This window comes from Ambystoma mexicanum, chromosome 1p, assembly GCF_040938575.1.
Source record: "Ambystoma mexicanum isolate Mex_15411 chromosome 1p, UKY_AmexF1_1, whole genome shotgun sequence".
NCBI lineage: Eukaryota > Metazoa > Chordata > Amphibia > Caudata > Ambystomatidae > Ambystoma > Ambystoma mexicanum.
Window position 1 is genome coordinate 945,024,752 of NC_090921.1, and position 72,089 is coordinate 945,096,840.

Below are 72,089 nucleotides of genomic sequence, written 5' to 3' on the forward strand. Positions count from 1 at the left end.
CAGACTGGACTGGACCGCCTAATCTCGTCTGCTTGACCCGTAGAAATATTCTCCTGCAAGTGGACAAAGGGATTTAGCCACCGTGGATTTTAGTAATGGCACCCCACTGTACTCCCCACTAATCACCACCGATATTCACTTTCTGTAAGCTCACCTTATGTTTGTAAATGATGAGCTCTCCATCCTGTGTGGAATGCAGGGGCGCGTAGATACCAGTTACTTCACTGGTTTGAGGGCGTTGGAAGAGTTCCGGATGAATATTGACTCCGAGGTTCCAGGCGAGAACCCGTAAGTATAAAGTTCAAGGAGTTCAATATGTCCGATGTTCACTCTTGTACATTCCTTTCTTGTGTTGCAGCTGGGTCCAAGGGAAGATTGTCTTGTGGCAGCTGATGGTTTTCAGGTAAGAGTCTGTATTACCCAACACTGTCCGGCAAAAGATGCGTGTGTTTAAATTGCTGGGTTCTCTCTCCTTACAGGTGTGGCGTAAGAAGTTGCGGATTGTTACAGAATAATGCCTCCGGTTGTTAATCAGGTAAGTCTATGGTGGAGAGGTTGTATTTGTTGGCTCTCTCGGCTCACCTTATGTTTCTTTTGTCCCCTAGATGGTGGAATTCGGCAGAGAAAATGATGCAGGCTGCGCCAGATCGAAAAATGCTGTGAGGACTGGTGAGTATGGCGTGGCGCTGCAGCTGGTGATGCGACGCGTGTAGAATAATGTCCTTTTCAAGTTCGAAGACGTGATGGATCCGGAATTCAGGTAAGGATTGAAATAATATCTGTATTCTAACCTTTCCTTCTTCTTTCTTCTATTGCTAGGAGCTCTGGATTCGAGACGGGCGTGGCTGAAGACTGGATGCTGACTGCAGGCACGGTGAGCGTTACGCTGCTGGTTGCAGAATAACGCGAAGCATGTGCTGCTGTTCGGGCGTGGTTTAAATAGCCTCCAAAGTAGTTCCAGGTAAGAAGTCCCTAGAACCAAACCCGAGTAAAAAATAGTCCATGTAGAAAAATAGTCCCATCCAGGCCTCACGTTGGCTTGGATTCATTTGCAGCATGGTCTGCATGAGGTAAGTAAAGCCTATGAACCTGGCGCCTATGGCACCAGGACTGATTTCTATTATGAGCCTGGCGCCTAAGGCGCCAGGACTGAACCCAGACAGCCTCAAGCCGGGGCTACTGGGGTTTTATTAAATACCTGGATGCCTGCTCCCGGGGCTGATGGGCTTGATCCGGATGCACGGGGGTAGGCATCATGACAGCTATGCCCTGCAATGCCACATAACGGACTTCCATGACACTCCTACCTACTCGCTTCTGGAGCTTAATCGTATACCTGAAAAAATAGAAACCATAGTTACCTCTACTTCATACCAGGTCATAAGGTTGTTCACATCACAAGCGTTGCTACCTCTTAGAACTAAATGGGAGGCCAACAAAGGCCCCCTCGATACAGAAGAATGGGCCGAGGTGCTTATTTTCGAAAGCGAGGTGGCAATCTCATCCAAACTTCGCCTGGTGCAATTGAAGGTTCTATATAGAATTTACTATCTACTGTGGCTGAGCACACAACCGATACTGTCTTAAGATGCAAATCTTCTAACTGTACCTTTTTGCATATTATCTGGCAGTGTCTTAAGATAAGATGATATTGACACAGGATTCTTGGTAAATTGGCAGTGGTGCTGGGCACTGAAATACCAGATTATCAGAAACTATTGTTATTGGTTGTGTGGTGTGACGCCTAGCCACCGCCATGATGATTGCCAAACGTACCATTGCTCTGTTGTGAGGGAGTGATGAACTACCGTTATATGCTAAATGGGTTTCCGACATTGATGTATGTATGCTAGTGGAAGGCTAGAGGAACGTGTTTATAATGCCTGTGGATGCTTTGATGAATCGGCAGAATTCATCCCTTCTCCCCAAGGGGGAGCCTTCCCCTTTGAGGTAGGGAGGTGAGCCCGCTCTGCAAGACCCTCCCTAGGGTTCTCAGCAAGTGGGGCCTCTCTGGAAGAGACTTCCCCTTAGGGGACAAGAACTCTTGTTCCTCTACAGAACTTCCTAAACTCTCTCCAGTGATGGCATACATGGGACTGCCTGAGATGCTTAACAGCAATAAAAACCAAGACTGGGCTGTAGACAACATTAATATGCACCATGAGTATCAAAGAAAAGAAGCTGTCTCTTTAAGGACAAACCTCGAATTCACTGTGATGAGGGCGTGAGGGTGTTTAAGGAGGAGGACATGCTGAGATTGAGGAGAGAGAGAATTATACAACAGCACAGGAGACCCACTGGTAGCGTAACTCATGCGGAAAGCAGAGCCAATGAGGGCCGCATCGTATTAGATGCTGGGAAGATAGTTTACCGAATCAGCAAGAAACCGAGGGTCTGAGAACCCAGAATCCGTTGGTGGCATGAGCACAGTAGATTGTGGTGGGCAGGAAGCCCAGCCAACTACGCCGACCCCAAAACCCAGAGCTGGGGGTAAACACGCCAGAAAAATTCCTATTTTTTTTCAGCGCAATTACTGCCAGTTCCACCACGCGGTAATTGCGCCGAAAATTCCCCATTAGGTCTAATAGACCCGACAGGGAATGGGGAGTAACATTTAACGCCCAACCTGTGATCCGGCAGTAATACCGCCGGACGAGTGGATGCTAATGCAAATAAAGCTTGTGATGAGGCCCTTTGTCAAAGCTGCAGAAGAGGACAAATCCCCTGTGTTACCTGACATTTTCTTTTTTTTCTTTTTTAAATATGTTTATTTTAAACCAAGGCAGGAAAACAAATACAGTTATACGTCAATTCAGCATTTGAGTCAAATTCTTCCCTCCCTCTTCACCCCAGTGTGAATGCCGGCCCGGATCAGAGTCTCAGGAGTTTGGGGTTTTCCCCCCTACTTTATTCTTTCTCCCCCTCCTCAGGCAAATCCCCACTGTTTAGGATCCTCCTGGCTTGTTGGGGTTTGTAGGTTAGGGCTGGAAATTTTAGATCATAATCAAGAAATGGGCCCCAAATGTTCTGCAAGCGGTGCAGGAGCCCTGCCTTAGCCGCTGTTACCTTCTCTGCGATAAGAATGTCCCATATTTTGACCCACCAGAGGGGTAGGAGTGGGCCTTCCTTGGATTTCCAGGATCGAGCGATCGTTATTCTTCCTGCTAGGAGGCATTGGGAAAACAGCTTAGCTTGGCTCCCGACCTTGAGTAGATTCCAGGAACCGGGGCACCTAGCAGAATAGGTTCAGGCTCTAGTGGAAGTGCCGTTTGAGTGATTCCTTCAATGGTAGCTAAACATTGCTTCCAAAATAGCTGGGCTTTTGGGCATGTCCACCACATGTGGAGGAAGCACCCCGGCTGTCCGCATTGTCTCCAGCATATCGGGTCAAGAGTCTGGTTCATGTGATGGAGCCTCAAGGGGGGGTAGTACCAGTGCAGCAGGATTTTTGTGTTACCTGACATTTTCAAACATCTTGTAGGAAAAGATATCAAAGCCATCATAAAGACTATCACTGAGGGGGAAAGGGACACCTACGAGCACGATTATGAAAGATATGTGTTCAATCAATGCACGCCACAAGCACAGGAGACTGTGGATGAGTTCATTACGTGGCTATGCCACAGCGCGGCTCACTGCAAGTTCTCTGAATTCTCGGAAGACGAAGCAATTAGGCTACGCATGATTGAAGGGTGCCTCTCCTCCAACTTTTGGAAAAAGAGGAGCCAGTGGCAGCAATGCAACCGCAGAAGCAAGGCGACAGGCCACCACCCGCCTATTGAACCCTTTACCGGCAGCCACCAAGACCCCAGAGACTCTGCTACAGGTGCGGGTTGGCTTTTCCAAATACAGTTGCGTGCCCTGCGCTCAATCAACCATGCTCGAATTGTGGCAGGGAGGGCGATTTCCAAGTAGTTTGACGGGAGGGCAAACCATTTCCGACCCTGAGGACAGCCCCTGCAAATGCATGGAGACAAGGCAGTAGGACATATCTGCCTGCCCAAGCAGGGGCAGACCACAACAATGGTAGAAGGGTACGCACTGGGCCCTTGGAGCTACGTGAGGGCAGTAGAGGAGTCCGTTGAGGACGCCTATGCTCAAGGGGAGGACCAACTCTTGCAGCATAAATGCTATGGAGACGAATATGATGACCTACCGTACCCGCCGTACGGTTATGCCATGAATACGCAGACCATTACTCTGGATACCAGCCTGAGGTTGACCAAGAGTACTCAGATGAAGTAGCCATCAACATGGGAAATAAGATCCACTTGTTCGTGATTGACACAGGAGCAGCTATCAACGTTAGGAGGGAGCGAGAATTCCTACAAATGGGGGGGTGGGCACATTGCTCAAGTCTTGAGAACACATTTTTCAATGGGGCGCCTCTCGCCTATTACAGTCAGTCGTTCAGTTCCAGCGCACTCTGCTTCACAATGGTTGATTCATTGAGGCCACAATCCATGTCATCCGCAGCCCCCACAAAAAGACGATGTCTCATCAGCTACAAGACCGCAAACCAGTTGGGCCTCATCGACATCCACCATCACGCCTCAGAAGTTGTCCAGTCCTCCAAAAGCCTACAAGACCCAAGAGAATCAATATGCATGCTCACCACAATGCCAATTTCCAAAGACGCCATCCAAGCCAGGATCCCGCGCCTGTTCCAGCGGCTGGGCAAGCTCAAGGGAAAAAAATCATTAAACTGCACATAGATGAGACGGTCACACTGGTCCCCCAACATCCACAGAGAGTAGGTTTCCATCTACATGAGGCTCTGTCCCAAGAACTCACACAACTGCTACAAAATGACATTATTGAACGGGCCACAGGGCCCATGCCATGAATCTCCCCACTGGTGGTGGTTCCGAAAAAGGGCGGAATGTTAAGGCTATGCATCGACATGCAGGTCCCGAACACAGCACTACACCAGAAGTGCCACCCGGGCCGTGGTATTGAGGGCATGATTGTTTAATGGAACAAGGCCATCACATTTTTTAAACTTTACCTCAACCAGGGTTACTATCAGTTGGAACTCCACCCCGACTCAGGGGTGATCACCACTTTCTCCACTCACAATGAACTCTATTGGTACAACAGGTTAAATTAAATTCCGGCACCTCCTCCACTGCAGAGATATTCCAGGAGGCCATACATCAAGTGATTCTTCCCATCAAGTCAGCACTAAACTACAGTGACGACATCCTGGTGTTTGGTACTTCGCAAAAGGAACATGAGCAGGCGCTACTGGAAACATGCAAGGCCCTACAGGAGATGGGGTTGACCCTCAACTTGACAAAATGCAACATAAATAAACCCAAACTGAGATTTTTCTGCCATATCATCTGTGATGCTGGAATGGCCCTGGACCCGGATAAAGTGAGCACCATTGCCAGGCTGGCAGCTCCCACCCAGGTGGCAGAGGTTTGTTCGTTCCTGGGGACGGCTGGTTACTGTACCAGGTATCTTCTGCACTATGCCTCACAGACTGAAACGCTCTGCCGCCTCCTACAGAAGGATGCCACATTTGAGTGGACGGATGAGTGTCAGAGGGCGTTCATAGGCATCAAAACTGCACTAGCAAAAGCAAAACGCCTAGCTTATTTTGACCCCGAACGGCAGACTGAGATTACTGTTGATGCGAGCACCATTGCACAGGCAAAAGACAAAGATTTGCATCCCAGACAGATTGTGGCATATTCGAGCAAGGCGCTGTCCCCTACTAAACTGACATACTCCCAGGCCGAGAAGGAGAGTCTAGCTGCGGTTTGGGCGTGAGAACACTTATATAACTTCATCATTGGCAACACCTTCACACTCGTCACCGACCATCAGGCCCTCCTCTCACTGCTTTGCAACCCTCGCACCAAGATACCCCTCAGGATTGAGAGGCGGGGCATTCACCTTCAAGAGTATGACTACACCATCGTCCATAGACTGGGGGGGACCAGAACCGGGTGACTACATCTCACGCCACCCGGGGGTGGGTGGCAGACGACACTGAAAGGTAACACAGAGTACATCAACTACGTCCTGGCCAATGCAATGCCACACACACTCACACTGGAAACGCTGCCACATGAGTCAGCAAAAGACCCTTCCATAGCGCTCGCCGTCCAACTGACAACCCGGAACAGATGGAAAGACTATCACAGGCAATTTGCCACGCACCCTGAAGCAAACCGGACAGAGGTGGAGCGTCTAGCGACAAAACACATAGAGCTACTCAGAGGATGCAGGCTTGTGATACCACCGACACTGAGAAAATGAGTTATCCAGACAGCTCATGAGGGTCACAGAGGAGCTGAAAACACCTAAGGCAGCATGTATGATTTCCATACATGGACACACTCATACTTGGTGCAACAGTGTCTGCTCTGCCAGTGCACAGCCAGAAGCGACCCGCCAATACCGTTTCAACCTACCCACATCCCTGAGAGACCATGCAACAGAGTTGCGGTCGACTTCTATGGACCTTTGGACACCGGAGAATACTTCTTAGCCTTCATCGATGAATTTTCACGGTTTCCCATTGTGAAAAGAACAGTGTCAACGGCATTCCCACAAATGGTGGCACTCATCGATGAAGTGTTCAGTGAATGGGGGATCCCAAGGACAATCAAGTTGGACAATGGGCCCCCATTCAACAGCCATGACTTTGCAACATTCACCCTCCATTTGCGATGCGTCCATCAGAAGATAACCCGCAGATGGCCCCAAGCAAATGGGATGGTTGAAAGATTCATGTCCTCGATCAAGAAAACCATTCAATGGGCGCACATTGAGGGCAGATCCCCAAACCAAGCACTCTGCAGCATGCTGAGAGATTATCGGAACATGCCCCATGAAGCCACAGGAAAATCACCTGCTGAGATCATGATGGCGTACCAAGTGAACACCATAATCAACATTCCCCCAGACTGGGGAGACTTGGACACTGAGATAATCATACGAGACACTGCTAGAAAGCAACAAGACAAAGAAGAGGCTGATCACAGGAGAGGTGAAGCAATTGACATTAGGAGATGAAGTCCTTGTGAAGCAACAAGTATTAAGGAAAACAGACTTCCGATACAGACCGCTTCCGCTCAACGTCATAGTGATAAAGGGATCTATGGTGACCGCATGCAGCAAAGGACAAGAAGTGACGAGAAATGCATCCCAGTTCAAACGACTAAGTAAAGGCGAAGATAACGCCAGTGAGAGCATGAAGCATGAGATGGAGGGAGCTGAGCCCATGGATGAGCCCTGGCGCCCACTGCCCCCCTTTGGCGAACGTGAGCAAGGTTCACCACGAGGACAGCCTGAGGAAGCGGACTCAGGCGGGCACGGCGGTTGGTAGAGGAATGCTGAGCCCGACCAAAGAACATTGGGGGGGTGATGTTGTGGGGGAATGTGTTGCTGCAACTTTAAGGCATGCCCACGTGGGCAATGAGATAGTGGGTTGTAGGAGGAGGAGGGAAAGAAACCCACGGGGTTTCCTCAGTTTCAATTTCTGTTGAATAAAGAAAGGGTACAGTTGACCTGCATCCCGTGTCGTCCTTAATGTAATGGGGCCCAATCACTTCCCGGTAACACAGGGATACTGTCAGTTCTCTTGTCCATTTCTGCACAGCTGTCTGCAATAAAACCAGATGCTGCCTGGATTGCTTTTTGGATTTCATTGTGGTTTTTACATAGGGAAACTGTCAGGAACATAATGGGGATACAACGTCCCAAGAGCCAAATGCTCAGGATTGAGGAGATCGATCCTGACAGATAACTGGTGGAGAACAGAATACCAAAGGAGAGAACCCTGATTTGAGAATAAAACTGAACTTTGTTTCTAGTCCTTAGGCTGATGTTGCACTGCTTTCAATCTCACCCTTTTTTAAGGCAACATATCCACTTTTGATTTCCTTGGTACCCCCAATCCAATGTTATCACAGTAAATCCTGTTGTCTGACACTGAAATCCAACGAGTCTTTTGTTGATCACTAACTACATGACAAGAAGAGCATAAGAACCATGTGTGTCAGTAAGTGCCGAACTCCATCTTGAGGATGGCATTCAGTGCCTATATTCCAGAACAACATACAATTCAAAATGTTGGGTCTGGCTGAACCTTCGCACAAGGGCAGCACGATTTGCCTCTAGCACCACACTGTTGAGAGAGTAAAAGAGTGCAGCTCATTTTCTTACAGGTGCCCACGAGAGAGAAAAGCTGGTGGTGTGAAAGGGCACATAGCGTGTGGGCAAAGATTACAAATGTCCACTACCGTTGTGTTGTTTTCTCCTCTTGATATGTGAGGACACACCAAAGCATCACTGTTTTGGAGCGTTTGTTACGTTAGGTACTAAAGGGAAAATATATGTGGAGAAGGCCTGAAACGACAGCCGAATGACGCCTTCTAGCAATAATATTACACGACTGCCAGCCCAACATTTTGATGATTTTCTGTCTTAATTTTGGAAGCAGAGGACTTTAAACAAGTAGAAGAAAAAGAAATGTAGCATTCAAAGTGGCTATTTTAAACTATCAGTGGCAATACGACAGTAGATTATACAGTTAAAATGAATATACACACATGCAAATTATGATTTTAGGTACATGAAATTAAAAACCGCCAAGATCTAAATATACCTCATTTGATTAGCTTGCAACCGTAAGGAAAAGTACATGTTAGAACCATTGATTTAAATCGTTATAGAGCTTGTGTTTCGGTGATTTAACGTACTGGTGTTGCCTGTAAAAGAAAACAATTATCTCTGAAAATTCATGCATGACAGGTAACTAAAAATGCTTTCCTATATTTAATGCATTCCGCTGTTTTAAGATATATTTATTAACTCTAAATGTTCGCTTTTTACAGTTTACTGTCAGCAAATGTTGTGCACTTCTGAACTGTTCTCTGAAGTATTACTGGCTTCATCAAATAAGGATTCCTCGCTAAATTTGAAAAGGATGTCTGTTTATGTTATCTTGGTCCTGGTGTCAAACAACAGTAGGTGGATTTTATATATATACTTTTTGAAAGCATCATTTAAAAAAATAATGTTTTATCTTGTTAAGCTCTTTTTGAAATTGAAGTGTGCGCCAACATTTTAGTGAAACCAGAAATAGTAATGATTTTGGTGAAAATGCAGTGCAGCTTTCTTAGTCCCCCCAGAATTTCTATATACATTTGTGACTGCAAAGCTTACAAACCACCCTTGAGAATTAGGGCACAGTGGTAAACAAATACCCGTGTTATGTCCTTAATACCAGAAGGTGCACAGCATAGATGGGCACTTATCGCTCCCAGTGGAAGTGACATTGGCACTGCCATTGTGGGCATGAATGAGCGGCGTTGCATGTTTTGGATCAGACCTTTTCTTGTACAGTGCTAGACATGATTCTTCAAGGCGAATGTTGACAAGGCGATGTTGCAAGCTTTGTCACAGATATTTGCCCCCTCTTCCAAATTTGGCCAGTCACATCCTGGTCTAATGGGAATGCAATATCGATTGACTAGTATAAAGAGGCCTTTGGTCAGATATTCCTGTATTCTTGAGCAAGGTTTTGTGTTATTCTGTTGACTGGAAGCACATAAAATAATGTTGGCATTATCTCTGGTGTACCCTGCCGTCAATATCTTTTTATTACCAAGGTCGTAGTTCATGAAATGATATCCAGGAAGTGGATAGTTGTTCACCAGCCATGTCTTAATAGCTCAATTAAGTTATGCACTTGTACGCCAAGGAGAGATACTCAGTATTAGTACCCGGCTCGTCAATGCCACGGGATATACTTAATGTGGATTGGCTTGATTCCAAGCCATACCACAGTGTAATCCTGTGTACGCATTTGCGTGCATCGTGCGCCGGGTCGAGTGAAGCTACCTCACCCACCTCTCCATTCATTACTACGGATCAACTGGGCACAAAATGGCACCCTGTTGATGCGTATTAATGAAGCAGTACACGCTTTCTAGTCTTTCTAGAACAAACGCGTACTGCAGCACTGCTTTTTTCAACCGGCAAAACAAAAAGCGATTGAAAAAAGTAACAACGCCATTCGTATCCCGGGGCTAAAAACCCTGGTATACTAATGGCAACAATCCCTCGCCGGCAGGCCATTAACTCCTAATGGTAATTCCCCGGGGCCTCTGTTAAGGCCCTCGCGTAGAACTATGGTCCCTGGGGGCATTACCTTACGCGGTAATGGCTCCCCGGCTCTGGGCTTATTGCCGCAATAATCCCAGATGATTTGGAAAGCTTGGTGTTCCCTAATCATCTCAGGGACGCATAACAGGAATGTGTTATGAAGCTATAGACCCTGTTTTGATTTATTGGTTTATGCTTTTTCTGCGAGTATATTTTTTATGACAGATTTTGTTTGATGTATTATTTCTTCATTCAGAAAGTGGAATCTATTTAAAAACCATATTACTGCTTAACATTTTCAGTTTTATTTATGTTTATTTTCAGAGACTGGACAAACTCTTGCCAGGGAAACTGGTTGCATAGATATGCTTCTCCGTCTCTTTAGGTACAGAAAAAAAATATTTCATGGTCCAAAAATATCTACTATTTATGTGCTGCAAATGAAGGATTATTTTGTATTATATTGTTTTTTCATTTACAGAGAAACACTTTTGATATCTGAGATAGATCTGTCACATGAAGAGACAAACAGTTTTCATCAGTTTTGGTCTTCTGTCTGTAGCACGCTTTGTGCTTGCACCAATAATCCTCAAAATGGTAAATATTTCACAATATATATGTAAATATATTTATAGATGTATGTATTACTTGATTGACCCATTTGGCATACATAGGAGCTTCCAGTTTGTAGTGTATGTCGTCATAATAAATCCATGTATAGCTAACATTATTCAGGTATATTGGAGGTCTCCATCTTTAATAATTGCCCAAAAGAACCATTGTCTTGCACATTGTGGGTTATATGAACATGCTATTGTCTACCTTTCCAATTATTGTTTTTGTTTTGTTGGTTTGATCATCTATATTAGAATTATAAGGAAGGATTATAACAGCATAATGAAGACCATATAGACTGATATATTAACAATGTCAAATCCCAGCCAAATACTACAAATTCTGTATCTAAAAGACAAATGGATAAATAATAGACAAACCAGGAAAACAAACAAGGGGATGAACACGAGAACAAGAGGAAGGAAGGGAAGGGAAGGGAAGGGAAGGGAAGGGAAGGAAAGGAGCATATAACAATACAACATTATAAACTCTGGAGTTGAATCAAGGCGCAAGTCAAAGAGAAAAAAAGAAAAACAATGTGCAATTCGATTTGAAGAAGAAAGGATGGTACAACAACATCAAAGTGCGCATCACAGGGAAGCATAAGAGCCATGGGAAGTCAAGCTAAAGTGATCCAAATAGTGAATAAAATAAGCCCATTTTGCATTATATTTGGGAATAGCATCAAGGTAAATGGCCATACACTGTTCCATTCTCTGCACATGACATATGTTGTTCCACCATCCATCAACTGAGACATTTTGCAAATGTTTCCAATTGGTAGTTACAAACTTAAGGACAAGAGCAATGAAGAGGTTGTAGAGCTTAGCTGATTCTCGTAAATTAACAGTATTAACGGCATGAACTACCCAGAAAAACATTCAGAAACGAGAGAGGCATTAACTCAGCATTAATTTTAACGGTGCCGGCCACAGTAGAAGCAAATCGTAGACCTAAATATTTAATTGAATCCAGACACCATTTAAATCCAGACATGTCTAAATCATGCTTAACGCAAAAAGAGTTAAGGGGAAGACTCTCAGACTTATATCTGTTATGCTTATAGACGGAGGCCAAGGAAAACTGACACAGCCTGTCTAGCAAGAAAGGAAGATGGAGCTTGGGGTTTTTAATAAGAATCAAGATGTCATCAGCCTACTCAGCAATTTTAGTACTGCAAATTCCATTTGGGATTCCAGGGATGTTTACATCAGATCTGATGAGTTCTAACAGAGGTTCTAGAGATAGGATGTAGAGAATGGTGGAAAGAGGGCAGCCATGTTTAGCGCCTCTTAGTAAAGGGAATAAGGACGAGGATAGGTCATTAATACAGATAGAGAATTTAGGCTAGGAATAAAGAAGTTTTGTAAGTGAAATAAAATGTTCCCCACACCCATGCCACCGCAAAGTTTGAAACATAAAATCCCAGTTCACCTGATCAAAGGCTTTTTCATCATCAAGTGCAATAGCAGCATGCCCTAGATTGTCCTTTTTGTCCTTGTAAACCAAAGGTAAAGCATTCAGTAGAAGCCTGGCATTCGCAGACATTTTCTTACCCTTGACGTAACCAACTTGATCAGACTTGATCAAGGCAGGAAGAGAAGATTCAATCATGTTGGCCAAAACTTTGACCAAAATGTTGCTTTCTGCATTAATGAGGGAGATCAGTCTATAATTTTATGGGAAGATCAGTTTCTTTGTCGGCCTTAGGAAAAAGAATAAGAACTGCCTCGGAGAAGGACTCAGACGAATGTTGCTGAGATGCAAAATAAGAGAAAAGCGTGTTTAATCTGGGAGAGAGGGAACTAGCAAAGTGATTGAAAAATTCAATAGAGAGCCCATTGGGACCAGAGGCTTTCCCTTTATTTAATCCCTTAATATCACAATTAATCTCTAGAAGTGTAACCTCTCCCTCTAAATGGGCGAGATCACTTTGAGGATATGATACTGTATTGATTTTATAAAAAAAAAGAGTCAATATAAGTAGGAGAAACAGAGGTCTCTCGGGTATATAACTCAGAATAAAATAGTTTTCAGTTGAAAATGTCATTCGGCTAAATCCTAAAAGTGCCAGATTTATCTTTGATATGCGATATAAACGTCTTTTTCTTCTTAGACTTAAGATATGAGGCAAGGGATCTGCTAGCCTTGTTGGATGTCTGATACATTTTGGTTTTATATTTTATCAATGCACCAGTGGCCAACTCAGTGAGTTCTTTATTTAACTGAAAGCACAATGAAAACCAAGCTAAGATTAACATCCAAGGGAGAACGATAAAATTGTTTTTAAGCATCAGAAAGCTGGAGATATAAATCATCAAGATATGCTTTATGTAATTTCCTTTTCTTGCAGGAGTAAGCAATGATATAGCCACGCAACGTCGCTTTTAGGCATCCCAGTTGGTAACAACTGAAGTATTGTGGTCAACAGTATTTTGCTGAAAATCTAGATGAAGGGAATGAAATGACTGGATAAACTGTTGATCATGTAGCAAGCTATTGTTAACTCTCCAACGAGAAGGTGGCTTTTTGATATCAGCAAGGTTAAACATGGTAGGGACAGGGGCATGATCAGAGATGATGATGTCAGAAATAGAAGAGTCAATGATGGTACCAGTGAGTGACCTTGATGAGAAAATATAATCGAGACATGATAGAGTGCCATGAGGGGATGAGTAAAAGGTGTAATCCAAGTGAGTAGGATGAGATAGCCTCCAGGTGTCAACAAGACCAGTCTCACCTAAACAATGGATAAAGGCCTTACGAGAGCTTTTGAAGATGCACTTGGATTTCCTGTCTTAAAAGGGATCCTGTACCTAATTAACGCCACCACACAAAATGAGGTGATTGAGGCCAGAACTAAGAATAATTTGTTTAATAGAATCTCAAAAATCAGGGTCAAGGGAGAGTGGGGCCATACACATTTATAATGGACAGAGAGTCAGAGCTAATCAGAAGTTTAATCTGAGCCCAACGCCCAATAGTATCAGCATCCTGTGCTAATATTTTGAAGGACATTTTTTTGCTGATAAGTATAGCAACACCATTTTTCTTGCCGACGGCAGCGCTAGCAATTACATCTTTAATCCAGAATGATTTCAACTTCATGGTTTCCGGAAGAGACAGGTCAGTCTCCTGTATACAAGCTACAGATGGCTTGAATTTATTAAGGTGGGAGATGATCTTGTGTCTCTTAATAGGGTTATTGCACCCTCTCATATTCCAAGTTATGCACTTAAAAACCATAATAGGAAGGTGGCGCTGTGGAGCAGCCCAAGATGGCTGCCTAGCCTTTCAGCTCTGTGCGGCCTCGGCATTCATCTGCTCCCATCTGCGGTTCCCGATATTGTGAAGGAGTATCGGCTGGCCAAGTTGCTTCTGCCACTGCACTGGACATTTTGTGCGACTTTGCTCTCGATCGGCCCACCTGGGACCTGGCTGGCGACCCTGTCGGATTTGGGCCTAGCATTCTAGCCGGCCTCGGCGGTTGCCTAACATCCGGCCTGGCCTGCCTGGCCTGCCTGGCCTGCCTGTCTCCTGGGTCCCCTCCCCGCTGACCGCCGCTCTGCGAAATCACGGCGAGTGCCCGGGGGTCCTGCTGCGGACACTGCCACATTGTGGATGCCACTTGCTGCATCAGTGACCATTGCGACCCCCCCGGTGCCAAGAGCACGGAGGATTCAATCGTCCTGCTGCCGCGGACCAGGTGAGCGGGGCCCGGAGCGGTGGGCGTCGAGACCTCTGCACACTGTCTGCGATACTACGGGCCTGTACTGTCATAAAAAAGCGGTCCTCATCATACTGCCTGCCCACCTTTCCGCCGACAGTGTCGCCACCTCTGCCCGCGCCCCCCTAAGAAAGATCCCGCTGTGCACATAAGGAGGCTGCGATTGCTCGCCATCACAGCCTTTGCCGCTCCACCGCTGACTCTCTGCTACCCACGGCGGTCCCCCGCCTACCGCCACCGAAGGACACTGCGTTTGAGCCTGCCGGCCCTGGCCCACCTCAGCTCTCCATCCTTCCTATAAGTGGGCCCTCATTGCAATCATGCCCACCACAACGACAATGACTAGCAGAAATAAGGCGGGGGTCCAGGGAGGCACTATGGACAAATACACTAAAGCGGTCCCTCGGGATGACCCAGCTAGCACATCATCGCTACAGGACGAGCCAGATTTAACCCAGCACCGAGCGATCGAGGCCCCTGACCTCACCCTACTAATGGAATCCATGGCTAAAAACCTTGCTTCCTTCCATGAAAAATTAGACGACATCAATGCTAACGTCGCCTCGCTTAAGGCTCAAGTAGACCAGGCGGGATCGAGGATCACTGAGGCGGAAAATAGGATCTCGGGGAACGAAGATAGCATCACCGCGCTCCAGGACACTGGCCTCCCTAACGCGTGACATGAAAGGAGTCAAGGCGAAGTGCGACGATCTGGAGTCGCGCTCCCGTAGGAACAACTTGCGCATTATTGGGGTCCCCGAAAATGCCCTCAAGGCGCGGATGGAGGATGCAGTGGAGAAGCTCCTCAAGGACCTGCTGGGCGACCCTGCTCTCTCTCCGTATTTCACGATCGAGCTGGCTCACCGGGCCCTGGCTCCACGGCCCAGACCCGGCGACATCCCCAGACCCATTATCGCCAAAATTCTCAACTACCGCGACAGAGATCTCATCCTCCGTCTGTCGCGGGAAAAGGGAGACCTGCGTTTTGAAGCCCATACGGTTAGAATCTTCCCGGACTTCTCACTGGCGGTGCAGCAGGAAAGGCGCCAGTTGCTAGGCATCAAAAAGCTGCTCAGGGAGCGCAACGTCCCCTATGCCATCCTGTTCCCGGCACGACTGAAGATTGCCCACGATGGTAAAATCTTCTTCTTCACTGTCCCTGACGAAGCAGTGAAGTTTATCGAACTGCATATACCTCTCCCCGGGCCGCGAGCCGACCACACGCCATAGACTACACAGCCTACGATGTTCTCAAAGTGTCCACAGATCTGTGACTTTTTGATGTGTTGATGGCAACCCCACCATGTCCATTCAATGACGGCGGCCTCTAGCCATGGGTATGCGAGCCACGGGCTAGCTCCTGCACTGCTTCTTTGCCTTCTCTCTCACCTACCCCCTGGAGCTATCACTGTGCCCTGCTCTCTCTTGCAATGTGATCTTGCCAGAGCGTCTTCTCTGGTTCTCGGAGGCTGTCTATGATACCTGTTTTAACCGCAACAATACACTTGGTACAGCGTCTGCTGCCCCACATCAAGCCACACATGCCGGCCGCACGGCACTTGCGCCCCCCGCTGCAGTTGCAATGTTTGCTTTCACTTTTATTTTGTTTTTCCTATTGACTGGCCCCTGTTGGGCTAGGATGTGGCCCTATGCACGTTGGATCTGGTCCTCCGACCTTTGGTTCCCGGTCGGAGCAAGCCCTAGGGGCTTTGGGTGTGTTTTGGGGTGGGGGAACTGCACTGCATGTTGGGTTTGGGCAGTGAGGGTGGGGGGTGGCGTAATTGGGGTTGTGTTAACAGTTAAAAACATGGCTGAGAGACGCATGACCTTAACTCAACACTGCTGTGCACACGGCAGATGCATGAGGGACAATCCTTACCAATACTACTACTGGGATGTTCCATAATATATTGCTATGGCTTTAAACATTGTCACATGGAATGTTCGCGGCCTAAGCAATTTCACTAAGGCCCGCAGAATAACTGCCTATGCCCAGCGACATGGCGCCAAAATCCTCTTTCTCCAAGAGACCTACGCCCTTGGGCGCCTAGCAGCATGTCCCGCCCCCACGTGGGGCAATAACAGATTCTACACAAAGTACTTCACCCAATCCAGTGGGGTCCTAACCCTAATTCATAAGTCAGACCAGTTTTCCCTGCGCTCCAGCCATATTGACTCTGAGGGTAGATATGTGATCTTCCATTGCTCACTCGCCAATATGGAATGACTCCTAGTGAACACATATCCCCCGAACTTTGATGCCCCTGAGTTCTTTGATGCCATCACCACCACGCTTCTGAAATACATTGGGATTCCCATCATCTGGGGCGGGGACATGAATTTGATCCTAGACAAAGACCTGGATAGGTCCGGGACGGCCCGCAGACCCCCGTCACGCGCAGCCCACAGGCTACACGCCCATATCGACACACTGGATCTTAGAGATGCATGGAGAGCTCTCAACCCACAAGTTAGAGAGTACACGTTTTACTCATCGGTACACGATAGCCTCTCCAGGATCGACCTGTTCCTCATATCGAGCTGCATGATGGGCAGGGTCATGGAGACCAAGATACTACAGCGCACACTATCGGACCATTCACCGGTAATAGTCCAGATAACACTGGGACACGACCAGCCCCCCTGCTCCTCTTGGAGATTTAAATCGGAGGCCCTGCTAGACATAGTTTTTAAAGCCGATATCTTAGCTGATATCAACACCTTCTTCGAGTGCAACAACAGGCATGATACCTCTGATGGAGTGCGCTGGGAGGCATTCAAGGTCTTCATCAGAGGGATGTGCATATCTAGAGAGGCTGGGGTCCTCAAGGCCATAAGAAATAGCTTGCAACAGTCAGAAGCGAAATTAAAAGAGCTTGAGAGGGCATATGCCTCCTCCCCTTCCCCGACGGCACTGGCACAGATTAGAGCGGAATTGGAAACATTCGAGTCCTACGCCTTGAGGGAGGTTCGGTACTTCGCCCGCCCTGTGGCGGCCAGGAAGTATGGAGAGGGGGATAGGCCGGGTCAAACACTATCCAGACTGGTCCGTACCGAGGGGGGCAGGAATCGCATCGATTGCGTCAAGGACACACGAGGCACCATGTGCTGGTCCGACCAAGAAATCCTCGGGACATTCACCACATTCTACACGACCCTATATGGCCCACAGCAAGAACACAGCCTGCACGACACTGACGCCCTATTAGATCAGATCCCCATGACCCTCCTCTCCGCGCGACCAGTGACCTCCTTGAGGCCCCTATCACCCTCGATGAAATAACCACGGTCATCTCGAACTGCCCCAGGGGCAAAGCGCCAGGCCCCGACGGCCTCACCTCAGAGTTTTATCAGGAGCATGTAGCCATTCTGGCACCCAGACTCCTGGAGGTGTGGAACGAATCCCTAGAGTCAAACATCCTACCCCCATCCCTGCGTGAGGCGCTTATAACTGTTCTACCCAAGTCAGGCAAACCATTGGACGAATGTGGGTCTTATAGGCCCCTTTCTCTGATCAATACTGACTCTAAAATATTCGCCAAGATCATCGCCAATAGGTTTCTCCCCATTATGCCCCATCTAGTCCACCCCGACCAGAGTGGCTTCATGCCCGGCAGATCTACCGCCCTAAATATCCGTCGCCTGTTCAATGTTCTGGCTAGAATTGACCCCAACGCACAGGCCGTGGCGGTCACCCTCGATACCCATAAGGCATTTAATATGGTGTCCTGGCAATACATGTGGGCGGTGCTCCACAAAATGGGAATCGGCCCACGCATGAGGTCGTATATCAAACTCCTCTACACAAGCCCCGCTGCCAGAGTCCTGGTCAACTCCAGGGCCTCGGCCCCCTTTGCTCTCCACAGAGGTACCCGCCAGGGCTGCCCGTTTTCTCCGATACTCTTTGCGCTCGCCATAGAGCCCATGGCTGATAACATAAGGGACAAACATACGCGCAAAGGTGTACGCCTCCGTGATACCCACAAGATCATTTCTTTATACGCCAACAACGTGCTCCTATATGTTAGAGACCCGGCTGCCCACCTAGATCCGATATTGAGAGACATAACCAAAATTGGCACGTTCTCGGGCTTCACCATAAATTATTCCAAATCCGAAATCTTCCCGCTCACCCCGTCCACTACACAACCGTCCTGCGAATTCCCCCTTCGATGGTCACCGGGAGGCATCAGGTACCTTGGAGTGCAGGTGTCCCTCACTAAGGAGTCACTGTTGGCTGACAACTATGCGGCTGTGGCGCAGCTTGCTGAGGCTCAAATGTTGAAATGGCACAGTCTCCCACTCTCTTTGTCGGGTAGACTATCTCTTGTCAAAATGATCATGGTCCCTAAATTCCTCTACATCTTTGCAAATGTACCGATTTGGCCAGGAAAGCGATATTTCAAGAAGCTACACGCTGCGTGTGCCCAGTTTCTGTGGCACACGGGCGCGGTTCGTAAGAAATGGCAACACATGACTCTCCCCTATGGTGACGGGGGCTTCACCGCCCCTGATTTTGCCAAATATTGGACAGCTGCGCAGGCCCAACACACCACACACTGGTACACGTTCTCCGACCCCCCGCATGTGAAGCTCGAGAAACTGGCGAGCGAGAGCGTTAACACCCTCTCCCTCATCCTCCATCACACATAACACGCCGACGCCCCGGCAGACCCTGTGGCGGCCACTGTTAGGGCCTGGAAACATATCTTGCAGATACAACCTGATCACCACCCGTACTACAAATGACTGCCCATCTGGCAGTTCCCGGGCCTCAGCTCTACACATGATAAGCTTTTGATGAAACACTGGCATGATCTAGGCTATCGGGCCCTGGCCGACTTTTACCCTGACGGGAAGTTTATCACTCCGCAGACGTGGCGCCCCGGACACCTAGGTACTGCATTGGAATTGCTACAATACTACAGGCGGAGAGCGGCGTTCCGCGCCTGGTGGCCCTCATACCCAGATGAGCCTCCAGACTCACCTGAGATCCAGTATGTATCCAACTCGGCTGGTGCTAGGGGGATAGTATCCGCGCTGTACAAACTGTTGATGGCCGACCCCACAGACGTGCCAACCAAGGCGCGAGATACGTGGAGTAAGGAGTTGGGCCTCCCCATCACGGACACAATGTGGGGGAAAATGTGCACACACACTCGGGCCACCTCTCTGAATGCCAGGCATAGGTGTATGCAATACAAGCTCCTTAACAGACTATATTACACACCTCAAAGACTGGATAGGTTTGCACACACCCAGGCCCGCACCTGCCCTAAGTGCGGTTCTCCTGCTGCAGATCATACTCATATGTTCTGGTCCTGTGACGCGCTGGGCCCATACTGGAAGGCCATAATTGAAGCTCTCTCAGACATCACAGCGTCCCGTATCCCTGCAGAACCCCTAGCTGTACTGTTCGGCCTGTGGGATGGCCCGGAATTGAGGAAACGGTCTAGGTTTCTCAATGTTGCCACCATAATAGCCAAAAAGTGCATATTACAATGTTGGAAGCGCCGATCCCCCCCTCGTTTGAGATGTGGATGAGGGCCCTCACCTGGACTCAATCGTGCGAGGAGGATTATATCAATACCCTCCCGCCGCTCTCCCGCCCCAGAAATGTGTGGAGAGAATTTTGTACATATTTAAATAACAAAGACGACCTAGAACTATTGTCCTCCCCTCCTCCTGATGATGTAATCTAATCCACTGCTGTGCCGCTTGGAGCTGGGCAATGGCCCCACTGATATCTATCCAACATTCCTACGTATTGCACAACTATGTATATACCTGTCACTCTTGTTATGCTGTACAGTGTGTTGATTGTCTGTTCTCTCACCATGCCAATAAAGAAAAGTTTTTAAAAAAACAAAACATAATAGCACATGAGTATAGGTGAAGAGAACTGCAACATATGAACCATAGCACATTACAAAATTAGAGTAATCGAGAGAAGTGCACCGATAATTCACATGCAGAATCCAAAACATGCAATAATAAGATAAATAGCTGCGGAATGAAGACCAGACATAGAAGGAAAGACCATGAGGGTAAAGTGGGAGGAAAGGGAAGCTAGACCATAGACAAGGCGAGTTTTCACGTAAGGGGGGAAAAACACTATTCCAGGTGGTAAAGCACATAACAGATTAATGAGGATGTAGGGTCAGGCTAAAACATTGAAAAAACTGGAAAAAGAGTAACGGGAGTGGGTGACACCACCAGGACCGTCTAACACACACAGACAGTCCTCTACAGGAGATGGGCCACAAAACCACACCCGACCCATCAAAAGTAATAGAACATGAGTTGGTAGCAATAATGCATAAAATGAGTTCAATGAAACCGCCAAGTGCAGAAGAGGACCAAGGTCTCGAAGTGGAGGGTGAATCCAAGGGAAACGAGGTGTCCATGCCTTCATTTGTTATAGTCCGAATAAAGGCCTTCAGATCGGCAGGTTCATCAAAAATAGCAGTACGCCCATCCTGAGTGATTCTAAAGGAGCACATAGGAAAAAGGTTGTATTTTACATTAAGCCGTTTCAGGGCTGAGCGAAAAGACAGTTCTTTACGACGTTGAGCAGTGATCTTAGCCACATCTTGCGCGATATACATTTTGCTACCTTGCCAGCCAAGGGTATTTCCTCTCCTTAAACTTCGAAATCAGAAGCTGGAGTTGAGTAAATTCTAGAAGATAGAATATCAGCGTGCAAGGGGGTTGATTAGATGATGAAGGATTTCTGACTGGACCAATACGATGGGCACACTGGATGTTGAGTGATGTATTTGGTTGGAGATGGAGCAGGACTGGCATCATCTGTTGTAGGAATGATATGGGATCAGACCCTTCAGATCCCTCCGGTAGACCAGTAACGGGCAGGTTATTTCGCCAACGTCTGTTCTCCAACTCCTCAGTGTGCCTTTGAAGATCCTTGACTGTTTTTTCAAGCATTGCCACTTTAGAGGAAACATCCTCCACATAACCAACCCTTCTCTCCATTTCATCCATTGTTCCTTCAAAGCTCTTCCACCTGTCATTCAGTTGCTGCAGTTTCTGGATAGTGGTTTCAATTAAGGGTTTCAAAGCTCTGATCTCTTGTAGGATAGCATCAGTAGCCGGGTCAGCAGGAGAGAGTGGTGGCGGCAAGTCACTTTTAGGTCTTTTGATATTGGCCAATGGAGGAATTAAGTCCTTGGGAGTGGGCTGTAATTTTTGAGTGCCTTTACCCAAAGCCATGATAGCAAGTAAGGTGGGCAAGATAGCCGCTGTAGAAGTGGAGTAAAATACAATCAGTGAGAGAATTCTAATGCAGGAGAAGCCACTCAGCAGCCAGCTGTAAAGGTCTGAGCTTTAAAGGCTTTGAAGACCCAAACCAATAGTAGTGATAAGTATTAGGTGTTTAAGCCGCACTGGCAATGCAGCATCCAGAAAGAAAAGAAAATGAAAAATTCAGGCGGTTGAGTAATGAAAATGGGATTTAAAAAATCAATAAAACATGTCTCTCAAGGTCAGTCTAAATATTTGCAGGGATGCTAAAATAATTAACAGGTGCCACAACAGCAGGTAAGGCGCCAAAGAACAGTACAGTTTCAGTAAGGTGGCTTTAGAACCTCAGGAAGGTATCCATTAAAAGGTGTGTAGAGAGGAGGTATAAAGAAACAGGCAATGCGCAACAATAAAGTTCCTCAGAGATAAGCCTGCAGATTCTTGACAGAAAGCAGTCGAGGCACAACATGCCTTCTAAAGTACAAAAGTCACATTAGGGCAAGGTAACAAGTGTGGCAGAAAAAATCTGTATAAATGATATGAAAACACTTAGCTATTAGCATGTAGTTCAGCCGCAATAATAAAATGAGGCAGGTGTCGGCGCACAATTCAAGAACGAAGCCGACGAGCTGGCAAGGCCTGAGCCGGCTCGCTATGTCGTACGCGACGCCCAATGATTCCACACGTGATGCTGCAAATAATCAGAGGAGAGGGCGCTCGCTTCCCCTCGTAGATGGAGTCCGCTGTGAGGAGCCACCGGAACACAGCAGAGCATGCAGGCGTGAATCACGTGAGCAGGCAGCAGATGGACGAAAATGAAGGGCGGTAAGTAGTTAAAGCATTAAATGTTGTAATATGATGGGCCGGTGCGGTCAAGCGACCATACTACCAAGCGCCAAACAACACCCCCCAAATATTGATTTTTTATGATTTCTTATTACTTTGAAGTAAGGCATTTTAAGGGTTCGCTTTTTATTCCAGTTCATGTAAATATTATCAACAATACAAAACAACATCAAGCAAAATCTGTTAACATCACCACCATCACATGGCGTTATACATGTCTTAATTAATGTACTATCATTACAAATGTCACAGTTTATGCAATTCTTACTCACTAATCTATTCTAAATATACTTTGGACAGAATCAACTAAAAATGCTTTTCTTAAGCACATTTTGTTTACAAAAGAAAGAACTTAATTAAGGTTCAAATATTGTCAAATGCAGCTGAAATAAATTCATTTATAGCTGCATAGTTATTCAGTATAAAAAAGCACCTAATCTTCTGATTGGGCAGTTCCGACAATCAACACACGACGGACAGAGAAATCATTAAAATATGGTAGTCTATTTCTCGCTTATTGCTGTGGAATGGTACAAAGAAAGTTAAGATTGCTTCTGCACACAGATTTTTTTCCTAAGATTCTTTTAACTCCATAAGGTGAGAAACAAACTACACATCAGTTAGAATTAAGCTCCATTCAGGGTACTATAGGTGTTAATGGATTGAAATATCAAGGCAAAACAGGGATAGCTTTGTGATGTCTATGAGCAAAATGTCTTGGGCAATCTAGTTTGTAAAACAAAAAGAAACAGGACTTTACCACAATTGATTCCAGTGAGCATAAGCCAATTTTTTAACTTCTTCATTGATTCACTTCTAATAAAAAAGGGATTTACATCCAGTGTTCAATGTCATTGTACATGTCTGATTGCTACAAAGAACAATGGGTCATGCATTATACAAGGCTATTCTCAAAACAAGGGTAAATGGTAGAACCAGAATTTCAATGTCCAAAACATAGGAACATTGTGATCTCTAGAGATGACATCTTCAATAACATCAAACGGCAGAAGGCCAGCACTCAAACCCAGAGATAAGTTTTCTTTTGTTCTCTTTACCTCACTGATAAGACGGGGAGTCTTATGAACATGCAATATGTGTAATTGTGAAATGAACATGTTTATTTGTTAGCATTGTGTTTACCCACATTCCCCTTGCCTGTCCAACTCCCCTCACCCTCTTTCCGGTTACCCTGAAACCAGTTCCTGTCCAACCAACGATTCCCTAACCCTCTTTCCCCGCCGGGGTCTCGGAGGTCTGTGTAAGTTGTAACTTGCAGGCACCTAGACCGCGGTGGGGGTGGGTGGTTCGTGCCACTCCTGCGCCTGGACAAACGAGGTCCGCTGATTCACAGAGCTGAATCCCTTTTTGGATGCTCCTATGTGACTTGGTTGCAATGTGAGCACGTCTTCTGGAGAAGAATACTTCAACTACCAAAAGGTACTCCAACAGCCTGTATTTGTTATGAAATTGGCCTCATTTCTATTAATGCTAAAGTCATATGGAACTCACTAACGCTCCATAGGAAAGTCATAGGAGCCGACAGTATTCCACAATTTAAGATCCTGAATACTCCAGCGACGAATAAAAGTGACACAATCTTGAACAATTGGAAATAAAGTTGTGAAATAGTTCTTCAACAACTAAACACGAACCAATATGTCTTACTGTCTAATGCTGTAAAAGTAAAAAAAATTATGGCAGCAAGACTGGCTTGACACAATTGAAAAGAGAGCACAACATAGATGCAAACAGAACAACGCCCCTGAGTCTAAAGCATTAAACAAGCTGCCAAAATACATGGAGAAATTCCCCTGTAAGTGTGCTAGATCAATCTTCCTAAAGTTCAGATTGAACTTATTTCGAACTAAAGAAGTGTTAAACATGAGAAAAATAAAAGGTGAGGCCAAAGACCTAAAGTGCAGATTTTGTAAAAACTCTTAGGAGACGTTGAAGCATCTTGTTCTTTTCTGTCCGAAATTTCAAAAAGACCGTCCTTAAGCTCTGGCGAGTGGTGGGCTAGAATGCTGAATGGAGAAGATAAACTAACTTTCGCAGTGGCATTTTACTTGGTCCAATTGAATAATTATCTGGAAATTCAAGCGTAACCGTCAAATTTTCCTAAACAAGAAAAAAAACTGAGATTCTCAGAAGACTTTTGTTATTAGAAAACCATACTTCTTTTCTTTTCTGTCCACAGACAATTTTATTTCTAGGTAGTGTGCTTTCTTGTCTCGTGTTCCTTGACAAGGGGGATTGACGACTTCTTTCATGATCGGTTTCTATCTTCCTTAGCTCTTTTTCTTTCTGCTAACTTGATTGTTGGTAAAGCTCAGTTTTGGTTTTTGAGATTCTTCTTTTTTTTTCTTGCTTTCTTTTGTTCTCATTGAGTAACTGTATGAGTTGTATAATTTTAAAAAGTTTGTAATAAACTATATTTAAAAGAAAAGTATTCCCAGTGGAAAGCGTGGCCAATATGCATATGAATCAAGGAAACACTATATAATATCACACTGTTTTTACTAGAGATAGATATTCCAGTTCTTGTCCATAACCACAAATGCTGCATGTCCTATTGTACATTAATTGCATATTTTATATATCAAATCTGAAATCAGCAAAGCAAAGCTTATCCCCCCTTAGGGTGGTTTTAAGTCATTTGGTTGGTCTAGCACATCTGTTAAGCTGTGCCATACTATGTAACTAGTGAGATCCCCTTCATATTCATATTCTTGTTCAATAAACTGAAATCACACTCAGCTACCACCCATTTCCAAAGCTCCCCACTTTGATATATTCTGAGGGTTAACATTCTTCGGCTCCATTTCCACACTTTATTGCCAAAACCAATGCCAGCAGATTTAGTTACTGTTAACTTTTGGGCTTAACTGGCAACAGGCCCAGCCAACGCAGTTTCATGGTTGGGTTTATTTTCCAACCCAAAATATGCCACAGCTTCACTCCAGAACACCCTGATTCACACATCCCCACCACATGTGTGTAAAAGCCATTTGCATCTCCAAAATTCATAGAATCTCAACCATTTCTAGAGACAAATGTAGTAGGTGTATTCGTCACAGACTGAGTGTTTGAAGGAGGTGCATCAGGCAATTGAATTCACCTGTGGACTCCCAAATTGATTAGTCCGGGCTGCGCAGGTGCAAAAAGGTCTGGCAGGCTGGAGCTGTATAGCCACCAGGCGTTGGTGCGCTCCTGCTGCTTGTGCTCCCTGCCCCGTATGCCTATGGCCCGCTCTGGCTGAAACGTGCATAATATGGACATTTCAGTAATATCTTCTGCCTTCTCCCCATCCTGGTCATCTAATTCAGTTTCATTCTTCCCCTCATCTATCTGGGGGCACAGGAGCACTGATCTCTCGAATGTGCTCCATGCCTTCAGATGTGTTATCTTTCCTCACAGTCTTTACCACCCTAAATCCTTATATTTTTCTGTCATTTCATCTGGCTGTCACTTCTTCAAACTAAGTCACAAACGCATCCCATTGCTTCAGACTTATCGTCCCTTTTTGCTCTTCTAAAGCCCGTTTGAGAGCGCCCAGCTTCTCCAAATTAAAAGTCCCATCAATGGGGAATTAGGTATAACTATTGAGTTTCGTCGGGAAGTGCGAAGCTTCTAAGAAGTCACAGGTCATACTGTTGAAATTTGTGAGCATATAGTGTGCGCTGTATTCACTTGACTCCACTCATTTGAGTTCCTAAGACGAAAGGGGGATTCACTAGAGACTCAGCAGAGTGGTCTCCGAAAGGGTTCGTAACTTGTAAGCATTTGTTTTTCCCTATTTATGCATTGAGCATTTTACCATCCCACCAACCACATCTGTTATTTTGTTCCCGTTTTATTTTCCCTATCTAAACTAGAAAAACCTACAGAGATGTCTCTTTCGAGTGCCACCTCCTACCAGAGTTCGTTCAAATTCTGACTATACATACGTAGGTAAGTATATTTGGGACCTGCACAGTTTAATCACAAAATCCATCCTATCTAAATTACCACTTCCAATATTTTGCCAGATCTATTTCAGGATAGAAGAAGTAGAGTATCTGCGAAACTACAGCCATAAAGAAGGCAAAAGCAATTATTAGGACAAGAAATCCCACCCAGAACCTCCATCTGATATTCACATACTCACTAAACAAATCCCTTTTAGGCTCACCCATCTCGTTAATACTCTTGGCTCCCCTGAGCAGCCCTGCATGCATGCCACCCACCAGCCTTATTCACCTCCTCGCGACAAATCCGATGAAGTCCGGTGCTGGACCATGTTGCGTGAGAGATCACGGCACCAATCTGTAAACATCAAAATAAGAATAGTCTTAATCCTTTGTGATGAGGGTTTATTACAGGTAGTTTTGCAAAACAAATGCACAGCTTCCTCGCATTAACACATTCCCAACCCACTGACCAGACCCACCCCTTCATCAAATTGGCTCCTTTTAATGCTCTCTGGACACATTACTTGAAGACACTGCAGGGCACTTTGCAGGCCTTCTGGCATATTATTCCAAATTAATTATAATAATTGATTGTTTCGTGCCAGGGATTGGTCCCTTGTTTATTTCCATGACCATGGTGCATCACCATACTAACAAGTTCTGGGTAAAAGATTGCGGCTGTGATGTAGTTCTGGTGACATCCTCCTCGGGCGAGGGGCTTAGGCCTCTGCCCCTATTACAATTTCTGCCATAGATGAATGATCCTTTGCTTTAGCTGGTTTAAACCAGTGAGATCCATTGGCATCAAGCTGATGGCGTTGCCTGGGTAATCCGGGACTGGCCAAATGTTCACATTCAGTACTTCCCAGCCATCTATGCAGCCCGATATGGCAGTAAGCAGCACTGTTATGGTTCAATATGATCGGGATACACTAACCAAAGTTCCCTGGGATTTCAAAAACTTAACAAACACTAGGGACAAATAGGTGATGCAACAGCAAGGTGTTTGATTTTTTTTTTCCTACTTCCTTGTTTTCTTTTGTCAAGGAAGCTCCTCCCAGACTCACCCCAATCCCAACTGTAATTCCTCTTATGCTCATTATATGGCCTAGTATTATTGTTTTCATGTAGTAATTTTCTCTATCCCCTTTGTTTGCCTGAGGGTCTGCAGTCTACCACACTCTCCCCTCCTCCACATCCTTTGCTTCTTCCACCGCCCCCCAGTCTCCAGACTTCCCTAAGCATGAGTCTTCTGCTGCTACAACCCACACTCTCCGCTTGAGGGGCGGGGTGTATAAAGCCCTGTGAGCCCTCCTCCAGGGTTGGGCTAATGGTGAGGGCTTTCTCCTGTTGGTGAGGGCTTGCGAGTGGCTAAGCTTAAGACAGTAAAATGGGAGTATTTAGTGATAGGGACAGACGGTCAAACCTACAAGAGAGTCTGCCACACACTTAGATTTCACCTGTACCCTGGGTAAGCAGTTACCCTCCTCTTCCTTGACTTTGGCAGTGTTTGTACCTGGGAACGTATTTAGTGTGCATATCATTCTGGTAACACAGATATACGTTTGAAACTCCCACACATTCGCTACGAGTACTTAGTGTTCTAGCTGATCCTGGCATCACAGTTCCTGGCATGGGTTTGCAGAGTAGTGCGTCTATGTGGCTCACAGAGAAATGTTTTTGTTCGGACTGTAGATATGCAGCCTGTGCCATCTGAAAGTCTTAATATGCCTCAAATGCCCAAGCGGGTCTCTGTGTGCGACATTAGATAATTGAATTAGGTCTGACTGTTGTTTACTTCAGAGTCCTTAAAATGGCAGTACTGTTGTAAATACTTCTTGCTAATCCAGATGAAAACTGACTGAAAAAAAAAATTCCTGAAGGACAAAAAAGAAAAAAAGAAAACTCACTGGCGACAGGTGTGGGGTGAAGGGTAGGTATAGGGATGACTGTTTTATCTCCCTGCAATACCACAGCTCGGTTCCCTAAATGGACACGGTCTCTATTCATGGCAAAGAGTCTGGCTCTGAGTGTCCTGTGTCTTGTGGCAGAGGCATTTTGGGGGGTGATCTGTAGTAGTAAAGGGTGAGTGGGACACTTGGTCCTAGGAAAGGAGCGTTGAATAAGAGGGTGGATCATCTCCTGGGAGGAAAGGCCTAGCCCAGAATAAGAACCCCAGGAAAGAAAACCAGAGCCCCAGTCCAAATGGAAAGTAGGCAGGGGTGGTTCACCCACAATGGGCTGTGGGGTGTCAACCTGCCACCCATTCTATGATGACAAAAAAATGTGAAAAATGCACACCTACTCTTGACAAGATAAGTGATATTCAAGAACAAATAAAAAGAAACATAGATGCAGGGGAAGTACAAAACAACCCTGACACAACGAAGAGGATAAACAAAATAGTGATGGTGTCCTAAAAAGTAGGACCCCCCCTTCACTTGCACACTTATACACTGAAAGAACAGCCAATAATTTACAATGTAGTATCAATATCTCGTTAGGAAGTCAATAATTCGAAACAACAAAAAATTCAAGATGCAGACTCAGTGATGCTCATCAATTAATTCTTTATAAAGTAAGATGCTCAACGGTATCGGGGTGACTACCCTTCTACAGGAGCACAGTGGTAACTGTAAATACAAATAAAATTCCATTGTAGCATGGCCTAATGTAGTGTCACATGGCATGAAAAATGTGAGTTCAAGTGATTTATCAGATCAACTCTTCATACTGTGAAATCTAGAGAAAGTACCCAACCAAACAAAAGAAAAAGAACTGTGAGCAGTTGTTCCACCGAGACTGTGATTTAGGAAGATTCCCATGAGACTTCATGCGAAAGAAGACTCAATAGATCTATCTCTTATGTGTATCAAAACTATTACCTATTAAAATGCTATCTATCTATCTATCTATCTATCTATCTATCTATCTATCGTGATTTTTATATAGCGCTGTATCGCCCATAGGCCTCAGAGCACTCACAGAACAGACACAACATAAAACAGAAACTCAGAACACAGAGGAAAGGGAGATTGTTAGGTTTCTCCATCGTCGAACAGATATGTCTTAAGGACTTTCTTAAAAATGACAAGAGACGATGGATTCCAAGATGGCGGCCGGCGCAGGAGGACGTACGTGAGTGTCTCTCCCGGCCGGGTCGCACTTAAGAAGCTCTTCAAATATGCAGAGCGGTCGCTCTAAAATTCGCATACTGACTTTGAGGATTGCCAGCTGTATGGTGTAAGTGCAGAGCACGAGCGGTGCAGTGGAGGGCCTCCGACGCTTCTCCTGGGCGCACTTGCAGAGGAGTGTGTGGGAGGCGCCGCGGAGCTGGGCGGCCAAGTCAGGACTGGCGCCGGGTGGAATGTGGCTTGCGGGGACTGCTTGGCGTCTGTGAGGCCACCGTCGGAGAGGCGCTGGAGCGACGCTGCTTGCAGAGCAGAACCCGGCGTGCCTACATCTGGGGCAGCGGCGTCTCCCTCCCTGGAGCCTAGGGTCGGAGAGCAGGTGCCCGGGCACCGGGGACGGTAGCCAGTGAAGTGTCGTGGTCGGAGGGACCTTGGAGGGCTGCGGCCTGTCCAGTTAGCTGGGGCTTGGTTGGTGGGGACGTGTCCTGCGCTCTGGCAATTGCCAAGCCCCATTTCAGTGGAGGGGGGTCGTTGGTATCTGGACCCCACCACTCCATGCTGAGGACAAAGACCCCGGCACGCTCCCCCCCAGCGGAAGCAAAGCAGAAGTCTCTGAAGCTATTATAAATCTTAAATTTCTTATAATGTGGATCTAATTTTCCTATTGTCTGGGGCGTGCCAAGTATTAGAAGTTCAGTTTCTGCTTTGTTAAGTGCAAGAGAATTATTAGCCATCCATTTCTGGATAGTATTGAACACTTCATTGATTCTTAGCACATCCTTTTCATAGGAACATGACAATTCAAATACCAATTGGGTATCGTCAGCATAGTTCGTAAATTGGACACCCATCTTTTGAAGTATGTCACACAGTAGTTTCGAAAAAATGTTAAAGAGCAAAGGTGACAAACATGAACCCTGAGGAACACCACAGGTCAACAGTGTCTTTAAGGAGCTAAAATTACCCTTTACAACTGCAGCCCTTCTTGAACCCAAAAACAATTTGAACCAGTTAGTTGCTGAGGGAGAGCATCTACCAATTGTTCTCAGTCTCTCAGCCAGGAGATCATGATCAATAAGATCAAATGCTGAGGAGAGATCAAGCAGCATAAGCAATGCAGTATTTCCTTGTTCAATGATGCTGGCAATGTTGGCATGGAGATCCAAGAGAGCGGTTTCGGTTCCAAGCTTAGCTCTAAATCCAGACCGCTCATTGGCCAATAAATCATTTGTATCTATACATTTTTGATACTGTAAGTAAGCAATCCTGTCGATGATCTTGAGCAAGAAGGGCACATTTATTATAGGCCTAAAGTTACCAGGAATTGAAGGATCAAGATTTTCCTTTTTTAAGAGTGGCGTAATCCATGCCTCTTTCAAGTCTAATGGGACATAGGCCTCTTCAAATGATTGGTTTACAAATTGCGCTACTCAAGGTGCTAGTGTATCCGTGTAGTCCTTAAATAGTTTAGCGGGGAAGATATCCCCTTGACAAGATAACCTCCACAACCTCTGAAACAGAAACCCTTTAGAAAGAGAAGGCGCCTGGAAGGCTATCAGGCAGGTCATTCTTAATCATGTGTGGCATGTAAACGGAATTCTTAGGATCTGAGAGTAATTTTTTTTGGGCTTCAATAGCCTGCTGATGTTTATACGTTTTTTTCCGAAAAACCTTCATGAATCGCCTGACACCACTTGTCACTCTCTTGGGTTAAGATAGTGGCCGAGGCTCTTTCAATTCTTTAAGAATAGCTAATATTTCTTTAGATTGTGATTTAGCTTGTTGGATTCTCTTATTAAGATTTTCTGCTTTGGCTTGAAAAATAGTCGATTTATAGGCTTTAGCAGCTAACTTGTAGGATGTTAGTGATGAAGCAGACTGATCTTTCCTCCAGAGACACTCAGCTTTGCGCTTGGCTCTTCTGGCCTCTAGAATATCACGGTGAACCATTTATTCAAAATATTGGATTTATTATTTTTTTTGGTTTGAGAAGAGCCAGGTCGTCAAAGGCCTGATTAGTAGCCTTTCTGAACGACTGAGTAAAGGAGCCCAATGATACATGCTGATGCAGAGGGGGCAGCAGAGGATGGACCTTTTCCTTGAAAGCCTCGGTAGTTAATGCCTTCCTACTGCGTCAAGTTCCCAAAGGTTTGGTTTTCAAAGAGTGCTGTATCTGCTTATTAGCAGTATGCCATATAAAGTTAACCAAATAGTGGTCGGACCAAGCACATTCTAAAATAGAAGTAACTGTTATTTGCTGGTTTTTAGCCAGTATCCAATCCAAAATATGTCCGGCATTGTGGGTGGGATTTTTTACTACCTGCTGGAAGTTAATAGCCTCAGGTGATGCTTTAAGCTCTTTTACCATGGAGTCCTGTGGGTTATTATCCCATAGATTCATGTCCCCAAGAACAACAAGAGCAGATGTATCCTTCGAGATGTTACCAGTACCGGCCAGAAATGCTCATCAAAGTTAGGAGTGGGTCTAGGTGGCTGATACAGTAATACAAAACTCATAGAGGATGTATGGTTAATTTTGAATTTAACGTGAAGGGATTCACCATGTTCTAAGTCTGGGATGCTAGAGATGTAGATATTTAAATCCTTTCTAAAGATTATAGCAACACCCCCTCCTCTTCCCATGGTTCGATCAACGTGGAGCATTGTGTGGCTATCTGGTGTGGCCAATAATATTACATGGGGTGTAGTTTGGGTCATCCAGGTTTCAGTAAGAAACAGGATGTCCAGGTTTTTCTCCAAAGTCATGTCCGTTATTTCTATTACATGTTTCACTATGTATCAAGTATTTAGTAGGCAACAGTTAATTTTGTCATGAGATAGAACTAAAGTATCACTCTTGTGTATCTCCTCGGCATCTAACAAAGTGCAATTTAACCCTACCCTCTCTCATTCAATGGCCCGAGTGGTAACAGTTTGAATGTTAGGATCCGAGATACTGTGTTCCTGCTGTGTGATACCATTATTACAGCAGGGGGGAGCAATAGCCAGTAGAGTGGAGTAATTAGTGTCAACTTGCTCTCTGGTGCTTGAGGATTGAGATTCGTCAGAGTTATCCTTCACAAGAGTTCTCGCTGCTGTGGGATGTTTTAACCCACTTCTGCTCTGCTATACTGCAGCACTGTGTCATGATGGTGCCAGGAACATCAAAAGATGGCTGCAAAACCCTTGTGCGCGCCAAAACCCCTGAAAATCGCGCTTTGCAAAGCACAAAAAGATGGCTGCACAATCTGCCATCCATGTTGTCAGTGGTGGAACAGAGATCTCACTCCTGAAACATGTCACTGGGCTCCACAACATGTGAAAATGAAGTACAGAAGGAAAAAGCAGTGCTTTGCTAAAGGAAACCCCAAAATCTTACTTTAAATCACTTTTTCTTTTTGCTGAAAATGCAGAATGCCGGTAGAAAACACCCTCAAACATCCAAAATTCTTACTGGTTGCTACAATTCACTTAGTTTAAGAAATCATTGTGAACTTGCAAGGTCCTGGAAAGCTGAAAGCATAAAGGGATTTCCACAGCAAAAGTGGCCTGTCTGTGTATCTGTCAAAATCTGGGTGCAGTACCCTGGGCCGCCTGAATGACAGCTGTCAGGGGCCTGCCTGATTAAACTTTAAACATGTATAAACTGAAATCAAATGTTTACAATCTAAGAGGCCTGTTATTGAGAGTAACCCATCTTGTAATTGTTTTGATTCCATGGTTTAAAATCTTGAACAAGTGTTTAGATGTGATTTGATCCCACAAGTTTGTTTTATGCTAAGGGAAAATTCAACAGAAGTAACAATTAAAGTAAGCTGGCTAAAGCTACCAAACTGGAATAACAGCTTCCCTCACAGAGGCAAGGCCTCTCCTTCCACCAGGAAATCACACCAAAGCGATAATTATAGGCTTTGGAAAGAACCTGGACTGCAGTGGGGAATGAAACAATGAACAGCTGCAAAGCAGGAAATGCTAGGTGTGAGGACAGTCGTAAAATGGCCTCTGCCAAGAGCAAACAGGAAGTGATGCTTTTGGACTGAAGGGAGACCAAAAGAGGCGGACCCGAACAGCCATCTGTGGTTGAACATTGACAAAGAACATTTTGGTTAAAAACATATAACTTGCCACGTAAAATTGTCAAAAATACAAAAGTAACAGATTTGTGAATCTAAATTGTGGCTGCACATTTCAAGAAGCGGCAAAATCGTGTGACATGTTCTGGAAAGAAATGGCAGGAAATGTGATTTTACTCCAAATGTATTTCTGCTAGAAGTATGAAACTGCATACACTTATGCCCATGTTATACGCGCACACTTGTAGAAATTTGCTGATAAATTGGACATTGTGTTCCTGATGAAAAGGGCAACATTCAGTGAAAAGCAGACACAAGATCCCACAGCGACAGGGTTTTGAGGAGTAGCTGCTACACAAAATATGTAATCTGTATATGCGATTGTTATGGAGGTTACACACGTGTAAATATGTATTGTGTCGAAAGTAGATTGTGTGTTCAAGAGGCTAGGGGTGGACTCTAAGCCTCATAAACCCACACTATAAAAGTGACACCCTATTTCCCTCCTCCTATCAAGGCAGAGAGGAGACTCTGACCAAATCCCTGTCAAAGGGGCGAGCTTAGGCTAAACAAGCACACACACCCACTTTATCATAGCATAAATAGAGGCAGCAGAGGGTAGATAAGGACAGGCAGATTCACTCACTATCCTGATACTGGCGGAGCACCCTGCTGCAGAACTTTACATCTTCCCTGCTCCAGACTCCAGAAACTTGGCAAAGCAGAAAGGCCCATTGCATAGCTGAACCATTTTCAGCTAGGCCTTAAATTCCAGAACCAGAATCCCACCACCTAAGGGGAAGCATCAAAATACAGCCGGGCTGTGCTGTACTGCTTGCCTGCTGAAAATAATTTTCATCATAACCCAGAAGGGCAGATCCAATCCAATCCTGTGCCGTGCTGTGACCAGAGTGCATTGCAGATTCAGTCCAGTCCTGTGCCGTGCTGTGACCAGAGCGCCTTGCTGATTGCAGATCCGGTCCGATGTGCCCAGATGTCTGTCCTAGAACCAGATCCCATTCACTGACCAGAATCTTGACGGACCAGAATCCTGATGGTTCTGTTTAAAAACATATCTAGTGAGTATCTATAGAAAGAACTGTGACACTAGCATATGCTCTGTCCATAGTAAATCCCTATCTTAAACCCATCTTATCTTCAGAACCTGATATTGTTAGGAGTATTTTTGACTTGTCTGAACCCTCTATCCAAACCTCCTATTTTCCTCCTGTACTAGTATTGCTAAAACTATCTTTGCGCTGATCTTTTCTCATCTGAAGAAGGCGGGACCACTGCAGGTAGTTATTCTATCAAGTGGCTGTGTTCCTGTGTGGTATTCGTGTATTCATAGTCATCCTCTAGTGTAACAAATCCTTTTGTCATTTTAAAAGTGAATTCCTGTTCTCCATTCTTGTGCCTATCTCGAAAAAAGACCTCCACTAAAACGTCCATAACTTCCTCAGTTTTTGTGCTAGAAACAAAACTTCTGCTTGTAGCTAACATCCACAGCTTTAATTTGCATTTAAAACCGCATTCCAAATCCATATAGTTTTCCCGTTATTGCGATTATCGGGCAGTGAAAAGTTTGCCGCAAATTTTCATTTAGGGAAATTCTGACATGTGTAAAACAGCTTTTGATTGCTTACGACTTGAATTTTAAGATTCCAAATGCTTTCTTGGTATTAAATCATTGCTTGTGTTTCTGTGCAACTATCCAAAGCGGCTCCCATAAGAATTTATAATAATTTCAGCAATCTAGACCATATTTAGTGTTTTAGCACAGTCCATTCTAAGATAACTTTAAAAGCCATGCTGACAACTTGACAGTCAATTTCCGTTTTTATCTTGTGTGTGCTGGGGGAAAGTGGGATTGATATATTGTTTGCATTCTGCCATTCCTGAATACCTGCTCTCTCCTCCTATCTCTTTACATTGTCTATTGTGGGGTTGAGGGGTGTGCAGGGGGAACCTTTAACCACACTGCTATTTGATCTGAACACACACATAAAAGTATTATTCCTGTGCTGAATTCCTGTGCTGAATTGTTTTGCTCACTACTACTCCTTGTGTATTAAAGAGATTATTCAGTGTTACATCACCCCATTGGTGATTATTGTGTACCCATTAAAACATAGTGTGATTAAATTGTGAATACATAAATAAATATTTTAACTTTGCAAACCAGCCTAATTCCTGGTTCAGTGTTACCGGGGGGGTTCCAGGAGAGGGGCGTGATATAAGTGGTACATCGTTCAGAATAAAATAACTTTTAGACAAAAGTAAATAAGGATTTCAGTTGTGCATTACATGCTAGGCGTTGACTTAGGTGTGTGCCGGATTGAAATCACTTACAGCTTGGGTGCTCGTCGCGGGATCCTGAATCAGACATACCACTTGTGACAGTCTAACACAGCACGCTTACTGACGGGGTACATACACCTTGTTGGGCTACCATACTGTGCTACACTGTAAAAACACCCTTCAATAGAAATACTCAAAGGAGTTTGGCCTGTTTGCAAAGGTAAAAATAATCCTGAGATAAGTCAGAAGGAAATTAATATTTCTGGAATGGTGACCCCAGTGGAAATTAATATGGCAAAAGAATACCTACTGCACAAATTGTTTGTCAGGGGTGAATGGGTTGAGCGGGATGAGAATGTTTGGCTGCAGGAAATCAAACAACAAGCCAGTGACACAGAATTAGATATATGGCAGGACCAGGGTCCATTACAGCAGGCACTTACTGAACTGTATATGGCCCCAGGGGTAAAAGAAGAGCAATGTAAAATTGCCAAAATAGCGGCATACCTGTACCTCCACATTGGAGTAATACAGGAAAAATATGCCGAAAACCTAGACCTGGCAAAAAGGCAAGTACAATCCCTAGAATCCTAGAGAAGACCCAAACTGATCTGAGCTGAGCAAAGGCTACAAAAGAGCCAAGATTCAGAGAGAGAAACCAGACAGTACCTGAAAAAAGTAAAGGAAGATCTGGATCTCCTGCAGCAAGAGAATGTAGAGCAGGATACCAAATTACTGACACTACAAAAAGAGTGTCAAGAGAGGTTGGATTCTCTACTACAGAACCAACAAAAGCTAGAGCAGCAGTTAAGCTACAATAGAGTCTGCGCAGGGCAGATAGTTGCACTAGAAAATCAGATTGATGAAATGAAGGAGAAAAATAATACATTAATAGTGAAGGATCTCCACACTCAAACAGATTTTGATGAGGAGCGTCAGAAATTATGTGCCATTGGAAAACAAAGGGACGACCTGGCTGCACAGAGGGGTACTCTAATTCAGGAAAGGGACGCCTTAGGCCAGGAAGTCAACCATTTAAAAACCAAGGTGGAAGAAAATCATATGGCCCTTCAGGGACTGGGTTAACTCAAAATGGACTATGGAAAGCTGTTAGAGCATACCAGGAGGGTGGAAGATGCTCTGGAAAAGAGTAATCAGGCCAGTAAGGACAGAACTCAGGAGGTGAGTCTCCTGCAGCAAAAATTGGCCCAATACTCCCAATGCAGGCAAGAAGCACAGAGAGACAATGGGGTACTCTGTGAGAAAAATGACAGGCTACATAGACAGATGGCCATGCAGGAACAACTAATAGAGACCAGTAAGCCCTTAATAGAAGAACAAAAGGGTCAGATTCTTCATGCCATCAGGGAGTAGGGGCTGAGAGAGATGAGGTCAGATGGGAGAGGGAAACCCCTGAGCAGAACCTCAGGTACCCTGTCACCAGAGACTTTAATCTCTTCAATTCCATGGACTCTGCCACCCCCATGTCCACTGGCTCACATGAACCAAGGGCCATGGGGATAGTAGAGTTCAATCCAATGGGAAATATGGGGCTAATAGGTCAGCGCCTTCCAGAAATGGATGGGCCGGTATCTATGTACAGGTTCCCAAGTGCTAGGGCCATCTTCTCTGATCAGAGAGACTCCAGTGAGGGGAAAATCAGAGAAATGGATCCTCAGAAATATAATTTACCAAGAGATCAGGAGGTAAAATTTGGTGGGGAATTCCATTAGACCAGTCATACTAAGAGCATACTAAGTATGAGCATACCCCCCACTGTCCTAGCCATACCCGGCTAGGACAGTGGGGGTGGGGGGGTACTCAACCAATCCGGGGAGCAAGAAAGAGTCAGAAGACTCTTCTGAGCGCCACAGGACCCAAGGAACTAGGCCCCCACATTCTGCCAGCTATTCCCAAGCTTGCAGAATCCGGGAGAGTCTAGAAGACCAGACAGCCACCTCTGGTAGCAGTGCCTCTGAGTCAAAGGATGAGTGGATCAGAGTGACAAGAACTAAAAAGGCTAACAAGGTCAAGAGGGCTTTACTCAAGGTTCCCCTGAAACAAATAAAAGCTATTAGGAGCGTCATCACCCCCTACCACAAAAATGCCAAATAATCGGTTTGGGAGCACCATGCATTATTTGAGCAGATGATGGAGACTTTCCATCTGAAGGACAGCCAAAGCAGTATTCATATGTAAAGTGGACGTTTTCTCCCGAGTACTCCAGCTTCTTTGCAGGGCTGGAGGATTAGAACAATTCCAGATGGTCCACCTATAGGACGGCCATCCTGAAACATTTTTCCATTCATAGGAACCCTCAAGAGGCTCGCAAGGCAGCCTACAACTTACAATGTGGGGAAGACCAGGCCCCACAAGAATTTGTTCAGGAGTTGCAACTCGCCTTTGCGCCGATCACTAGAAGGGTGCGCACTGACAGTAAGGAATTTGTGAACACCTTCTTTCATGCTCTCCCTAAGTATATTATGACCCAGCTAGTGAGGGAATTTCATGAGAAAAGATCACTAGACTGGGTCATTGAACAATCAATGCGCATCTATGAAGTACAGAAGCCGTTGGAATGTAAAAATGTTGGCAAAAGCCCCAAACCTACCAACACACCTGCTGCTGCTAAAGTGGCGGCGGTGAAGGGTGCCCCCATTTTAGATCTGGAGATGGGGGGCCTAAAAACCTTCCCCCGCAGAATCCGACCAACCCCAAACCCAGAAGGCCCTCGGGCCAATCCCAAACAGGGAGCCAGGCAGGTAGCCCCACCAATGGGACCCCTAACTCCCCTGACTACATCAGCCCACGCTACAAGGGAAATAGACCCATCCTGGGCTATGTGTAGACTCCTCCAGCCCAAGTGGGGGGATCCAACCAGACAGCTGGGAAACCAGGAAACTTCCCTCCTCATTTCTCCCAGGAGGGCAGTAGTCCCCCAAATGCCGGACCAAATTTCTTTCCCCGGTACCTGCCAAACTTCAACCCCCAAAATAACCCTTCTTTCTTTCCCTACTTTCCTGAGCCCAGACAGCCCAATCCGGGAGAGGGGAGGCCAAGGGTGGAGGGGTACCCACATTTTCCTAACCAGGGGTATTATGCGAGAAGGGATAGTTACCCTTCCCGGATCAACCCAGGGCAGATCTGAGGACCCCGTACCAGCCAGAGCGGGTGTCCCAACTAAAGTGCCAAGTCCAGAACATGGCACAGGATATGGGTCGCATGCCGAGGGCTCAACAGAACCCTCAGATGAGCATGGCGGCTCCGAACTCCTCGAATCCAGGGTCTGGTGCTCCAGAACAATGACGGGGGAAGAACGCTGACAACCCACCGGTTCCCAGGGAGGAGGAGGCACAAGGGGAAGGGGGCTGTAAAGCCTTAGAGGAAGCTTCCTTCCCCACTTGTGAAAAGGCCCTGGAAACCCAGGAACCGGAACCAAAATCTCCTGCCCCCGAAAGTCTGCAACCCAAGGAACAGAGGCGGGGTAGGAGAAATAAAGAGCCTAAAAAGGCCCATTTTGAGGAGGCGGTGCAAATCTTCCTGTTTAAGGAGAGGGATCCTCAGAGGATCCTGGGGACAGGATCTTCTCCTTCAGGGATGGGGGAACTCCTCCCAAAGAAAAATGGGTCCCAAAGGATCCAAATCCCGACTGGGTAGATGTGGGGACCGAGTTAAAACCGCCCATCATCAAACCCCAGAATGACCAACACGAAAATCCCCTTCTGAAAACCCATTCTGGTGACTGCCTCCAAAAAAGGGGGGGGGCAGCCCAGAATCAGAACCAGGGGAACCCAAAACTTCCCCCATATCTAGCTGTCATCTTTTTCTTACAGGTTCCCAAGATCCCAAACAGAATCTTGCCCAAATCACCTCTCTGTTAGTATCCAAAGCAAGGAAATTAACCCACCAGTTGGCCAAAAATGTGCATTATCTTTGCCCCTTTGAGGAAAAGGAGGGAAGATGTTATGCCCCGGTCCAAATACAGGGGCAATGTACAATTGTGGCACTGGTGGACACTGGATCCCAAGCCACCCTTCTGTCAAAATGGGCCTTTGATCAACTGAATTCGGGAAGGGGGGAGAAATACCAAATTCCTCTCACCCCTCTTCCTGGACAACTTCAGAACTTTGACGGGAAGGAAATTCCTGTCAAGGGGACTGCGGATTTAGACATTAAAATTGGGCGACACAAGGTGAAGCACCTGGTCTTAGTTGTGACTCCAGAGGGCACATCTTGTTTACTAGGGAATGACATCCTGCGTAGATTGTCTCCCCTCATAGATTGTGCAAACAAGGTCCCCTGGACCCAGACTAACCAACCAATAAAATTGAAACTGAGCATCAACCATGTTAGTTTAAATGGCAGATGGTTGAACAGAAACCTGACCAAATTGAGTTCCACTTCCAGAATAATCAAATCCCAGACGTGACAGTAATTACAGTAGGACAACAAACTGGTGATGGGGAGTCCTCTCTATTTCTGATAATCAACCTTCCTTCCAGTCTAAGGTGGCATTCCACACTGGAAGGAAACACTATGAAATTCTATACAAATTCACAATCATAAAATCCCATTCCTATAGTCCAAAAAGATGAGAAATCCGCTCAAAGCTTGGCTGATATTCAGAAAATTGGAGAGCAGTTGTTCATCCCTATTCAGTTAAATGATGGGAAGGACTCTGTTCTCGCCCGAGTATGTGTGAACAACGGTAAGAGCTTCATCAGCGAGGCCATGTTCCGCAAACTCCCAAAAGATCTGGCCATTCCCACATTTAAACTGTTAGACAAATGGGAAATGGACCTGGAAACAGCCAATTCCAAACATCTCCTGCCTAGCAGGTGTATGCTCAAAATTTTCATAGGCAACAAGAGCATAGTCCATAATTGTTGGGTCGTGCGAGATATCCCTGCCGCATTTTATTTAGTCAGTGACATTCTCAATCGCTTTGCCATTAGTTTGGACCTAATAAACTTCAAAGCTTGGTCCCGATTAGCGGGTAATCCCATGGACTTTGATGACCCAGACAAAGCATTTCGGTCAGCGCACCTGCTGCCATATGCAGTTAAGATTCAGATTGGAGATGAAGTCACCATCCCAGAACAGACCCGACAATTTTCACTGGAAGTAAAAATTAAAAGAGGACAGAAACTGAAAAGTCCTGACGCCTATGCCCATCTTAATGCTCATTTTCAACAGCAAGGGTTTACCCAACACCACTAGTCAACATACAACACAACACCATTCCAATAGAGGTGGATAACAGCAACCTAAAGAGTATCACTCTGGGCGCAGGCACCATCATTGGAATGGCAGTTGATGACCAACATTTTTCAATAGATTTAGGTAATTAACTGTTAGGACCAACCCCCAAGGACTGTTTTGACAGTGATAGCGACGATGACACAACACCAGACAGGATCTTCACCCGGCATGGGGGAATTTCCTGGTGTACTCTTCCTGCCCTTATGGTATGGAAGATATGACCTATGACTTCAGGCGGGAGGAGGTGATCTTTTCAAGGACTGCCTCCCCCACATGAAGCCATCCGTCCAAATCAGCACTCTGACCAGGGACTTCTCCACCCAGCTGGAGGAGGCCGCTGAGATAGCCAAATCAGAATTCTTTCCAGGCTTCAGGCAGATGGTTGAAGAGAGAGTCAACCTAGCTGATGCCTGTGAGACTCTGAAGCAAAAGCAAAAATTGAAACAACTTTTCTTAGATTTTCAAGATCTCTTTGCGGTGGACTCATATGACTGTGGTCGCACTGACATCCACACAACAACAATTCCCATGGACCCTGGCATGACTCCAGTGTTTGTGAAGCAATATCGCTTGCCTCTTGCATCAATGGAGTCCCTTACTGAAATAATTAAGGACCTTGAGTTCCGTGGGATAATTCGTCCAGTCCACAGCACCTTCAATAATCCGGTGCTGGGGATTTTGAAACCAAACAAACGGCCAGTGGAGACTCTGTGCTGACCCAAGGGAGCTCAACAAATGGGTCCATACTTCCCGATGGCCTCTACCCTACATTGACCAAGGGCTGGCCCAGATCCAGGGGTCACAGGTATTCACTGCAATTGACCTGACCAATGGGTACTGGACTGTACCTGTCAGTAGGGAGGACCAATACAAGCTGGCCTTTACCTTCGGGGGGGGTAGCAGTACACGTGGACCTGGACTGCCTTCGGATACATCAACTCCGTCAATGAATTTAATATCTTTCTACATAAAGCCATCCCCGACCTGGGTGAGAGGGATAACCTGGCCTATGTAGATGATGTTCTAGTCAAAAGCTCAACTGTGGAGGAACACATAGCGGAGATCCGTTATGTCCTGACACAGTTGAGGGCTGCCGGAGCAAAACTCTCCTTTCAAAAGGCACAGTGGTGCAGGACCTGTGTCAATTTCTTGGCGCATGAAATAACTCCTCAGGGTCTCTGTCCCCAGGAAAAGAAAGTAGAAGCCCTCCAGAAAATAAAAGTCCCCACAACTCTGCGGGAACTAAGGCGCCTCCTTGGACTAACTAATTACAGCAGAAAGTTCATTGAGGATTACGCAGAGGTCACAAGACCCCTGATCCATCTTTTGAAGGGGGGCTCGAATGTGGTGTCCAGAGCAAGCCGAGGCAGTAAGACAACTCAAAAGAAGCCTCTCATAAGCACCTTGCCTAGCTTACCCTATCAAAAACAAGGAGTTCTTCTTGGAGAAATGGTTCTCAAATACATGCTTGACTGCAGTATTATATCAAAAGCATGGCAAGGTCAATAAAGTAATCTCCTATGCGAGTAAGACTTTATCCTCGGTGGAGGAAAAATTCAACTATTGTGAGAAGGCACACCTTGCAACGATGTGGGCATTGAAGAATTACCGCCCGTTTATCCAGGGGGAACACATCATAGTGGAGACTCCACACCAACCTTTGCAATATCTTCAAAGTGACAGAATCCGGGCCGGAAATGTGAGTAATTCCTGAATTACTTCCTGGATTCTGTCAATGCAAGGCTTTCCTGTGGAGGTCAGATATGGCCAAAACAAGAAGAGTCCCCTCGCGCAAGGTCTGGCTGACTATCATGATTGTGCCAGAGAAAACTGTCTCGAGGATGAAAGTCTTAAAATCAAGGACAACATGGAGGCATACCTTAATTCCCCACACAGTCTATGAAGAAGACCAGTGTGAGGGAATGCCCACTGTCTATGTGGATGGGTGCTCCTACCATGTTGACAACAACGGGGAAAAGGAACTTGTGGCCGGCGTGGGGAATGCATGTGTGAATGATGCCCCAGAACCCTCCGCTGGGTACAAAATCGGTCCCCGAAGTAGTCAAGTGGCAGAGCTGATGGCTGTGCATCAAGCCATCCTCACTGCTGTCCAACACCAGCTCCAGCACCTGGGTAACTGGAAAACCAGAAGCATGCTATGTGCTAATAATAAACCCTTAAAACATGGAAAATTAATACAGAATATTGATGATCTGGTCACCTTGAATGGGATGACTATCTACTGGAAAAAGATCAAGGGTCATTCTAAAGTAGAGGGACCAGACAAAACTGGAAATGACCTAGCTGATCAGTTGGCCAAAGCCAGAGCCATCGAAGGGGATCTACTTGAGATTGAGTCCCTGTTGGGGGAAATCCAATTCACTGCTATCACTAGGTCCCAGACAAATGCTCACAATGAACTCTCAACTGCACAATGGAGTAAGGATACCCCAGATGCTGATTTGATTACGGCTCAAAAAGTGGATCCAATAATTGGTAAGTTTTATCAACACATTGAGGATCCTGAGAACTTTCCCCTGACGGATGCCGATTACATTGGGAAAGAGGACCTCAGAGTGTTGATGAAATCTCCAAAAATGTTCAGAATCCAAGATGGTTTGTTGGTGAGGAGATCCATAGCTGGCCATGACCAGTGGGTGGTCCCTACCTCATTCCGAAGCCTGATGCTAAGTCACGCCCATGATGCGGCCATAGCCAGTCATAGGGGGTTTCATACGACACTAGAAATCTTGCGAGAGTTTGCATACTGGCCACACATGGGGCAGGACCTCGACCAATACTTGAAGAGTTGTCTTGTGTGTGCACAATTTCAGCCAACATCACTCACACACTGTGCTCCCCTCCAAAAGAGGGGGATGACACTGCCTTGGTTAGATTTACAAGTCGATTTTATCGGGCCCGTGATTCACTCCTCTAGGGGGAACAAGTACATGTTGACCGTCACATGTTTGTTCACTAAATGGGTGGAATGTCTCCCGGCCCCAAATTGCAAGGTAGAAACAGCAGCTGCCCTGATGATCAACCACATCTTCTTGCGTTTTGGACTACCCCAAAGGATTCAGTCAGACCGAGGTAGTCACTTCACTAACGAGGTGATGACAAAGATGTGGGAGATACTTGGGGTCAAAAGGAAACTACACATTGCCTACCAGCGCCTCTAGTGGTGGAGTTGAGAGATACAACAAGACTATTGTGAGCATATTAAAAAAGTTTGTGGCAGATTCTGGGCCAAGTTGGGACATTCGATTACCTCTTGTCCTGATGGCCATCAGATCTACCCCTTCTTCTGCAACATAAATGTCCCCGTTTGAGCTGATGACTGGGCGAAGGATGGTGCTACCCCAGCATCTGCTCTACAGAACCCAAGAACAGACCTTGATAAATGCCTCCACATCTCATGAGTTTGTTGATAATCTGAGAAAATACCTTCAACATGCTTTTTCCTATGCTCAGCGGAATCTAGAAAGATCTGCAGACAGTATGAAGACTCACTAGGATCTTAAAACAACTAGAAAAGAATATCAAGTAGTAGGCCGGGTCTACTTTTACAATGTCCAAAGGAACCAAGCCAAAGAGCGCACATTCCTCCCAAGTTGGCTGGGTCCTTTCAAAATTGTAGACAGAATCTCACCAGTCGCCTACAAAATCTGCATCCCCCAGGGCAGTTTGGCAGAGGGGGAAGATAAGTGGGTCCACATAAACCAGCTGAAGAGTTGCCATCCCAGGCATACCCTGTGGCAAATAGAGGAGCCAACCGGAAACCCAGAGGGGGACACTCCGGATACCTAGAAGAATTCAACTGTTAAAACCATTAGTAAATACAGGTGGGGAATATTGTAAATTGTATTCAATGTATGCATCTGCCCCACTACATGAATAGTAGTGGGGAAATTTCCATAACCATGCTCTGTTCTGTCTCATTGCACTGGAACCAAGAATTTATAAGTACCCAGGAGGACCACTCGGGGACCGGGAGGAAAGACCCAAGGAGCCCAGAGTATAGCTTCATACTCCCATCCAGGACCGGCGAGAAGAGCGTGTTGATCCAACACTGATGGGAGAAGCAGACGAAATTCTCCAACTGGACCAAAGAAAGAAAGAACATCCCAATCTCCCGACTTCCCCTTGATGGGCAGTCAAACACAAGTCGTGAAGGGGCTTTGTGGGATGTTTTAACCCATTTCTGCTCTGCTATGCTGCAGCACTGTGTCATGATGGTGCCAGGAACATCAAAAGATGGCTGCAAAATCCTTGTGCATGCCAAAACCCCTGAAAATCGCGCTTTGCAAAGCACAAAAATATGGCTGCCCAATCTGCCATGCATGTTGTCAGTAGTGGAACAGAGATCTCACTCCTGAAACATGTCACTGACCTCCACAACATGTGAAAATGAAGTACAGAAGGAAAAAGCAGTGCTTTGCTAAAGGAAACCCCAAAATCTTGCTTTAAATCACTTTTTCTTTTTGCTGAAACTGCAGAATACCGGTACAAAACACCCTCAAACATCCAAAATTCTTACTGGTTGCTACAATTCGCTTAGTTTAAGAAATCATTGTGAACTTGCAAGGTCCTGGAAAGCTGAATGCATAAAGGGATTTACACAGCAAAAGTGGCCTGTCTGTGGATCTGTCAAAATCTGGGTGCAGTACCCTGGGCCGCCTGAATGACAGCTGTCAGGGGCCTGCCTGATTAAACTTTAAACATGTATAAACTGAAATCAAATGTTTGCAATCTAAGAGGCCTGTTATTGAGAGTAGCCCATCTTGTAATTGTTTTGATTCCATGGTTTAAAATCTTGAATCCGTGTTTAGCTGTGATTTGATCCCACAAGTTTGTTTTATGCTAAGGAAAAATGCAACAGAAGTAACAATTAAAGTAAGCTGGCTAAAGCTACCAAACTGGAATAACAGCTTTCCTCACAGAGGCAAGACCTCTCCTTCCACCAGGAAATTATACCAAAGCAATAATTATTGGCTTTGGAAAGAACCTGGACTGCAGTGGGGAAGGAAACAATGAACAGCTGCAAAGCAGGAAATGCTAGGTGTGAGGACAGTCGTAAAATGGCCTCTGCCAAGAACAAACAGGGAGGAGGTGCTTCTGGACTCAAGGGAGGCAAAAAGAGGCGAACCCGAACAGCCATCTGTGGGTGAACATTGACAAAGAACATTTTGGTTAAAAAACATATAACTTGCCATGTAAAATTGTAAAAAATACAAAAGTAACAGATTTGTGAATCTAAATTTTGGCTGCACATTTCAAGAGGTGGCAAAATCGTGTGACATGTTCTGGAAAGAAACGGCAGGAAATTTGATTTTACTCCAAATGTATTTCTGCTAGAAGTATGAAACTTTATACACTTATGCCCATTTTATACGCGCACACTTGTTGCTGATAAATTGGACATTGTGTTCCTGATGAAAAGGGCAAAACTTTGCTGAAAAGCAGACACAATATCCCACAGCGACAGGGTTTTGAGGAGTAGCTGCTACACAAAATATGTAATCTGTATATGCGATTGTTATAGAGGTTGCACACGTGTAAATATGTATTGTGTCAAAAGTAGATTTTGTGTTCAAGAGGCTAGTGGTGGACTCTAAGCCTCATAAACCCACACCATAAAGGTGACACTCTGTTTCTCACCTCCTATCAAGGTAGAAAGGAGACTCTGACCCAATCCCTGTCAAAGGGGCGAGCTTAGGCTAAACCAGCACACACACACCCTTTATCGCAGCATAAATAGAGACAGCAGAGGGCAGATAAGGACAGACAGATTCACTCACTATCCTGATACTTGCGGAGCACCCTGCTGCAGAACTTTACATCTTCCTTGCTCCAGACTCCAGAAACTTGGCAAAGCAGAAAGGCCCATTGCATAGCAGAACCATTTTCACCTAGGCCTTAAATTCCAGAATCAGAATCCCACCACCTAATGGGAAGCATCAAAATAGAGCCAGGCTGCGCTGTACTGCTTGCCTGCTGAAAATATTTTTCATCATAACCAAGAAGGGCAGATCCAATCCAACCCTGTGCCGTGCTGTGACCAGAGTGCATTACAGATCCAGTCCAGTCCTGTGGGGCTGTGACCAGAGCGCCTTGCTGATTGCAGATCCGCTCTGATGTGCCCAGCTGTCTGTCCTAGAACCAGATCCCATTCACTGACCAAAATCTTGACGGACCAGAATCCTGATGGTTCTGTTTAAAAACATATCTAGTGAGTATCTATAGAAAGAACTGTGACACTAGCATATGTACTGTCCATAGTCAATCCCTATCTTAAACCCATCCTATCTTGTCTTCAGAACTTAATATTGTTAGGAGTATTTTTGACTTGTCTGAACCCTCTATCCAAACCTCCTATTTTCCTCCTGTACTAGTATTGCTAAAACTATCTTTGCGCTGATCTTTTCTCATCTGAAGAAGGCGGGACCACTGCAGGCCGTCATTCTGATCAAGTGGCTGTGTTCCTGTGCTGAATTGTTTTGCTCACTACTACTCCTTGTGTATTAAAGAGATTATTCAGTGTTACATCACCCCATTGGTGATTATTGTGTACCCATTAAAACAGTGTGATTAAATTAATTGTAAATACATAAATAAATATTTTAACTTTGCAAACAGCCTGGTTCCTTGTTCAGTGTGACCGGGGGGGTTCCAGGAGAGGGGGGTGATATGAGTGGTACATCGTTCAGAATAAAAGAACTTTTAGTCAAAAATAAATAACGATTTCAGGTGTGCATTACATGCTAGGCGTTGACTTAAGTGTGTGCCGGATGGAAATCACTTACACTACAATCAAAAGGGAGTCAGCAAGCGGAGATACAGGCCTTAGCTGTGGGAAAGTGTAGCGGGAGGATGATGACATTAGTTCATCGTACGCTGTTTGTTTGGAGTTCTTACCTGAACTCTGTATATTATAAGATGCAATACATGCAAGTGTGTCTTCTCCTGATGCATTCCATCTTGGCCTGTGACTCTTCCTGGGCAGTTTTCAATGTAGCCATAATTTCAGCAAATCCCATATTGTCTACAAAGTGAAGGAGGGAAGGCCCGAACCTTAACAGAACCTTAATCGGACCGTATCTGACCAGGCTAGGCGTTGACTTAAGTGTGTGCCGGATGGAAATCACTTACACTACAATCAAAAGGGAGTCAGCAAGCGGAGATACAGGCCTTCGCTGTGGGAAAGTGTAGCGGGAGGATGATGACATTCGTTCATCGTACGCCGTTTGTTTGGAGTTCTTACCTGAACTCTGTATATTATAAGATGCAATACATGCAAGTGTGTCTTCTCCTGATGCATTCCATCTTGGCCTGTGACTCTTCCTGGGCAGTTTTCAATGTAGCCATAATTTCAGCAAATCCCATATTGTCTACAAAGTGAAGGAGGGAAGGCCCGAACCTTAACAGAACCTTAATCGGACCGTATCTGACCGTGCCTGACGCACCGGCGCTGACACGCCTGTCGTGGGAAGATAACGGTTGTGAAACTACAAGTCCGATGCGACTTGTAGTTCTATTTACAAAACAACACGTGTCAGCCTTCAAATAACGGTGTGGTCAGCGAGGCTGACTACACAGTTTGGCAGCATGGCCCGGGGGGATACTCAAGTACTTCTTATGTGTTCCCAGTAAGAATCAAGTACACAGACTAAGATTCAATAGAAAAAAATAACATCAGCATTAAAAGAAGAATGTACCAATAATGTAAATGACAGCTACACAGCACTTTCAGCTGTGTAATGGAGACCTATGAGTTGATAGATCATACAAATCCTCTGTGGATGTCCTAAAACAAACAAACACCGTGAATATGTGATGTGTGTCAACTCTAGGTCCAGCTTCCTCAAACTGTCGGATTCTCAAACAGTTAACAAGTGTCCTCCAACGTATTCCTTATCTTGATAGATTTACTTCCAGCTTGCTGGCATCGGAAACATTTTTCAGTAGAGTGCGCTGCGCGTCGACGTCCCTCGAGTTGGTGGCCCTCGACAGCCTCCGTATCGTCGCCGACGTCATCATGCGTATAAATAGACTTGCGCAGAGTCCGTTGCTCAGTTCTGTTTTTCCACGCTTCCTGGGCCTCGGAATCGTGTTGCTCAGTTCGTTATTCAAGTAGATTCTACTTATTCCTCAAGTATATCTTACTCTTTTCGATGGTTTCCTCATCTGAACCGTCGTCCCCACGGTCCGGCTTCAAAAAGTGTCAAGATTGTGAAAAGAAAATGTCGTTGATGGATCCTCACAGGATCTGTTTGTGGTGCCTGGGATCGGAGCACCATTGTTCAGAATGTGAGGACTGCATGTCCATGACGGCAAAGCCTTGAAGGAGCGTAAGGGGAAACTCGAAAGAGGTAAGACTGTTAAAACTTCTACTCCTTCGAAAGTTTCCTCGGCAGAGTCGAGACATTCGTCTCCTCGCCGTCACAGGAAACATTCTCGTTCAAGGTCTCGAAGCAGTTCCCATCACTCTTCGAGATCCAAACATTCGAAAAAGAGGCGTTGAAGATCTCCCTCTTCTTCGTCTTGTACTGTTTCGCCGGAAAGGGTCACCTCCCCCACAGAACACAGCTCTCCAGCTAAGTGGGAGGAATTCCGAAAAAAGATGCTTAGCGTCTTCGAGAAAGCGGCCTCGACCCCCTCAGAGACGGCTAAAGGTGATACCCTGGGTGAAAGACCTGAAAAATCGAAACGCTGTGAGTCATTGCACCCGGCGAGAGAAACTGCTCGAGAGCGTCACGAATCCTCGAGCAAAGGCAGTAAGACTGCGTCATCGACGCCATGGCCGAAGGCCACTTCGACTCATAAATCTGCATCATCGACGCCATTATCGAAGGGCCCATCGACGCATATATCGGTCGAATCGACGCTGTCCTCGACGCAGATGTCGATGCCGAGAAAGGATAAACCTACGGCTGTCACTACTTCGTAGTCAGTAGTCATACAGAGGGCCTCCACCATGACCTCGAGAATGTCGTTGATAACCTCAACGATTCCGAGTAGGATTCCGATCCTCTCGAGTTCTTTGAGGCCGCTTCATACCTTTTCGACGCCTTTTTCGGTTTCTTCGAAGCCTTTGACTTCCGCGTCGACAAAGTCGACGTTTTCTCAACCGGTTACTACAAGCTTGGCCCCTTCTGCTTTAGAAATGCGTTTTAAGCCTTTTCCAAGGTCAGATTATTTCAGAGCCTTGTCCTCTATTTATGAAGAAGGTGAGGATTCTGATCAGGAAAGACCTTTTGGGTTGCAGAGAACTGTAACACCTGTACCAGAGGAATTTATCTCTGAAGAAAATAGGTTGAAGGACCTTCAAGAGTCCTTGCATGATGCAAGTGGGTTAGATACTTCCCCAGAAGTAGAATTTGCCAAACCAGACCCGGGGGAACATGCTAAGACCCCTTAATGAACTTTAATGGCCAGAATAATAGAATTCATGGGTTGGTCTACACCTTCACCTGCTTTTCAACAAGATGATCTTACAGACATCTTAATTAAAGGCCCACAGGAAGATCCTGTGGTTCCATTTCATACTGTATTACAGAGGAAAATATCGGCCAACTGGGAAACTCCTGAGGTTATCCCGGCAGTTAACAAAAAAACTATCTGCCAAATATAGGGTATCTGCTTCTGACCCTGAATATTTGTCCAAACATCCAACTCCAGAGAGTCTGGTTGTTCAAGCAGCAACTTCACCGAACAGTAGATCTGCATACCCTACTGTTCCACAAGACAGGGATGATGAGAGATTTGACGCTATGTCAAAAAGGTCTTTTCTGCATGTAGCATGGCACTTAAATCCATTAATGCTACTTGTACGCTTGCAAGATTCAGCCATACACTTTGGGAGTGTGCTTCATCAGCGGCTGACTGCCTCCCGGAAGGAGAAGTAAGGGAAGCTTTTCTGAACATCATTAAAGATGGTAAAGACGCAATGCGCGAATCCCTTCAAATTGGTATTGATTCTGCTGACAGTATCAGCAGGGCCATGGCGGCAAGTACTACAATCCGCAGATTTGCGTGGTTGCGAAAGTCTGGTTTTGCTCCAGATGTACAGGCCAGACTTTTGAATATGCCCTTTGACGGCTGTTCTTTATTTGGTAAGAAGGCTGATGACAGCCTAGAGAAGTTACAAACATCCAAGGCAGCAGCAAAATCCCTTGCAGCTGCAATCCGTCAAACTCCCTATTGCCCCTGAGGAACCTCTTGGAGAGGTAGGTCCTTTCGTTTTTATTCTGCATTCGGAAAAGGCAGAGTACAGCCAGCTCAAAGAGGCCAAAAGAAATTCACCCGAGGTGGACGGGTTAAAAGTACAAAAGCCGCAGCAGCAGCAGGTGCCTCTTTACCCTCGGCATCTGCATCAGCCGCCTCTAAACCACTCTTGAGGACTCTCCTCACAAGACACCAGTAGGGGGCAGGTTAACTCAACATCTGACGGAATGGCAGGCTATTACGTCAGATGCTTGGGCATTGGAGACAGTTGCCCAAGGTTACTGCCTGCCTTTTCTACACACCCCTCAGAGTCATCCACCGGGGAACAACTCTTTGAAGTTTCCAGATCCGCTCCTTTTGCAGGAGATTCTAGACCTGCTGGAGAAAGGTGCCATAGAACCGGTACCTGTAGCGGAGAGGAACAAGGGTTGGTATTCCCCCTACTTCTTGATACCGAAGAAGGACGGAGGACTGAGACCCATCTTGGACTTACGAGAATTGAACACATTCCTCAGGAAGGACAAGTTAAAGATGGTAACTCTCTCTCAGATCCTTCAGGCCCTCCAGCTTCAGGACTGGCTGGTATCTCTAGACCTTCAGGATGCTTATTTCCATGTGCCAATCCATCTCAAACACAGGAAATACATGAGGTTCGCAATTGGCAACTCTCACTATCAATTTCGAGTTCTGCCATTTGGGCTGACCTCCGCCCGAGGGTCTTCACCAAGCTAATGTCGGTAGTGGCTGCAAGTCTAAGGAGGGAAGGGATCCACGTCTACCCCTACCTAGACGATTGGTTGATCAGAGCAGTATCTTCGAGACAAGCTTAGATCTAACTAGATTATGTCTGCCACTTCCTTCACAAACTGGGCTTCTCCCTCAATTTAAAGAAGTCACAGATGATACCATCACAGAGACTCCAGTTCATCGGAGCGGTCCTGGACACTTCCCTGGGGAAAGCCTCGCCACCAGAGGTGAGGGCTCAAGATATTCTGCAGATGGTCACCAAGTTTCAAAATGCCCAACGTCTCTCAGCCTTCGACTTTTTGAGGTTGCTAGGCCTCATGGCATCCTGCATCTTCCTTGTGCCAGAGGCTCGCCTGAGAATTAGATCTCTCTAGTGGGCACTAAGAACTCAGTGGTCGCAATTCTCAGGAAAAATGACAGATCTCCTTCAGGTTCCGGACAAAGTGGCTCGAGACCTTCAGTGGTGGGCTTGTCGGGAGAACATTTTGAAAGGAGAACTGTTTTGGCAACCATGGGCGGAGATAACAGTAGTCACGGATGCCTCACTCACGGGGTGGGGAGCCCATGCCAACGACTTAACCATCAGCGGTCGTTGGTCTCCATAGGAGTCCAGACTACATATCAACCTGTTGGAGCTGAGAGCTGTCAGACTAACGCTGAAGGCTTTTCTGCCATCTGTACAAGGAAGAAATGTCCTAATAATGACAGACAATACAGTGGCCATGCACTACCTCAACAAAAGAGGAGGCGTAGGATCACTGCCACTGTGCAGAGAGGCGATGCAGCTCTGGTTTTGGGCAATTCAAGAAGGAATCTCTCTATTGTCAGTTCACTTAGCCAGAGAGAAGAACTTGACAGCGGACGCTCTGAGCAGGCAGAGCACAGTCTCTCACGAGTGGGAGATAGCTCAGGAAGTCCTTCAAGAGATCTTCGCCCTTTTGGGGAACCCCTCAAGTGGATCTGTTCGCACCAGTATCAACAGGAAGTGCGATCAGTTTTGTTCAAGGGAATTTCCCCCGAGAGGAGTTATAGGGGATGCGTTCGTAGTGGACTGGGAGTTTCCACTTCTGTACGCGTTTCCTCCAATCCCTGTCATTCCTCAGATGATCAGGAGGTTGAGAAGATTCCAGAAGACTACGATCCTGATTGCCCCAGACTGGGCCAGGAGAACGTGGTACCCGGACCTTCTGGACATGTCCATCTGCCCTCCGATTCGTCTTCCACACTGGGAGGATCTTCTCTCACAGATGGGAGGTCAGGTTCTCCATCCAGACATCAGAACCCTCAACCTTCCCGCTTGGTTTCTGAAAGGTTGAGATACAAGGATTGGGACCTCCCAGATGACGTCATGGAGGTGTTGCTTTCAGCTTGAAGGCCAGCAACAAAGACTTTATGCCGCTGCCGTTGGAACAAATTTTGCAACTGGTGTAGAAAAAAGAATATTGAACCCTTTTGTGGTACAGCAATGGTGTTATCCTTTCTACTCTATTTGGCGAATTCAGGTCTTCAAGTTGGTACGATAAAGGGCTACCTCGCAGCGCTATCGATCTTCAAGCGCATGGCAGAGGAGCCATCATATTTCAAATTACCCTTAGTAATACAATTTCTGAAGGGGTTAACTAATGTCTATCCCCCGAGACCGGACTTAAATTTAGTCTTAAATTTCCTGATGGTTACTCCTTTTGAACCACTCCACTCTTGTTCGTTAAGATTTCTCACCCTTAAAACTGTATTATTAGTGACCTCTGCCAGGAGGGTGAGCGAATTACAAGCCCTATCTTGTAAACACCCTCATACAATTTTTCACAAAGACAAAGTTGTCCTGCAAGTGAAGCCTAATTTCCTTCCAAAGGTGGTTTCTGAATTCAACATCACTCAGAAGATAACCTTACCCACATTCTATCCTCCGCCCCATCCAGGGAAAGAGGAAGAGAGGCTACATAGGCTGGATCCATGGCGAGCCTTGAGTTTTTATATCAGCAGACTTTCTAGGATTAGGCAAGCAGACCAACTGTTCATAGGTTACACAGGGCACAAATTAGGATTGCCAATCACAAAACAGACCATTTCCAGATGGATTATCTTAGCCATTCTAAAATGTTACAAACTGGCAGGGAAAGAGCCCCCTCAAAATCTTAGGGCTCATTCAACCAGGGGTATCGCAGCCTCTTCGGCCCTCCAAAGAGGGGTACCGATTCTAGACATATGTGAAGCTGCCACATGGTCGTCCGCACATACCTTTACAAAATTCTACAATCTGGATTCCTCCTCTAGCCAAGAGACTAGATTTGGCAGAGCTGTGTTACACTCTGTTCACTCTTAAAGGGGAATATGACAATTTTACTCCCACCTCCGTTTACACACCACTGCTATGGGAGTCTATCAAGATAAGGAATACGTCGGAGGACACAATCCCTTCGAATAACAAGTTACTTCTTACCTGGTAACGTTCTTTCGATGGGATGTTCCTCCGACGTATTCCTTATCGCCCCTCCCATCCATCACCTCAGTAAAACTTCCCTTGTGGTTGCAGCTTACGCTCCTTCAAGGTCAATAACCAACTCATGCACAGCTACTCTTAAGCTTCAAAACGGAACTGAGCAACGGACGCTGCGCGAGTCTATTTATACGCATGATGACGTCAGTGCCGATACAGAGGCTGTCGAGGGACACAAACTCGAGGGATGTCGACTCGCAGCGCCCTCTACTGAAAAAAAATTCCGAGGCCAGCAAGCTGGAAGTATATCTATCAAGATAAGGTATATGTCGGAGGAACATCCCATTGAAAGACCGTTACCAGGTAAGAAGTAACTTGTTCTTCTGTAAGTGCACATACCAGATAATATTATTGTAATAGCTCTCCACTGATATACTTTCTATGATGGTAGATGGATTCCTGGGACCAATCACGGTTTAGTCCCTCTGTGGACATTGCACTTTATTTTTTATAACTCTGTTTATTAATTTTATTTATAAGTACATAACAGTATGAAACAACCAGCAAGGTCACATGTTATACAATCATCAGTATTAACCATGAATTATGTCTCGGCAGCACAAGGGTATCTCAGGCGGACCAGGGGTCAGTCTCTCGGGTGTGGGCATCTGACCCTTTGAGGAATATCGTGGGGCGCTCGGGCCTCCTCCCTTGGGGTTGGGGAGATTAGGTGGAACCCTCCCATTTCCCCCAGACGTTCTGGAATTTCATAGGGCATTCTCTGGCCTTATAGATTTATCTCTCTAAGGATGCACATCTGTCCATCTCGTTGGACCATCGGTCTATTCTCAGTTTTTCAGCCGAGCCCCAAGTTGCAGCCGTTTGCCGCTTCCCGATGCCCACTGCCACCGCCAGAAATGTTTTTTCATATTTAGTCAAATCCACCTCCCCCCAGATTCCCAGTAGTATCAGTTTCGGTCCTGTGGAACTGGCGACCCCAAGAATTTGGAGATCCTGCTAATGCATTCTGCCCAAAAGCCCTGTAATACGTTGCAATCCCAGACCGTGTGGAAGAAGGTGCCCTGTGTTCTTCTACATCAAAGACATCCCCCATTGTCCACCACTCCCCATCGTGCCATCGCCATTCTGGAGTAGTACGATTGGTGTAGGATTTTGGGCTGGATCAATCGTAAATTGGCATCAATACCTATCTCTCGAGTAAACATTCATGCTTCTACCCATTCTTCAGTTTCCAGTGGTCCCAGGTCCCTTTCCCATTTCTCTTAGCCTGGCCAGGTCACGGGTTCCAAAGGAGTTGATGACCTGATAGAGCGTGGAGGTGACCTTGGTCAGGATTCGGTTCGGGAGAACATTAGTCTCCACGGGGGAGCAGCTGGGAACTTCAACCAGATTAGGGAATTGGGCGTTTATATCGTAAGTTTTATGTGCCTGTAGTAGTCCATAGGTTGTAACCCAAATTTCCCCTTCAAAGTCTCAAAATATAGGAGGCGCCCATCCTGTACTATTTCTACAAGTATGCATATGCCTTGTCTCTCCCAGTTTGTGAAATGCCCCATTTTCTGGATTTCGGGAAGGTGTTAAGGTTGGGCCAGTGTCAGTCTCCCTTTCCACCCAATGTGTTGATTGGCCTGACTCCAAACCCGGTGGTTATGCAGTATCATTCTTGCCATTGCCACCAACCTTTTGTTGTCATCATACAATATCTGGAGAGAGGTGGCCCAGCCTTTACTGTTTAATTCCACCCTGATGTGTGGGAGCGCAGGGTCTCTGTGTATCCATTCGTTCACCACTCCTGTTTGCGCAGCCCAATGATAGGTGCAGAAACATGGCAATCCAATGCCTCCCTCTCACACCGAGCGTTAGTGTTGTGAGGGAACTCTGGGCTGTTTCCCTCCCCAAAGCAATCCCCAGAGGATGCTATCTATTGCTACAAAGGTTGTGTGGGGGATGGGGAGTGGGGCGTTCTGAAGGACATATAAAAGTCTCGGGAGTGTCATAATTTTAAACAATGCAGCTCTGCCCATTAGTGATAGGGGGAGGAACTGCCTATGAGAAACATTGGCTGCAAATCTTTCAATCACTGGCTGTAGATTGAGTTGGAGGCAATCGTCTAGGGCTGGGCTGATGTGTATACCCAGATAGGTGAAGTCCAGGATCGATACGGGGTACGGACAGTGTTTGTGACTTGCTACCTCTCCTCCCTGGGGCGGGAAGTAGACTGTTTTTTGTTTATTCACTTGGAGCCCACTAAACTTTTGGTATTCTAAAAGAGTATGGGACACTATCGGGCAGTAGATCGTGGTGTTGCTAAGATAGATAAGAAGGTCATCAGGATCCAAAGAGACTTGGTCTTCCCCTCCCCAAGGCCACGAAAACCCAGCCCAGTTCCTATCCATTCTAAGTCTAATTGCCAGTGGTTCGATAGCCAGGAGGAAAAACAGGGCGGAAAAGGAGCATCCCTCTCTAGTTCCTCGGCCCAGTGGGAACACCCTGGAGGACCTGCAGTTCACCCTCACAACCGCCTCGATTGAGTCATAGAGAAGTTTAATCCAGGACGCAAATCCGTGCCCAAATCCCATATGTCCCATAATTTCCCACACGGCATCCCACCCCACCGAATCAAACGTTTTCTCGAAATCCACCGCCAGGAGTGCCAGTGGGTCCGAGATTGCAGGGGCACGATTAATAGCAAGCTGGACCCTACTTAAGTTCATATGGGTGGATCTGCCGGGCATGAATCCGCATTGGTCTGGGTGGACAAGGGATTCTATCACCTTTAGTAGCCTGTTAGCTAGGATTGGTGCAAGAATTTTAGCTTCTCCGTTTATCAGTGATATTGGCCTGTAGGAGGCGCAATGTTCCGGGGGTTTCCCAGGGTTGGGAATCACCACTACGCATGTCCTCCTAAGGTCCAAGGGAAGTCGTCCCGTTCCTTGCTTCGCAGGGACATGCAGTGTTTGTGTCCCGTTATTTCACCCCCCAGTCGCCTCCAGGTTTCTACCGGGAAGCCATTGGGCCCGGGAGATTTCCCTGATTGGAGCTGCGACAGAGCGGTCTGAACTTCCTCCTTTGTGATCTCGGACTTGAGATTCCTCGCCTGTTGTTCGGAGAGACGGGGGAGTCTAAGAATTGAGGGCTGCCTACCTCGGACTCCCTTGATGGGGGAGGAATAGAGTTGTTCATAAAAGGCAGCAAAAGCCTCCGCGATGCCGGGGTCCGCAGTGAACAGTTCCCCATCCCCCGATAGAATGGCCCGTACTTGCCCCTTGCCAGAGTCTTGCCTGCTTTGTCCCCTGTTTCATATATTTCACTCTGGATCGACCAGTGGGCAGCTTGTGCATTATCTAAGGCAGTATTTCTCAAAACCTCTTGTGCCGTCACTAGGGCTGCCTGTGCAGCCTGGGTCCCCAATTCCCGAAGCTATTATTCCTTTCTAGTCACCTGTCTTTCTGCCTCGGTGATCTCCCGAGTGTGTTGCCTACGGTGAGCTGACACTAATGAAATACGGCAGCCGCCCGCAGACTTTCACGGAAGCACCGGCACCATTATTAACGGTCAGTGCTTCCGTCATCCCCATTCCCACTGAGTACTATGGGACTCAAATGGGAATGGGGATTAACGATTTTCTGGTGCCTGTCTTCCAGGAACACTGGGGTCATAATCCCCTGGATTTGAACACTGGTGTCAAAATCCACAAGTCTCGGGGCAGCCTGCCAGTTTTACTGGCATGGCTACCGGCGGATTTGTAACAAGGCCCATAGTCTATCCTTGAGAGCTATTTGTGTGCATTAGAGTAAAATGAAAATTCAGTGGCATGCAGTGCCCTCCAAGTACCCACCATCCCCAATGCCTCAACAAAGGTGTATAGTTTATTTGGGGTGTTACGATTCCTATTAGCGATATGTGACCTGTCTCTGCCAATCTCCATGACTTCATTAAAGTCCTCTCCCAGGACCCACAAGTCTGCCCGTTCCGCAAGCAATACTGCCATTTAACTCATTCAGGAGCTCCATTGTAAGTGGAGGGGGGGCGTAGGCTGCAATAAGGCCCCAACTTTCTCCCCACATGTCGCTGAGCACCACCACAAACCTGCCCCAGGGATCGGCACGCACCTTTCTCAGTTGGAATGGTACCCGCTTTTGAATGAGAATCATCGTGCCCCTGGCCCCATTTTGAGAATCCAGCGTGGTATGCTTGCGGATATTTGGACCTCTTAAAGAAACCACACTCTGTGCCCACTAAACAGGTTTCCGTGAGGAGGGCAATGTCGGGGAAATGACGGTTGAGAAATTGAAGCGCCAGCCTTCTCTTTATGCTAGAGCCTAGCCCATTGATGTTCTATGTCATTAGGGATATATGCCTATCACGTGCCATCTATGTTTGTGTGACTTCTTGTAGGCACTGGATGGGGTATCGTGAAACATAAACTTCCCATCCCCATAAGTGGCCTGTCCAACCGCCGTCTAACTGCGTTCCCACCACTTGTGTCATGGTCGCTCATTTCCGACCTTGCTGCTGCCTTGTGACACTGCTACATAAACCATGAACAAATAACATCCCCGAACCTGAAATCATGGGTTTCTCCCCCTACTAGCGATCCGTGTGGATTAGGTGCAGAATCTAGGTTTCAACACCCTTTTGTAGCGCACCACCATGCATCCTCTCCCCCGGACCTACCACTGTGCCCCATAAATGCCCCACACCCTGCACTTCCCCACAACTAGAAGTACCTGTCGCCTAAACTCATTAAACTCTGAACTTGAGAACAAATTCGGGGTAATCCCCGGGAGCCAGTCCAAATCTCTCCCCTTACGCCTCCAGCCGGGGCTGGCAGTCTTAGGATTCAAAGAGCTGAGCGATTGCAGCATTTTACAGGTTGGGGGGTCCCTTCCATTGTAGTTACCACAACCCCGCTCAAGGATCCCTGTGCATCAATACCCCTCAGGTGTTTTCAGCTTGTCTTGGGGATTGTCATGTTGCCTACCCCCGGGGACCCAGACCAAGTCCAGCAACCCCGGAAGCAGGCATCAAGTTATCCCAAGCAAGCCCAACAACCCCTGCTAGGGGCTATTTGGGTCCAGTCCTGGCGCCAGGCTTATATGGAGAGTCAGTCCTGGCGCTATAGGCGCCAGGCTCATAGATTAAAACTTACCTCAGACCTTGACTCACCCCAACACTTAGAAATGCCCGCAGTGGACCATCTGCACGCTACGATTACACAAGCCTTTAAGGAAGCAACTACACATTTCAAACAGGCGAAAGAAAAATACAAGAAAGATGCTGATCAGCATAGAAGTGATACTCCACAATACCAGATAGGGGACCAAGTATGGTTAGCCACAAAACACATACCTCTAAAGGGAACACGGACCTTTAACCCCAGATATTTGGGACGTTACTCTATTAAGGCCATTATCAACACGGTGGCTGTCAAGTTGGACTTACCTGCTAATATGCAAATTCACCCCGTCTTTCATGTGTCACTTTTGAAGCCAGTGCAACCAGGGACAAGACTAACCAAGCCACCAGACCCTATCCTTGTAGACGGAGAACCCGAATTTGAAGTTAAGAACATCCTGGATTCCAAGCTGATAAAGTCAAAACTCTTTTATTTAATCGACTGGAAAGGTTACGGCCCACAGGAAAGGTCATGGGAACCTAGTGACCATGTTCATGCACCCCGATTGGTGAAAAAATTCCACCTAAATTTCCCAGACAAACTGAAACCACAGGGAAGAACAACTTTAGGAGGGGCCTTGGGGGGGAGTGCTGTCATGATGCCTACCCCCGGGGACCCAGACCAAGTCCAGCAACCCCGGAAGCAGGTATCAAGTTATTCCAAGCAAGCCCAAAAACCCCTGCTAGGGGCTATTTGGGTCCAGTCCTGGCGCCTATGGTGGCAGGCTCATATGGAGAGTCAGTCCTGGCACCATAGGCGCCAGGCTCATAGATTAAAACTTACCTGATGCAGACCATGCTGCAAACTTACCTGATGCAGACCATGCTGCAAGAGCTCCAAGCCAAAAGAGGCTTGGAAGGGACTACTTTACTTAGGGACTATTTTTTTACTCGGGCGGGGGGTGGGGAGGAATACTTACCTGGGACTACTTTGGAGGCTATTTAAACCATGCCCGAAGAGCAGCACACGCTTCACGTTATTCTGCATCCAGCAGCGTAACGCTCCCCGTGCCTGCAAGTCGGTATCCAACCTTCTGCCACGCCCGCCTCGAGTATCGAGCTCCTAGAAAAAGGGGGAAAGAAGGAGAAAGGTTAGAACAAGAGCAATACCTTTGATCCTTACCTGAATTCCCGATCCATCGCGCCTTCGAGCTGGAAGAAAGAAGCTATTTATGCGTGTCGCCTCGCCTGCTGCAGCGCCACGCTGAACTCACTGGCCTTCGCAGCATCTTCACATTCCACCGCATCCTCCTGCATGTTCCCGCCTCACTCCGGCACCTAAGGAGAAGACAAGAACAGCAAGGTGAGCCAAGGGAATATACAGAGGAATATTAGTTATCCCCCCATAGACTTACCTGATTTTACCACCGGGGGTACTATTCCTCTTCACGGGTCGGCGCAGCTTCCACTGCATCTTCGCCGAACCCCGGCCCCAAGGGGAAACAAAAGGACAGCAAGGTGAAACAAAGGGACTAAAAAGGGGAACCCTCCTCACCACAATAGACTTACCTGATTTTACCGCCGGAGGTATTATTCCCCGAGACTTCATACTTTCTCTCAGCGCCTGAATAAGGGAGAAAGCAACAGGTTACATATTGACATTATTTTATCGAACTGTGTTGGAAAAGACAAATCGTTACCAGAATACTACCGGTTGCCACGAGGAACTCTTCATTAGGGTCAAGCTGCAACCTGCAAGGAATCGGACAAGAGTGAAAGTCAGGCATTTGAACTCTTACGAACTTTATACTTACGGCGTCGTGCCGGGAATCTCGGAGTCAATATTGTTCTGGAACTCACCAATTCCTTCGAGCCAGTGAAGCAACTGGTTATCAACGCACCACTGCGCTCAATGCAGGATGGAGAGCTAATCTTTTCAAACCATCAGGTGAGACTATAAGCGGGGACATCAAAGGTGATCTGTGGGGAGAACAGTGGGGGTAGGGGGATTTACGCTCAACTCCACGGGTGGTTAATTCCCTTTCTCCATTTGCAGAAGAATATTCCTACGGACCAAGCAAACGAAGCTAGGTGGGCCAGTCCAATCCGTCATCTCGGCCCTACGCGTCACATTGGTGGAGAGCACAGCTGTCCAGTTCCAATCGACGCCTCTGTGGGAGGCAGGTGAGCGTAACAGGGATCCCCCACTCTTGTCATCCAGGTGTGGCGACAGGGTCTCTGTTTGAGTCGTGCTCCTTCCGCCTGTGTGCCTTCAAGGTGTACGGTCCCTCAGCACTCCCGGGCGTGAGCCAGAGAGAACCTGCATTTCCAGCCAGTCCCAGACCTCACTCAGGTTATGGAACACATGGACCGTGTTGTGATAAAGTTTGAGAGTAGCCGGGAAAAACAGCGCATACCTGGAGGGATGAAGGTTTTTTCATCACTAAGTAGTACGATTGGTGGGACTTTTGCACTTCCCTCGTGTAGTTTGGGAAGAAACCAATGCCGTTGTCATTAAGCTTGATCGGGCCTGTTGTTCTTGCCATGTGAAGTAGTGTATCCCGGGCCATGTAATTCATTGGGCAATCACCATATGCGGACGGGCACCAGGTATTGGCCTGCCGGTAGGGACTCTGTGCGCCCGCTCAATAGAGAAAATGTTTGAGAGCTTTTTTGGGTGCCATGAGATCCGAGAGCTCCATAGACGGTACCTTTTCCTTTTCTGGGAGGCCGAGTATACGCAAGTTGTTCCTGCGGGATCTGCCTTTGCTGTCTTCTGCGTGAGTCTCGAGGGTAGTGAGCTTCTGTGCCATTAGTTCCAGGTGTTCTTCCATGTTCTTTGTGTCTTCCCTGTCTGATATGCGTTGCTCCGTTTCGCCCACCCGGGATGTCATATTGTGCATATCTTGCCGGAGAAAGGAGACTTCAGAGGCCAGTCCATCGATTTTAGTCTCCACAAATGTCCTGGATTCTCCGATGGCAGCCATGATGTCCGTAAGTGAAGGTATCTGGACAGCACCCCCATTTGCTGCATCTTCTCCCGAGTTGTCTGCAGCCCCAGAGACCTTTAATGGGGTGCTTGCTGTGTACCGGTCCATTTTGTGCTGTACTGCCCCTTTGTACTCGTTCCGTTGCCCTCCTCAGGCGTGAGTCAGTTGAAGCGACTCGGTTGAAACACCGGGCCTCCGTCGCATTCCCCTCATGGGCTGGATGCACCCATGATCCTGCCGTTCCCCTTTCACCGCTCGCTGCCAAGATCGAGCTTGGATTCGTTCCTCACGGCTCTGGTGCAGCTATGTGAGCGGGTCGGTGCTCCCTGACCGCACCACCCGTGCTGCACCGCACGTCGGCCCACGGCCCGTGCCTCACCGTCCGCTGCAGGGCCGCCTCAACGTCGGCTCACCCTGCGCAGCGTAGGAAACAGCTTTGCCGCTCAGACATCCCCTATTTTCCTCAGAATTTCCATGGCAGTATGCTGGGGTGATCGTTTCTCCACCGAACCGCTGTTTCACAAGTTTTACATCAAGAAAACAGAATATTTATCAGGATTTTTGAAACCCCGGCGGAGCAGCAGATCTTCACGTCTGCATTCGCCGGCTGCTAGCCAAGCCCTCCTGGACATTTCACTTTTTTATTTTGATTTTATTAACTTCCTATGGTCTCACACTTCTTTCTACTCCACTCTGTTTATCTCTAGCTATAGACTGGAACACTTTCATTTCTCATTACTTATGGCTGCCCACCACGTATCGGTTTCTATCTTCATTTCCAAGCATCAGTTTCCCGAACGCTATGGCCCTTTGAGCTGCAGCAACATTTGTCCGCTTTCTATTACTTTGGCCCGGGAGCCGGCTTCTCTAGTTTTGATACACACAAGAGATAGATCTGTTGAGTCTTCTTTCGCATGCAGTCGCATGGGGATTTTCCTAAATCAGTCTCGGTGGAGCAACTGTTCACAGTTCATTTTCTTTTTCTTTGGTTAGGTACTTTCTCTAGATTTCACAGTATGCAGAGTTGATCTGATAAATCACTTGAGCTCTAATTATTCATGCCAGGTAACACTGCATTAGACCATGCTACAATGGAATTTGATTTGTATTTACAGTTACCACTGTGCTCCTGAAGAAGGGGTAGTCACCCTGAAACACGTTGTGCATCTTACTTTATAAAGAATTCATCAATGAGCATTATTGAGTCTGCATCTTGAATTTTTTGTTGTTTCAAATTATGGACTTCATAACGAGAGATTGATTCTAGATTATACATTATTGGCTGTTTTTTAAAGCGTATAAGTGTGCACGGAACAGGAGTCCTATTTTAGCCATTCTGGATGAGCCAAGACAGCCCAGTGAAAACACAAAGTGCTCCCCTAGCTGCAGAAATCAGCTAAGTGAGCGCTTCTGGGCTGGCTTTAACTGAACAAAGGGAAAGGTTTCCCTTTGATATTTCAGTAGTAGCCCAACAGACTTTCCCAATGAGCTATGCATGACTCAGGCATTTTGCCTCCTCAGCCTTGCATGGCCCTTTTGGGATGCAGGCTGGGGTACTGCAGGCCTGAATATGCAAAGAGGTGCTCTTGCACCTCCATGCATACCCAAGACCCGAAGGGTGTCAGTATGAAAGCGTTACAACTCCATTATGCCTATGCAGGAGCAAGGAAGAACTTGGTGCCTCCTGGTTCCTGTTCTAATGCTGTGTGAGAGCCTGAGGACCTTGATGGTAGCAGAGTCACAGCGTGAAGAATGAATGCCTTATGAATGCTGATGTGTGTGCGTGAATGTGTGAGTGAATGAAGAATACATGCTGTATAATTGATGAATGCTCAGGTGTGTGTTCGAATTTGAGAGTGAATGAATAATGAATTCTGTATGAATGATCATTGATGAATGCGGATGCGTGTGTGCCAGTTGGGCAGCAGGTCTGTTATTGGGGGGATGAGGAAGAGGTGGGTGAGACGGAAGCCAGGAGGGCTTAATTGTTGTATTTGTGAGGTGAATATTTGTAAAAACTGGACACATATTTGGATTGTAATTGTCATTTGTATAGTGCCTATTCCCATTGGTATGGTCACAAAGCGCTGCAGGCGAACACCCTCTGTGGACTGAAGTCCAAGGGATGGGAAAATTGTCAGAGAAGTCTTAGAATGCATGTATGCATTTTACCCGATTTGATGGAGGATAGAGGTGCTCAACTCCCTATTAGCTACCCATATCGAACCGCCATGTGAATGGGTGCTAAGCAGATTTCCGGAGAGTATGCGAGTGCAGAAAACTCATTATGAGGCCAGCTTGACCGAACGTATGTTGTGGGGATGGCTGCATTCTAATGGCAGAGGTGTTGAGATGTGTTTTGATATGGTGTATGATGGCTGAAGTGGGCGGCCTTGCCCCCGGCTGATTTCCATAAGCATGGAGTGAGTTACATAGCCGAGCGCTCTGGCTTGTTTCATGTTCTTTTAGATGTGGCGTGGAATCTGTCCTTTGGGCTGCTGGAGTTTAGTCTCCCAGTCTCTGTATATTTTATGGTGGGTTTCTTAGCATACCTGGAAGGAGATTAACTTACCTGAAGAGGATTCAAGGCTTGCCAGGAGGCCAGGGGGAAAATCTTGAGGGCCCTCCGGAAGACAAGATGGTCCTCGATGCATCGGATGCTAAAGGGCATTGAGATTTGGACACATATTCACTGTGGCATGGCATTTCTTTACTGGGCAATAAAGGGGAAGGCATCATACTGATAGTTCCTATTGGTACTTGCCCACATTGGTGGATCCAGTCTGGAAATGTTGCTTTACTGTGGGAGGACATTTGTTACTGCCCACCAAAGGTGAAGGCAGAATAATGACAGTTCCTACTTGCCCACATTGGTAAATCCAGTCTTTACTGTGGCATGGCATTTATTACTGGCATCAAGGATGAATACTGCATAACGAGTGTTCCCACATGGTGCTGGCCCAAATTGAAGGATCAAGTCTGAACATATTTATTTACTGAGGAATGACATTCTTTAATGGACATCCGGGTGAAGTCATCATGATGACTGTTTCTACATGGTACTGGCCCCATTGGTGGGTCCAATCTGAGCATGTTTCTCACCGTCGTAGGGCATTTTTTTAGGAGGGCATTAAGGTGGAAAGCAGCATAATGAGTATTCCTACATGGTACAGGCCCACATTGGTGGGTTCAGTATGGGCATTTTTCTTAACTGTGATATGTCATTCTTTACTGGGCATCAGCGGTGAAGATAGTATAATGATTGTTCCTACGTGGCACTGGCCCATATTGGTGGGTCCAGTCTGGGCATATTTCCTTATTGTGGTATGACATTATTTTACTGCTCACAACAAGTCTTCCCATGTGGTCTCAACCTCGTTGATGGGTTCACTTTGGGCCTATATTTATTTACCTTGGTATGGCATTTTCTTCTGGGCATTAGGGGTGAAGGCATCACAAAGAGTCTTCCTCCGTTGTACTTGCCCACATTGGTGGGTCTAGTCTAGACACATCTTCATTGTGGCATGGCATTTTATACTGGGCATCAAGGGTGAAGGCAGCATGAGTGTTCCTATGTGGTACTGGCCCACATTGGTGGGTCCAGTCTGGGTATATTTCTTTTTACTGTAGTATTACATTTTTCACTGGGCAATAGGGAAGAAGGCATCAGAATTACTCTTCCTACATGGTACTGGCCCACATTAGTGGGTTCAGTCTAGACAAGTTGTCACTGTGGCATGGAATTTTTAAATGGGCATCAAGGGTGAAGGCAGGATGAGTGTTCCTACATGGTACTGTCCCACATTGGTGGGTCCAGTCTGGCCATTTTTTCTTTCTGTACCTTGGCATTTGGTTCTGGTAAAGCCAACTGGAGTGCGTTCTTACATGGTAATACTGGCATATTTATTTTATTATTTATTTATTTAAATGTATATAGCGCGCAAACAGCCCTTGGGCATTGAGGCGCTGTTACATGTGATGAGGTTAGTTACACAAGACCTTTGAGCGGCCTTTGGATTCAATTCAGAATGGATACATACATACATACAATATACATTATATTTTACAGGTCGGTTTTGTATCAAGTCGTGTGAATGCCATGTGTGAGTTTTCAGCTCTTAGAGATGGTGGAAGGGCATTCCATTGCAGGGCTGCTAGGCATGGAAAGCTGGCTCCTCCTGCTCTGACTCGCTTGATTTTAGGAACTGTGAGCAAGTTAGAGTATAGAATTCTGAAAGGTCTTGTGGAATTGGAGATGTGCATTCTTTGGGACAGGTAGGAGGGTGCTGTTTGGTGAACATATTTGTGGGTTAGCGCAAAAGTTTTGAAGAGGGCGTGCTCTTTAATGGACAGCCAGTGCGCCTGTTTCCTGGTAACCGTTATATGTTCTCTTTTGGGAATGCCTATGCCTGCACGGAGAGCGCTGTTTTGGATAACCTGCAGTTTTTCCATATTTTTGGCTGATGAGCCCAGAAAAAGGGCATTACAGTAGTCAAGTCTTGCTCATGTAATGGCTCTGGCAATGGTAAGGCAATTTTCCTTAGATAGGAATGGTCTAGCTGCGTTTAGGAGTTTAGCGTGGTATGCAGCGGCAGAGACAATGGCATTGACTTGCTTAGTCATGGAGAGGTTTGAGTCTAAGTATACTTCAAGAGTTTTTATGGATTCAGACTGGGATAATGACGTTGTCGATAGTGAAGTGGCTGTAATGTGTGTTGAGTTTCTTGAGGGTTTCACCGGGGCATTACGACCCCGGTGACCTGGGAATTCCGGTGGCGGAATTCTGTAAGTCCCCATTCCCATGGAGTCCCAAATGCGGACAATGTAAACACTGGTTCTATCTATGACGGAGGCGGTGTTTCCATGTCCGCCTGCAGGTGGGTGGTGTAAATCCTGCCAGGTCAGACCTGGTGGGAGTGACACCTCCTGCCTGCAAGACTCTTAATCAGCCGGTCCGGAAAGAACGGTGGCAGCGGTTTTACCGCCACCATGCTTTACGGAATGGCACAGTTGTAATGAGGCCCTATAGTCCATTCACGGCCATCCAGGCTTGGATAGTGGTGTATATGGGGTTGAGGGCTCTGGCGTCCGATTCGTAGTCACCTGTTATGTTGGTGCAGCCCCCATGGAAATGTATAGGCACAGACAAAATTACATTTTTTTTATACTCTCATATATTGTGTGCAGGCATCGTGAAAATGAGCTGGAAAATGCTTCTGTGCAATGTTGATGACTGGCATCTATAAGATTTTATCTTGTGTTACCCTTCAAAACCCATTGTACACTGACTTTTTGCCCAATTTTTCGAATAAAGTGTGCTGAAAGTGCACGATTTTAACCCAATATGTTGTGCTTCCTCGCTATTCTCGGTCACTCCTGCATATTCTTGGGAATCATTTATGCCTCTCCAATTAAAGAATTCACCAGATTCCACTGAAAGTAGAAGATAAGAAGGTAGAAGGTGCTGTCAAGTGGACAGCTAAGTAAGAAAAGGCTGTAGGCTAGACCAAAGCAAAGCCACAAAGGGGAAAAATCAAAGCCCTGGCCAAGGAAAAGATGAAGAAACAGAGACTTGAGCCACTGCCCAAAGAAGGATCAGAGAAAGTCGAGGCTTTGACCAAAGGAATGTCAGAAAAAAGAGAGGATTGAGGCCCATACCAAAGCATGTAGAGACCGGAAAAGGTGGAGGCCTTCCCTATGGTCAAATGTGAAGTAAAACTGCTTACAGAGAATCGAGGAGAGTAACTTGGCACTAACCCATGGAAGAGACAACCCAAGATGATAGGCCAGAGCCGTTAGCCAGGGAAAAGACAACAAGAACAGTAACTAACCACAGAGATATTTCCTAATGTGGGGGAACACTTTAAAACCTTCACAGAAAGGTGAACAATCTGAAACAAGAGTGCTGAAACCAGTGAGCGTCGGTGAGTGAAGGCAAGGAATGCACTTATGTTTTACTTTTCTTAATTTGGATTTATCTTATTTTAATAAGGAAATCCAATAAACAGTAACTTCAATCGATGCATCATAAAAATCACCCACAGAGAAGACATTGCCATACTACTGAACTTTTAGCACTGTTCCTAGGTTATGCCCCCTAAACATTTTGCTTTTCCCCCTTTTGATTTCTAGGATTCATGATTTAATTTTGTGGCCAGAGGAGTCCCCCTGCCACTGAAACCCGTTTTGAGTACTTGTTGTATGGCAGTCCATATGGCTCCTAGGACAGGGGTGCTTTTTGAGCACCCCATTTGGCTCTATCCCATTGCATTGGCTTTAGAGTGTATGCTGGTGGCAGCTGTAATTTAGTTTTGGCTTCAACAAGAGTGTAGGCGGATTTACGACATTAGTAGCCTAATGAAACCTTTTTGATAGTCATTGGGGTATGTGATTAATCAAGGGTATTCGTCCCTTCTCCCCCATGGGGAGCCCCCCTTTTGAGGCTAGGGAGATGAGCCCGCTCCTCAAGACCCTCCTTAAGGGTCTGGGCAAGTAGGACGTCACTAGGAGAGACTCCCCTTTAGGGGACATAGGGGCCTCATCACGAGATGGGCGGTGTGGTAAAAATGTGGCGGTAATAGCGTTACCACTGCATTGCTGCATCGCCCAATTACAAGTTTGGGGGGAAGTTGGAAGATTCACTTCCAGCTCTGAGCTGCTGGTAAATCCACTGACTTTGCGCCCATTTTCAGTGCAATTACCACTGCGCATTTACTGCCACAGTAATTGCGCTGAAAATGCCCCATTGAGTCCAATGGAGTCCCAGAAAATGGGGACTTACCACCACTGCCACTTATAATCTGACGGTAATACCATCAGACCAACTGGCAGTAACAGTAATTGTGTTGGGCAGTATTCCAGCAGATTTACCACCGGAATTCCAGCAGATTTACCCCCGGCATAACGCCCAACCCGTGATGAGGTCCAAGGACTCCCATTCCTGTCAGGAACTCCCTAGACCATCCACTATACTAGCATATATTGGGACTTTCAGATATGAAGACATTATAAGATCCAGAGACTGAGGATCTGTCTCTTTAAGGAGGGGACGTACATTTAACTGAGACGAGTAGGCTGGACAAACAGAGCATGCAGAGTAGAGGTGAAGGCACAGAGAGAGAGCGAAGAGTGTAGGCAGGGGATGCCCCCTGGAGGAGGCAGACCGAGGAGAGCCGTGGAGCCCGCGTATTCCAGAGGAGTCCTGAGCATCAGAGGAAACGCTGGAGGCCCGGCGTTTCCCAACCGAGAGAAGGAGAGGAGTAGTGAATCCCTATCCCGATGGTGGCGTGACCATGACCATTTCGTGGTGGGCTCTGCGCCCGTCGAATAGCACCGAAACCACCCAGCCGGGGAGTCAATGAGATGCCTGCGACCCACATCCAGACCTGGTCGCAACGAGAGAGAGGACTAAGTGCGAGACACCACCAACAAGAAGAAGCATGTGAGCCAGAGCAGAGGAAGAGAACCAGAGCGAACGCTGAGGCTGATAATGTTCCCCTGTAGACACAGAGGTAACTGGGAGAACAGGAGTACCCAGAGGCCACCTGGGCATCGTTATGGAACGGGTGAAACACGTCCCAGTGAAATTGATGAGATGCTAAATATAAAGCCATTGAAGCAGAACTATGTTAATGTGATCATGATAATATTGAATAAGCCTGAAAGAGAAGGTATTACGAACTGGGCACAAAGACCCTGGGAAGAGGGGGAAGTACCCCATGGTGTAAGGAAGAAACAGTGGAGAAAACCAGAGAGAGAAGTCTATAAATATTCAATGGGAAGTGTGATGACTCCAATGAAGTCATCACAAATTCCTCAGTGGTGATCTCCTCCCATGTGGCCAGGGAGCGGCAGCCACTACCTGATGCTGACCCTGGGGGCGGTTACATGAGGGAGGATCAAATGGGAGGAGACAACTACCGGGGAGATGTTATGATTTTATTGGATGAGCCACAGTGTCCCCCCCTTTCCCATGAGGAAGATCCTCTAATACCCTCTGTCATTCTAGTCAGGCCCCCACCTTTGACCCAAATACCCACAACTCACACCTAACACCTTTTGTTACTGATGTGCCTTTATGGGAAATCCATGAGAAAAACCATCTGAGAGTTAAAAGTCCAAAGACAACCATGGACTCCAACTCCCATAGCCACACAGGTAATGAGACGAGGAGGAGGATACAGGAGTTTGTGCAAAGTCACAGGAGCTCGAAGTACAACATACAGACTAGTAGTTTTTCCAAGTCTTCAGTGCGCGGGACATTCAAGATGGCCACCGCACAATTGGATCGAGCAGTGCAGTAGGAGTCGTTTCCACCCATGCTGAGGCTCACGAACGTGAAACACACTGACGGAGCTAGCGAAACGGAGAAGACTGCTGGGACAGGAGAAGAAATGCCACGTGTGAGCAGGAAGGCCGTGGAGATGTCAGGAGCTGTGCAGGAGCTCCGGTAGGTTGGGCTGCTCGACCCGACAGTGCTCTAAAGCCCAGGCCAAAAAAGAAAGCTGGTGTGCCACCACAGAGCCATACAGGACGCTGCAGGAGCGTCCGCACACTCTAAACTGCAAAGCAGGTGAAGGATCATCGGAGACGCTGGAAGGAACCGGTGAGTCTGCCCAAAGCAGCTGGGAATCCCAGGGCTTTCCGACAAGCGCACCAACAAGTGCTAAAGTGTTTGAATGGTATGTGATTGCTGATAAAAAAAATACACAAAGAATCAATGCAGTCAAGGCAAAGTAAAAATTCAACACCCAATAAGAAGAATGTTTGAATGCAGACAATGCAAAGCATAAAGACAAACCCCAATCAAGTATAAACATGGGGAGAAGTTTGAGTAAATGTTACCATAGACAAATATACCAAGCACTTTACGGTAAATCCTGTTGTGGTATAACCATACAACTGTGATAACTAACAAATTGTGAAACTCATAAGAAGTCCTGACAGGCGAGTACACCAGGTGAAATTGTATCAAGATTCCTGGCAGGGGAGTATACCAGAAAAACCCTATAGAGAAGTCCTGGCAGGCGAGTACACCAGGCAGCTGAAATTGTATGACGATACATGGCAGGGGAGTATACCAGGTGATCTGCAAAGGTACAAGAGATTCTACAGAAAGACTGTTACAGAACATTTTGCTTGAGCAAGAACTTTGTGTGAGTCCAGTGAAGACACAAAGGAACTGTTGGCTAAAGAGACATTTTTGCCATCCTGTTTCAGAATCCAGGGTAAGGGGACCACCCTCAAGATCCATGGG